Below are 71249 nucleotides of genomic sequence, written 5' to 3' on the forward strand. Positions count from 1 at the left end.
TCAGTAATAAGTATGAGAACCTTTCCCATCAAGATTATCTCGTAAAGAATTCTATCATAATTAAATATTTTTTTTCTATTGATCGATAATCAGAATCTAATCATATATATAATATATCTTACCTAATTAGATAAGATAATATAATATGTCACAAAATCTAACAGGCAAAAGAGTGGTCATCTACAATAATCACCGAACACGATGAATGGTAGATACCTCGAACAAGTCACGACAAGGCCTTGAGGATCCCAAACCACGATGTGATTCGGGACACCTTGGATTGTGATCCTAGATCAAGCTAAGTCTATTAATGGAGTTTAAGCAAATACACTAGTAGAGAAGAAATAAACTTAAAAGAGAATTTTTCCTAACAACCAGCGAGTAAATCAGGAACAGGCTACCTTTGAACTGAGAAGATGCTAGGGAGGATCAGACCCTCGCCCGTTCTCCACCACACCATGAGGCCTGGTTGATAACTCGAGTTGTTTGCCATTCCTTTCCAAGGTTAAATATGGGTTAAAGACTGATAGCAAACCACTACTACGAGGGACAAAATAAAAGATTCTCTAAAAAGAGAGCTTGAATTTATTGGGAGGGAAGTAGATTGAGACCAGATGATAAATCTTAGACAATCTACGAGCTTGGTTCGAGGCATATGTGGGCCCGAGGGCATCAGCCCACAGTCTCCCCCATTCTTCAAATTTTATTTTCTTCAAAATATATATATATATATATATATATATATATATATATATATAATTATGGAAGCGTGATTTGCTTCCATAATCCGACTACTTTGCCTCCATGCTTCATCTACAGAAACCAGAACTCAAGTGGTTTCACATGCAGTTAGTGTTTAGCTTGTAAATACATCTTTTTATCAAATTTGCATGACCGAATGGAAACCAAAACTCTTCAGATTCCACCAAGGTACGACTCAATGACCAGAACGGCCGATCAGCTGAATTCTGCATCATTTTATCTGCAATTATCTGTCCTTTCAATTGAATAGCAACAAGTAAATTTGCAGAAGAGGAAAGTTTACCATTCGGCATGATAGACACCAATCTTTACAGCAAGCTTTGAGTTGACGATCCACGGAGGAACGTCATAACACCTCATCCTTGAGATAGCTGCAACCATTTAAACATGGCAACAGGCATAGGAAATTTATAGAGAACTTACATAAAGAAATGCATGCGGTACATGTTCTCACGATAAAGATGTCAATTAAATATGCTGAGCCACTTAAAGGTGTTAGCATACTCTATCATTCCACAACTTAGAAAATATCCCCATAATGTTTACAAAAGGAGACGATGCAGTATACAAATCACACAGTGCAGTAATAAGCAGAGTGTCTGATGGCATAGCATAAATAGTATATGTTTTTATTGAATCTTCCCTTCTGGCCATAAATGAGAACATTACCGATGAATTCAATGGAGGTGTGACTATATTACAAAAATGTGACATGCTCTTTCGAGGAAATTAGTCATACTTCATTGAACAAAAGGAGTGAGCTGTCTGGTCACAGAACAAATATCATTCCAAAGGATGAGCAGGATATGAGCAGCCTATAAACTTCGATAGTCTATAACAGTCACTTCATCTTCTGGAGCATCAAGATCTTGATAACTGCAAATCAAAGATGACCAGTTAAAAATACATCGACAAGATAGACAGAATCCAGCAGCACATAATGGTGGCACGACCACGAAAACTAAATCATTACCAAAAGTTCAGAAATAACAAAGTGCAAAAGTACATTAGTTCTAGTAAAAAACATACAAACTGATACAAGAATGTCACAGACCTTATGCGACGAGGATCATGTCGAAATGCTGGCGGCATAGCAAGAACTGGCGCTGAACCACTCACTTGCGGACCAAGCCTTCCTTTGATACCCCGACGGCCTCCAGTAGCTTCAAACGATGATGGTCCACTAGTGTCCCTCAACATACGCATGGCAACCTCTGGTGGGGCAGGGACAAAAGGTCCCAACGGGCTAATATGTAATAATTAAATTTTAGACAAGATTAATAGAGGTAATAATTCGATTTGAACTCTGGGAACCACCGACTCACCCAGCACCAGGAACAGGCATTAACACTGGTGGAGGAGGAATATCTGAGGGAAAAGCACCATGCAAGCCTTGTCCACCATAAGCATCATACAGAGGTTTGTCATGATTCTCCACTTCGGATCCATCATTGGCATCGCGAGGTGAGTTGTCAGTCCTATCATGCCGGTCATCGTCTCCATCGTTCCTGTTAGGCTCTCTGCGGTTGCCACGTTCATCTCTAAGGCGGCCGTCTAACAGTCGTTTCTTCTGCATTTTCACCTTCTGCACATGGAAAGTGTAACTAATAAAATAATAAATTTCAAGATCACAGAATCACATATTTGAAAGTTCATATCCAAGTGATTGTTTATGTATAAGAATGCAATATTAATCTAAAGTAGAAGAAGTTTCTATAAAAGAACATCAAAATTAAAAGTTAAAAAATTGGATCAAATAAAATTTTAAACAGAAGAACCAAATTAAATCCAATTAAACAATTCACATCCCTAGTCCTCCCTTAAAAGCACTTTTGCACAAAACAAATTTCCAATAAGTTCATTAAATTATAAAACAAATTTCTGCAATTTCAGCTACATGACAAGTTTTAGACAAAATGAGTGTACAATAAGACGAAATATTGTTAGACAATACGGATATACCAATGACTAAAATTAGAATACATATCAAATCCAGAGCCTTAACTAGCATTAGATAGACATCAGTTCCCAACAACGATCACCAAAACTGTTGCATATTTTTTTAATTGCTCTTTTTAATTTATCGATTTTCTGTTTCTATAACTAGTTGCTAAGATAGTTTACAAATTTATGCATGCTGAGATGTCCAACGGGGGTAAACCCATCTCACAAACTTCCATATTCCAGAGATTTATAAAATAATATTGGAAGGAAAGAACCACTCATTCAAACATCAGGCGACTTAGAGAATAATCAAAGAAATATTAGACCAACCTCTTGCCTCCTCTTTAACCTATCATTATCATCAATCAGCATTTTCTGCTTATATCAACATGTTTAGATAAATCCATTTGCATAAAGGTACAATTTTACAAATAGGGACAATGGAAGGAGTTTAATTAATTATTGTTCCATTGCATTCTTTAACTATTCCTTATTGATTTCTTATTTTATTTTAATTTTTTTATAATAACTCTATGGATGAAACCTCTTTCTCATCATTTTTTTTTAATTGATTGACACCAACAATTAAAACCTTGACTAGAAAGTTGTAAATGTGCTTTGGGTTCAGAGTAAAAGAACACAAAAGTGAAAAAAATAATACGACATAATCACGAGGCAAAAACAATATGCTTAACACTACAGAAAGAAGTCATACTGATGCAGATTGCTGCATGACAGGAGTCCCACCAGGTGCATTTGGATCACTGCATTAGAAAGAAGTCAGTGGTTCTCTCAATGTAGCCACTAATTTTGGGACACCAGATATGCTAAATTCTTACTTCATATAATTCTGAAAATACAGATCTTCTCGAACTTTTGAGGTGAGCTCCATTACGAGGTCTGGGTGTTTCAGCCTGAGATGCTTATGAACAAACTCAGGAGCGTGGAAAAGCTTTGTGCAACCCTTTGCTCCACATCCGTACTTCCAACCATATTTTTCATCTCGTATTTTCCTCACAAGAGGATCTAGAGCCTCGATAGCTGCTGCATCAATCTTATCTTTGGCTGTCAATGTTTCCAAGGGATCCTGACCTTCCAGTCTTGCTTGCCAGAATGAATCAAGTTTCTTCTCCCAATCAGATCCACTAGCATCAGTTCCATCATGTGTCTTATTGTCAGCTCTAACATGCCGAAGACCCTTGGCTTCAGATGACTCAGACATGCCGTAGTAATCCAAGCCATGGACACGCCACAGGTAGGTAATCAAAGTATCTAACAGTTCGACACCTTCAAGGCCCTTGATAGCATTCAGGCCACGTATAATTACAATTGGCCCCATGGAGCCTCCATGAGACTTCTCCACTTCCAACTTACCATGACCACTACTGGAAAGGACATTGTCCTCGATACCCTTCTCCATGTCAAGCTTACGGACCAAGGCTTGTGCTTGTTCAATGTCAACTTGAATTCGTCGAGGTTCAGAACTAACTGGGTGAGCCTTGGGAGTGGCAGAAAGCAGATCATTTTCTTTCTCTGTCCCCCTACCATGCCTTCTCCTTTTGCCACCAGGGCCCGCCTCATCTTCAGAGTTTGGTTCACTACCATTCCCAGACTTGCTAGCTGAAGAAGATGTTAATCCTGGTCCACTGATGATACAAGCAGGGAAAACGCAAGTCAAGGGAACATAAACCTTAGGAAAGCCCATATGAGGTCTAAGAAGAAACTCTTACAGGTCAAGTGTCCCACTCTGTAAATCAAGCAAGAATTCCTTTGCAAGAGTCCTGGCCTGTTCTTTCCTCCTGTGAAACATGCAACACATAATGATAGCACTAGAAGTGTGAAGATAATAATCTAATGAAGAAGCAAAAATATAAAAATGAAACCAAACTAGCCTGACCATATGAAGAAGAGACAAACAATAAAGCTTGTCTGGTTGAAACAGGGAAAAAGGGAGGAAATCCTCAAGTAAAAGACAGTGAAAATCATATTCAACGTACAATTACCAATAGTCTTCTAAAAACATGTCTATGTTGTTGCATACACTGAAACTCACCTTTCAATGACTGCCACTAAGTTAGTTGGATGATATTTGTCTTTCAACCTACACCAGGAGGCAGTCATGTAAAAAGTTTTCAATCATATTACATAACTTCCATATGAAAATATAATAAAAAATGGAATAATGTAAGCACCATGTACCATTGTTTTTCTTTATGAGCTTCAAAATAAGCACGCTTCTGAGTGGAAATGTATTCCGATCTGTATTCTTCATACCTACATGATCAAAACTTGGATTGAACATCCATACTAGCTAAACAACTAGCAGAATTGGCAAGTATTCTAATCCGATACAAGTTAAGTGGCAAGGTCAACAATGCTTATCACAAACTAACTCTTTGAAGTGATACCTAGTATCCCTAATACATGTACCTGTGCTCAGCTTCAGTGGGTGAAATATCATCTTCGAGTTCTTGAATGAACTGCTTGTATGTCATCAAACCTCCCCTGCAAAATGATGAACAAGTAGATAAATGAGAATTCCAAAAGTTATGGAATTTCAGCAATTGAAACCCAAAACCATGAGAAATCCAACACAGTCATGTCATCCATGCTGCTAAAATAATACCATCTTCTCAATCGTAGAAAAGTTTTAGCAAAGCTTCATGTAACACTATTTTGTTTTCACATCATACTTCTTAAAAAACATATGATCCACAAGAGTAGACAAAGAAAATATATTCTGATGTTCCCTCAGACAATGCAACAATATTTAACCTCTGTATTATCTGATCTGGGACGATCAAGCCAAGTTCAAGTCGATCTCCAATTCGACTCAACCAGGCTCAGCCAGAGTTCGAGTCGAAATCCAAATAGAATCATAGATCCTAATCCAACCGAACCAAGCTCACGATCGAATCCAAGCTCAAGGACTAGAACAAACATAGTTTAAGCTTGACTCATGTTCAGCTCAAACCAAGTTTCAATCAAAGTCCAATTCAGCTCAACCGAGTTCAAGTTGAATTTTGATTCAACTCCACTCTGGCTGAATCCAATGCAAGCCCAATCTCAAGCTTCGAATCAAGTTGTGACTAGACCAACATCAGCTCCAATTGTAGCACACCATGGTCTAGAATGGTGGAACACCTACGATCCTACAACGATGAAGAGGTGACATGGGAACACTTTAGAAGGCTCATCCATCATGACTTTTACCCGATGGCCTATCATGAATATTAGTGGAAAAGATGGCATTACTTGCACCAAGGACAAGAACAATCGATGCAAGATTACACCACCAAGTCCCCCTACTGCCGGCAAGCTTGATATGAAGTCTAAGGAAATGCTCTCCCACGGCCTTTCTGGTATGGGCAACGGCTCCAAAAGTCCCACCAGCTTCCGCTGCTCCACCTTGTCTTGTTGGCAAGTGAGGCACGTTCGAACATATTCCTCCGCATCAGTCCCCATCTTCGGCCGGTAGAAGGCCCTCTCCACAAGAGCCAAGGTTCTGTGAATACCCGGATGTCCAACCCAAAGAGAATCGTGACACTCTCTTAAGAGCTCACGCCTCAAATTGTCCACTTGAGGAACATAAACCCTATTCCTTTTGTGTACACGAGTCCCTCATGGACCCAAAATCGTCGTGTCTTGCCTTCTTTGATGAGCTGCATCAGGGTTAATGCCCGGGGATCATTGTATAGTCCATTCTTGATCCTGGAAACGAAGTTGGAGTGCAATTGATTTGCTTGGCCTCTGCCCTCCAACTGTACAGCATTCACTCGCTCCACTTTCCGGCTTAATGCATCGACCACGACATTTGCCTTTCCAGGCTTGTACTCCATTGTCATATCAAACTCAGCAAGGAAGTCCTGTCATCGTGCTTGCTTTGGGGAGAGTTTCTTCTGAGTTTAAAAATAGGTCAAAGCGATGTTGTCTGTCCTCAGCACAAATCACGATTTAAGAAGGTAGTGCCGCCAAACTCGTAGACAGTGGACCACCGCTCGATCTCGTTGAGCTTGCGGCTCTCATAGGCCACCTCCTGCATAAGTACTCCCCCAATAACGAAGTCAGAAGCATCTGTATGGACTTCGAAGAGCTCCCCATAGTCCGACAATTTGAGCACCAGTTCTTCCAACACAACAACCTTCAGATCTTGGAATGCAGCTTCACATTTATTAGATCACCTCCAAGGCTACTCCTTCAGCAACTCCGTCAGTGGAGTTGCACGCTTCGAATACCCCGCTATGAAGCGTCGATAGTAGTTGACGAAACCAAGGAAGGATCTCAGCTCGAGCACCTTCTTTGGAGTTCGCCATTTCGCAATAGCTTGCACCTTCGATTTGTCCATCCAAATGGAGCCATCACCAATTCGATGCCCCAAGAATATGATCTCCGTTTGAGCAAAATAACACTTCTCCCTTTTCACGAACAAAGTGTTCTCCTTGAGAACCTTGAAAATTGTCCGAAGGTGCTCGACATGCTCCTCGAGCGTTTAGTTGTAGACGACGATATCGTCCAAGTAGACGACCACAAACTTATCCAAATACTCCTTGAATAGTTGGTTCATAAGAGTGCAGAATATGGCCGGAGAATTGGTTAAGCCGAAAGGCATCACCAAGAACTCAAACGCTCTATACCTGGTCACACAGGTAGTTTTCGCTTCGCCGCCTTCAGCAATGCGCACATGCCAGTACCCCGACCGGAGGTCAAGTTTGGAGAAATACTTGGTTTTGCCCAATTGGTCGAATAAGTCCACGACGAGCGAGATTGGATACTTGTTCTTCACCGTCACTTTGTTGAGGGCTCGATAATCAATGCATAGTCGAAGGCTCTCATCTTGTTTATTTTGGAAGAGAACTGGAGTTCCGACGTGTGCTTTAGAACTGCGGATGAGACCACCGCTTAGTAGTTCACCTAACTACTTTCCGAGCTCTGTCAACTCTGGAGAGGGCATGCGGTAGGGTAGTCTCGCTGGAGGCTTCACTCCTGGCTCCAGCTCGATGTGATGATCCACACCTCTGCATGACGGTAAAGTCTTCGGCAACTCGAGTGGCATAACGTCTGTGAACTCCTTCAAGACGTTCGTCACCACAGCAAGTTCATGAATGGTCTTCTCGTCGACTGACTCTATCTTCATAGTAGCCATGAATGTTAATTCGTCTTTTCGTACCCATTTCTTTAGTTGTAATGTCGATATCTGTTGGGGTTCCCTGGTTCCTCTCCGAGAGACGGGAACCACACAGGGGTCATCGCCTCCCATCATACATAGGGAGCTTAGGAACGACAGTGGCACTAATTTCGCCGCGTGCATGAACTTCATTCCAAGAATCACTTGGAAGTTGTCTAGTGGCACCGCCATCATGTTTGTACTCCCGCTTCATGTTCCGATCTTGATGGGAACTCCCTTTGCCAACCCGGAGATTCGCTTGGCCTCTGAGTTCACCGCCTTCATTCGACTTGGGTTCTTCTCCAAGATCAACCCAAGTCGCTTTGCTTCTTGGTCGGCAATAAAGTTGTGGGTAGCGCTCGTGTCCACCATTGCACGGGTCGTTTGGCCATTGTGCTTAATGTCTACGTACATAAGCTGGTTGCTTCCTGCTTTTTGTGGCCTTGCCTTCATGTTCTCCCCCACTTGACCCTGCATAACGTTCAACAAACACATTGCTCCTATCCGGGGTCCTTGCGACTTCTAATCGTCGCTGCTGGATTCTGAACTGCTTGAACTGAGGGCGACGACTTTGCCCTTGTATGATTTGAGGGGTGGATGAAAACTGTTAAAGCATTGAGTGCCTATTTTTGTGGGCACTCCCTCACCATATGCGGCCCTCCGCACAAGAAGCATCCGCCAGTTTTCGGAGCCTTGCCTTTAGAGCTCGGCCCTTTATGGGAACTCTTCTTCCTTTGTTCGCCTTCGGGCTCCTTCCCTCGAGAATATTTTGAAGGGCAATTTCCTGAAGATTGTTTCCTTTTTCCCGAGTCCTCGGAGGAAACAAAGTCGGTGAGCCTTTCTGCGATAGCAATTGCCCCGATCACATCGGTGACATTCCTTCGATGCAGTTCTTGTTCAGCTCATGGCTTCAAACCATCGAGGAAGCTAAACAGCTTATCCTTCTCGGACATGTCGTGTGTGTCCAACATTAGTGTAGGAAATTACTTCACGTAATCTCGGATGGAAGTACTTTGGCAGAGTTGTCTTAGTTTCCTCCTTGCAACGAGCTCTGTGTTCTCAGGTAGAAACTGAGTTCTCAACTCTCGCTTTAAGTCCTCCCATGTATCCACCCGACACTGACCTTGTTGGATCTCCTCCCAGCAGGTTCGCCACCAAAGTTTTGCATCTTCATTCAAATACATGGTTGCTATAGAAACTTTGGTTTCTTCAAAATCAGGCCTCGTAGCTCGAAAGTATTGTTCCATGTCGAACAGGAAATTCTCGAGCTCTTTAGCATCTCTAGCACCTCCATAACAATGCGGCTCGGGTGCCCTTAAGTTTTGTAGCGGCGTAACGCAGGTGTTGCTTCCTCCCGCATTCAGTGCTCTTGTGAGCATGGTCACCCTGGAAGTGAGTTCCGCCACGACTTCTTGCAGATGTTGTACGAAGTCTTTGGTGTCGTCTGACAATCGGTCAACTAGGGCCTCAACCTTGTCGATCCGGGATTCAGCTTCTTCTTACGAGCTCTCTACCCCAAGAAACTTTCGTTGGCCATGGTAGAGTTCCTCCAAGCTCGCTTCAAGAACATCCAAGCGGGTTTCCGCCGTTGTGAGTCTCTCCTTATGACTCTTTTTCCTAGTTGGCGCTCTAGATTGCACCTCCTCCGCTCGTGGAGAGTAGCCAACTTCTCGCTCATCATGTTCGCTGCCGCACTCCTCCTGAGCGGCTCCAACAGCATGAGAGCGAGTATGCACTTGTAGCCCACCTGCGGCTGCTTGGGGCAAGGGTCCGGCTTGCCCCGGCTTGATTGATTCGCCACGATGCCTTGCCATAGTGAAATTACGAAATTCCTTCGCTACTCGCCCGAATTGCTTGCCCGCTCTGATACCACAATGTCACGAACTTAGCTGGAATTGCCTAAGTCGTGAGACACCCTTGCGGCCAAGACGCGAACTTAGCTTGAGTTGCCTAAGTCGCGAAGCGCCCTTGCGCCAACTTCTCGAACTTAGCTAGGATTGCCTAAGTCATGACGCACCCTTGCAATATACGTCTGCAAAAGTCAGCAAATTTGCAACCTCACTCAGGTCCCGAAGGACCTGTAAAAGAAGTTGATTAGTTCGAAGAACGAGCGACGGACAAGTCCCGACGTCTCGCGAAAGGGGAAGCTTCACGAGCAATTCAGTGAACACCTTGCGTGCACAAGAGAAAAGAGAGAAGGGAGGAAAACAAGGACTTTAGAAGGTTGAACGAATAGCTGCAAGTCCACAAATAGCTGCTCACCGAGTGTCGGGCACGAAGACAAGTTCCCATCAAGTTAACGTGCGAACTTGTGAAAGATTGTTCAACGCCCAACACTATACCGAAGCCCCATCCCCCATTGTCACGAACGGTCGTCGCGCACCCGCAACAACTCCGTTCAACGAACCGTTCGTCGCTCACACCCGCATGTACAGCTGCTTGACAGCATGTTTTCTCATGGTTTTGGGTCATTTTGCTGTAAATATGTAAGTTCGAACAAGCTGCAGCGTTGCAAAAGCGATCGCTCACCAAACCGAGCAAAACAGCCCCAAAACAGCCCAAAACGGCTCCGTTTTCGCGTGCCGCGGGAGGTGAGCGGAGTGCTGCCTCCGCTCACCAAAATGTCAGCCATCTCAGCACCCAGGAACCCCCCGGGTGGCACATGGCTGGATGGGGCTTCGGTTATATACCGGGCGTTGAACACTCTTTCGCAAGTTCGCACGTGACCTTTACGGGAACTTGGTTTTGCGCCCGGGACCAGGTGAGCGGCTGTTTGTGGGCTTGCAGCTGTTCGTTCATCCTTGAAAGCCTTGTTTTCCTCCCTCTCCCTCTTTTCTCTTGTGCACACAAGGTGTTCGACGATTTGCTTGTAAAGCTTCCCTTTTCGCGAGACTTCGGGACTTGTCCGTTGCTCGTTCTTTCGATCTAACTTTCTTTCTCTTTTACAGGTCCTTCGGGACCTGCGAGAGGTTACAAAGTGGCTGATCCTTGCGGAGCAAGATCGCAAGGGCGAAGCGCGACTTAGGCAACGCAAGCTAAGTTCGCGTCTTTGCCGCACAGGTGACCCGCGACTTTGGCAACGCACGCTAGCTTCGAGTCTTTGGCCGCAAGGGTGCCTCACGCCTTAGGCAATTCCAGCTAAGGTCGTGACATTGTGGTATCAGAGCGGGCAAGCTCTTCGATCGAACAGCGAACGAACTTCGCAACTTCGCCATGGCAAAGCATCGTGGCGAATCAAGCAAGACGGGGCAAGCCGGAACCTTGCCCCAAGCAGCCGCAGGTGGGCTGCATGTGCACACTCGCTCTCATGCTGTTGGAGCCGCTCACGAGGATCGCGGCAGCGAACAGGATGAGCGAGAAGTTGGCAACTCTCCACGAGCGGAGGAAGCGCAATCTGGTGCGCTAACTGGGAAAAAGAGTCATAAGGAGAGACTCACGACGGCGGAAACCCGCCTGGATGTTCTGGAAGCGAGCATGGAGGAACTCTACCATGGCCAACAAAGGCTTGTTGGGGTAGAGAGCTCGCAAGAGGAAGCGGAGTCCAGGATCGACAAGGTCGAGGCCCTAGTCGACCGACTGTCTGATGACACCAAGGACTCCGTGCTGCACTTACAGGATGTTGTGGCGGAACTCACGGCAAAGGTGGCTATGCTCACAAGAACGCTAAATGCGGGAGGAGGCAACACCCGCGTTGCACCGCCACAAAACTTGAGGGCACCTGAGCCCCATGGATATGGAGGGGCTAGAGATGCCAAGGAGCTCGAGAACTTTTTGTTCGACATGGAGCAATACTTCCGAGCTACGAGGCCCGATTCTGAAGATACCAAAGTTTCTATAGCAACAATGTATCTGAACGGAGATGCGAAACTTTGGTGGCGAACTCGTTGGGAGGAGATCCAACAAGGTCGGTGTCGAGTCGACACATGGGAAGACTTGAAGCGGGAGTTGAGAACTCAGTTCCTACCGGAGAACACAGAGTTCGTCACAAGAAGGAAGTTGAGACAACTCCGCCAAAGTACCACCATCCGAGACTACGTGAAGCAATTTTCTGCGCTAATGCTGAACATACAGGACATGTCCGAGAAGGACAAGTTGTTCAGCTTCCTTGATGGTTTGAAACCATGGGCTCAACAAGAGCTGAATCGAAGGAATGTTACCGATGTGGTCGGGGCAATTGCAGCTGCAGAAAGGCTCACCGACTTTGTTTCCTCTGAAGACCCGGCGAGAAGGAAACAATCTTCAAGCAATCGCCCTCCAAAACATTCTCGAGGGAAGGAGCTCAGGGGCGAACAAAAGAAGAGCTCCCACAAAGGGCCGAACCCTAAAGGCAAGACCTCAAAACCTGGAGGATGCTTCTTGTGCGGAGGACCGCACATGGTAAGGGAGTGCCCACAGAAACAGGCACTCAATGCTTTGACGGCTTCCATCCACCCTCCCCGATCGGAAAAGGGCAAAGCTGTTGCTCTTAGTTCAAGCAGTTCAGAATCCAGCAGCGATGACGAAGAGTCGCAAGGACCCCGAATGGGAGCAATGCGTTTGCTGAACGCTATGCGGGGTCAAGTGGGGGAGAACAACAAGACAAAGCAACAGAAAGCAGGAAGTGGTGAGTTGATGTACATAGACATCAAGCTGAATGGCCAAATGACCCGTGCAATGGTGGACACGGGCGCTACCCACAACTTCATAGCCGATCGTGAAGCACAGCGACTTGGGTTGATCTTGGAGAAGAGCCCAAGCCGAATGAAAGCGGTGAACTCGGAGGCCAGGCGAATCTCCGGGTTGGCGAAGGGTGTTCCTATCAAAATCGGGACTTGGAGCGGAAACACCAACATGATGGCCGTGCCACTGGACGACTTCCAAGTGATTCTTGGAATGGAATTTATGCACGCGGCGAAGTTGGTGCCGATGCCGTTCTTGAACTCCCTATGTATGATGGGAGGCGATGACCCCTGCGTGGTTCCCGTCTCTCGGAGAGGAACCAAGGAGCCCCAACATATTTCGGCGTTACAATTGAAGAAAGGGGTGCGAAAGGGCGAACTGACATTCGTGGCTGCTATGAAGCTAGAGCCACTCAACGAAGAGGCCATTCAAGAACCTGCTGTGGTGGCGAACGTCCTGAAGGAGTTCAAAGACGTTATGCCACCCGAGTTGCCGAAGACTCTTCCACCACGCAGAGGCGTGGATCACAGTATCGAGCTGGAGCCAGGAGTGAAGCCTCCAGCGAGACCACCCTACCGCATGCCCCCGCCAGAGTTGGCAGAACTTAGAAAGCAGTTAGGTGAACTGCTAAGCGGTGGTCTCATCCGCAGCTCAAAAGCACCTTTCGGAGCTCCAGTTCTCTTCCAGAAGAAACAAGATGGGAGCCTCCGATTATGCGTCGACTACCGAGCCCTCAACAAAGTAACAGTGAAGAACAAGTATCCCATCCCGCTCATTGCGGACTTGTTCGATCAATTGGGCAAGGCGAAGTATTTCTCAAAACTTGACCTTCGGTCGGGATATTGGCAGGTGCGCATTGCTGAAGGCGACGAAGCAAAGACTACTTGTGTGACCAGATATGGAGCGTTTGAGTTCTTGGTGATGCCTTTTGGCTTAACCAACGCTCCGGCCACATTCTGTACTCTCATGAACCAGCTATTCAAGGAGTATTTGGATAAGTTCGTGGTCGTCTACTTGGACGATATCGTCGTCTACAGCCAAACGCTCGAGGAGCATGTCAAGCACCTTCGGACGATTTTCAAGGTTCTCAGGGAGAACACGTTGTTCGTAAAAAGGGAGAAATGCTACTTTGCTCAAACTGAGATCCTATTCTTGGGGCATCGAATCGGTGATGGCTCCATTCGGATGGACAAGTCGAAGGTGCAAGCAGTTGCGGAATGGCGAACTCCAAAGAAGGTGCCAGAGTTGAGATCCTTCCTTGCTTCTTGTGCGGAGGACCGCACATGGTAAGGGAGTGCCCACAGAAACAGGCACTCAATGCTTTGACGGCTTCCATCCACCCTCCCCGATCGGAAAAGGGCAAAGCTGTTGCTCTTAGTTCAAGCAGTTCAGAATCCAGCAGCGATGACGAAGAGTCGCAAGGACCCCGAATGGGAGCAATGCGTTTGCTGAACGCTATGCGGGGTCAAGTGGGGGAGAACAACAAGACAAAGCAACAGAAAGCAGGAAGTGGTGAGTTGATGTACATAGACATCAAGCTGAATGGCCAAATGACCCGTGCAATGGTGGACACGGGCGCTACCCACAACTTCATAGCCGATCGTGAAGCACAGCGACTTGGGTTGATCTTGGAGAAGAGCCCAAGCCGAATGAAAGCGGTGAACTCGGAGGCCAGGCGAATCTCCGGGTTGGCGAAGGGTGTTCCTATCAAAATCGGGACTTGGAGCGGAAACACCAACATGATGGCCGTGCCACTGGACGACTTCCAAGTGATTCTTGGAATGGAATTTATGCACGCGGCGAAGTTGGTGCCGATGCCGTTCTTGAACTCCCTATGTATGATGGGAGGCGATGACCCCTGCGTGGTTCCCGTCTCTCGGAGAGGAACCAAGGAGCCCCAACATATTTCGGCGTTACAATTGAAGAAAGGGGTGCGAAAGGGCGAACTGACATTCGTGGCTGCTATGAAGCTAGAGCCACTCAACGAAGAGGCCATTCAAGAACCTGCTGTGGTGGCGAACGTCCTGAAGGTCAGTTCGTGGTCGTCTACTTGGACGATATCGTCTACTTGGATAAGTTATTCAAGGATATGGACGATATCGTCTACTTGGACGATATCGTCTACTTGGATGAGTGGATAAGGCCACTCATGAACCAGCTATTCAAGGAGTATTTGGATAAGTTCGTGGTCGTCTACTTGGACGATATCGTCGTCTACAGCCAAACGCTCGAGGAGCATGTCAAGCACCTTCGGACGATTTTCAAGGTTCTCAGGGAGAACACGTTGTTCGTAAAAAGGGAGAAATGCTACTTTGCTCAAACTGAGATCCTATTCTTGGGGCATCGAATCGGTGATGGCTCCATTCGGATGGACAAGTCGAAGGTGCAAGCAGTTGCGGAATGGCGAACTCCAAAGAAGGTGCCAGAGTTGAGATCCTTCCTTGGTTTCGTCAACTACTATCGACGCTTCATTGCCGGGTATTCGAAGCGGGCAACCCCACTGACGGAGTTGCTGAAGAAGGAGCAGCCTTGGAAGTGGTCGGACAAATGTGAGATAGCATTCCAAGACCTGAAAGCTGCTGTCCTAGAAGAACCAGTGCTCAAATTGCCAAACTATGGAGAGCCCTTTGAAGTCCACACAGATGCTTCGGACTTCGCTATTGGAGGAGTACTCATGCAGGAAGGTCATCCGGTGGCCTACGAGAGCCGCAAACTCAACGAGACCGAGAGGCGGTATCCAGTGCATGAGAAGGAGATGACAGCAGTGATTCACTGTCTACGAGTTGGCGACACTACCTTCTCGGGTCGCGATTTGTGCTGAGGACAGACAACATCGCCCTGAGTTATTTCCAAACTCAGAAGAAGCTCTCCCCAAAGCAAGCACGGTGGCAGGACTTCCTGGCTGAATTTGATATGGCAATGGAATACAAGCCCGAGAAGGCGAATGTCGTGGCCGATGCGCTGAGTCGGAAAGTGGAATGCGTGAATGCTGCACAACTGGAGGGCAGAGGCCAAGCAAGTCAGTTACACTCCAACTTCCTTTCCCGAATCAGAGATGGACTGTATAGTGATCCCCAGGCAGTTATCCTGATGCAGCTCATCAAAGAAGGCAAGGCACGACGATTTTGGGTCCAGGAGGGACTTGTTTACACAAAAGGGAATAGGGTTTATGTTCCCCGAGTGGACAATTTGAGGCGTGAACTCTTAAAAGAGTGTCACGATTCCCTTTGGGCTGGACACCCCGGCATTCACAGAACGTTGGCTCTCGTGGAGAGGGCCTTCTACTGGCCAAAGATGGGGATTGATGTGGAGGAGTATGTTCGAACATGCCTTACTTGCCAACAAGACAAGGCGGAGCAGCAGAAGCCGGTGGGACTTTTGGAGCCGTTGCCCGTACCAGAAAGGCCATGGGAGAGCATTTCCTTAGACTTCATATCAAGTTTGCCACCTGTAGGGGGACTTGGATCGATACTCGTGGTGGTCGATCGGTTTTCAAAGTATGCAACTTTCATTGCTGCCCCCCTACATTGTTCAGCTGAAGAGGCGGCCAGACTGATGATGAAGGGTGTAGTGAAGTATTGGGGAGTCCCACACAATATCATTAGTGATCGGGATGCTCGGTTCCTGGGACGTTTCTGGACCGAGCTATTCAAATTGTTGAGGTCAAAGTTATACTTCTCTACAAGCCTCCACCCCCAGACGGATGGTCAGACTGAAAGAATAAATTCGCTCTTGGAGCAGTATCTCCGGCACTACGTGAGTGCCAATCAACGAGATTGGGTGAAGCTGTTGGACATCGCCCAATTCTCCTACAACTTGCAGCGGAGCTCTGCATCCAACAAGAGCCCCTTCGAAATTATCACAGGACAACAACCGTCGACTCCGCACACTATGGCAATTGGGTATACTGGGAGTAGTCCATCAACCTATCATTTCGCAAAGGAGTGGCATCGAAATGCCGATATTACGCGAGCTTACTTGGAGAAGGCGGCAAAACGGATGAAGAAGTGGGCAGACTTGGGAAGGCGACCACAAGAGTTCAAAGTTGGCGATTTGGTGTTGGTAAAGCTCCAACCAGCATCACTCCAATTCTTCAGGAACAGAGTTCACAAAGGATTGGTGCGTAAGTATGAAGGGCCCTTCCCAATTATCAGCAGAGTAGGCAATGTTTCTTACAAGTTGCAGCTGCCGGCGTGGTTCAAAATTCACAACGTTCTTCACGCCAGCAACCTGAAGGCCTACCATTCAGATCCGCAAGACGCTTCTCGAAGTGTTCCAACTCGGCTTCCTCCCATCACAGCCTCCTACGAGAAGCGAGTGGAAACCATTCTGGCGGATCGTAAGATAAAGCTACCCAGCGGAGCGGAACAGATAGAGTACTTGGTGAAGTGGCGAAAGCTTCCCCGAACTGAAGCCAGTTGGGAGCCTGAAGACGCCCTACGACATGAAGAAGAAGTCATCAACAACTACCAACAAGCGTCGACGAGGGCGTCGACAGTTTAAGTGGGGGAGAATGTCACGAACGGTCGTCGCGCACCCGCAACAACTCCGTTCAACGAACCGTTCGTCGCTCACACCCGCATGTACAGCTGCTTGACAGCATGTTTTCTCATGGTTTTGGGTCATTTTGCTGTAAATATGTAAGTTCGAACAAGCTGCAGCGTTGCAAAAGCGATCGCTCACCGAACCGAGCAAAACAGCCCCAAAACAGCCCAAAACGACTCCGTTTTCGCGTGCCGCGGGAGGTGAGCGGAGTGCTGCCTCCGCTCACCAAACTGTCAGCCATCTCAGCACCCAGGAACCCCCCGGGTGGCACATGGCTGGATGGGGCTTCGGTTATATACCGGGCGTTGAACACTCTTTCGCAAGTTCGCACGTGACCTTTACGGGAACTTGGTTTTGCGCCCGGGACCAGGTGAGCGGCTGTTTGTGGGCTTGCAGCTGTTCGTTCATCCTTGAAAGCCTTGTTTTCCTCCCTCTCCCTCTTTTCTCTTGTGCACACAAGGTGTTCGACGATTTGCTTGTAAAGCTTCCCTTTTCGCGAGACTTCGGGACTTGTCCGTTGCTCGTTTTTTCGATCTAACTTTCTTTCTCTTTTACAGGTCCTTCGGGACCTGCGAGAGGTTACAAAGTGGCTGATCCTTGCGGAGCAAGATCGCAAGGGCGAAGCGCGACTTAGGCAACGCAAGCTAAGTTCGCGTCTTTGCCGCACGGGTGACCCGCGACTTTGGCAACGCACGCTAGCTTCGAGTCTTTGGCCGCAAGGGTGCCTCACGCCTTAGGCAATTCCAGCTAAGGTCGTGACACCATGGTGCCACCCGAGTGGTTCCAAGGTGCTGAGATGGCTGACATTTCGCATGCAACGACGGGCAGCAGCAAACAACCTATGACACCCGAAAACGGAGCCATTTTGGGTTGATTTGCTCGTTGTAGTGAGCAATCGCACTGTAGCACTGCAACTTGTTCGAACTTACATTTTTTACAAGCAAAAGAGCATAAAACCAAGTCAAAACATGCTGCCAAGCATCTGTACATGTAAACAAAAGCGGCGAACGGTTCATTGAACGAAGTTGTTACGGGTGCTCGACGACCGTTCGTGACAATGCGTCGATTATTCATGCAAATCCGAGTATATCGATGATGGCAAGACCGAAGGTTATACACTCGAGTCCATCCCACAGTCTAAAAGTTCGAGAAGAACTCATTCACCGTAAAGATCTAGGTGAAACAAGAGGTCATTAGCACTATCTTCGATCTCGGTGAGATTGGTCCAAAAGCTCAACCTGGAGATGACACCGCATCCACACTCATATCCTACAAGTTGCTTACACAAGAATGTGGAGATAAAGATCGACTGGCAATGCAAGATTCACTTTGCAATAACCATTCAGTAGATCGACGAGGCGACATACAAAGTAGTGTCTCATGACATATGTTAAGTCATCCTTGGAAAGCCTTACCTTTGGGATTGAGATGCTTATTTCTGTCAAGCACAAAAGTGTCAACTCTAGAAGGATGAAAGAAAGTTTCTCATCACACGAGATCCGATTAAATCAATGGTGGACTTGGCACCCAATGGCCAAGCAAAGAGGATGATAAACGCTGGACGAAAGCACATGGCTCTAACTACAACACGGGGAAAATCAAAATCCTCCAACTGACAAAAGAGGAGAAATAGAGAGGGGCAACAACAAGCTTGCAACCTCAAGAAGTTGAAAAATAAAACCCTCGGATCGATGGTGATTGACAATAAGAACCCCACCAAGACAACACAAAAAGATGGCATAGTTAAACACGGCAACACCGACCATGATGATAAGCCAAACGAAATCCTCCAATGGCCCAAACTCGCAGATAGAGAGAAGAACCTCAAAACCATATTCATCATGAGTTGAATTGCCCAATTGGGGGATCCATAATCTAGGACAATCAAGCTGAGTACTAGCTAAACTCCGATTCAGCTCGACCGGGATTCGAGTCGATTTCAAATCGATCTTGATCGAACCGAAGCAAGCTTAAGCTCAAATTTGAGCTCAAGGACCAAATCAAACATAGCTCAGACTACTCAAGTTTTGCTCAAACCAAGTTCCAGTCGAAGTCCAATTCAACTCAACTAGAGTTCGAGTCAAACTCCAAGTTAAATCCAATCTGGCCGAACCCAATGCAAGCCCAATCTCAAGCTTCGGATCAAGTTGTAGTCAGACCAACATCAACTCCACTTGCAGCAAACCCAATATGATGCCCACTCGAATCAAGAGAAGGATATGCGATCAACCTAGAGAACCAACCCTCCTCAATCTGATACCTATTTCGATTGAAGGACTTGCATAGCCAATAAGAGGGAGAGCTAAGAGGCACTGGCCTGGAGAAGTGAGAATCCTATCCTAGTTGCCAATAAGAGGGAGAGCTAAGGGACGTCGACCTGGAGAAGAGAGAGTCCTACCCTAGTTAAGAACTTGTGTTGCTAGAGTTTCATGTTATAAAATAATGGCTGAATGTCCATGCCATAACAAAATTAATAAAAAATTCTCTAAAAGAGAAATACTCATGAAAAAAACATGATAGGGAACGACGGTAGACATAATTAAGCCAGAAAAAGGGAGCATAACAAAGGAACATGAACCATATTTAATAAAAACATGTGACAAATTACAAACCTCTGAATAACCTCGGAACCATCACCATAACCATCATATCCTGAATCAGGCAAATCCAATGATTATTAATTAACAAAAGCATAAGACTTTAAAGAATGCTATTATACATCAAATAATTATTTTACATCATCAGGATGGCAATATGCATTACTAAAAGTATCTTGACATAACCAACTAAATCATTTTGCTTTAACTCAAGACAACGTTTATTAATTAACAAAAGCATAAGACTTTAAAGAATGCTAATACATCAAATAATTATTTTACATCATCAGAATGGCAATATGCATTACTAAAAGTATCTTGACATAACCAACTAAATCATTTTGCTTTAACTCAAGACAACTTTAACCAGTAACTACTTTATTATTTTGCTTCAGTACTTTTAACAAAGGCACAAGCATGAGAACTGACATTAAAAGATCCTTCAATATGGCAATCATTTCCACCTAGATTAGATGAGTGGATTGATAAGGTTGCAATCCAGGCAATTTGGCACGTTACATCATCCACATGGATAAAAGCTGCATCCTACTAAGAACTTTGTTAGTATGATAACATACAGCCCAGGAAGAATGCTCGTCTCTTTGCAGTACAGACACATGCCCACTAGAAATTAGATGCTTTCTTCCCCTCTGTTAGAAGGTATTATGTGAGAAATTGTGGGAGAGATCCTACCATATCGCACTAGGTTCCAACATGGAAACCTCAGACTGACATTGGCACTCCTCCAGTCATCTTTCCTGTAAATAGATGGGACAACATTCAGCATTTAAATGGTGGACTCTTCTCTCATACTCAACTCTTTCTACAACCCCCACCACAAGATTGTCCAGATCCCTTTCAATGTTCTAGCAATTTCAAAAGTCATCCCCTGGCTGTAAGAACACACTTTGGCACACAAAATAAGCAAATAAAATTGCATTCAGCTCTGGACTATTAATTCTTGTACAGTTGGAATTTCCTCCCAGTTTTCTTATAAAACAACCTTCTCATTCACTAATATTGAATGTCTATCAATGAGCGCTAGGGGGAGTCTGCTGTCTGAAATTGAAAATGCCTGCAAGTAACAGTCACAGGTAAACGCACAAATGCAAGCATAATAGCAGGCGCAGCTATTTGGACACCTGAATGTAGAGTTGCTAGCTGCAATTGCAACAAAGGTAGAGGAGGGGTCGGCCAATGCCCAAAGAGGAAGGAGGTGATAACTATGCAGACTAAAGTGGTGGAAGAGTAGGTGTGTACAAAGGCAACACATGAGAAAGGATATCCAAAACCAACTATGACTTGCAATATAAGATGCAAGAAATATGCAGAGTATGCATGAGTAAGATATCGATAATTAGCAAACTAGAACCTACAAGGTCATCTCAGTATGAATTTCATTTATGCTGACAGAAGGACCTATATCACACATAAGGAATGAAGCACTTCTCTCATTCAGGTCAGGTGTGCACGGAATCAGGAATTCTCACTATGTAACTGGAAGAGTTTGCAAGCATAGTAATTTTCAGAGTATCTCTTATCTGAACGATTTTTATATTAATTGAAGTCCACAAGCGGCTAGAAAGAGTGCTGACTTCACAATTACCTGATGGATGATTCATATAGCGACCGTGAGGCCTCTCATCCCCATACCCACCTCTGCTTCCTGAGCCACCTCTATCGTACCCACCACCATAATCATAACCATACCTGGAATTATAAGCAAATAGCATCAACTTAACAGAGCCATTAAACAGGCAATCCCACTATCGATGAAAAAAATTGTTCTTGCTGGAGTTCATATTTTGATATTGAAGGACCAGATTTCTTGCCCACCTTCTGCCATCCGGTCCATAACCCCCTCTCGGGCTACCTCGGCGCCGCTCATATCCACCATCATCCCTCCTTGCTCGCTTAAAGGATCCGGGGGGAGGGGATCGGCGAGGAGGCGAATGCCGTCGGTCACGGTACGGTGGCGGGCTACGACTACCCCTCCTGCGATACTCCCGATCCCTGTCGTCCCGCGGCTGCCCCAGCGGCGGGGGCGGGGGAAGCGACGGCGAGCGGGCCCTATATTCGTCCCTCTTCTCCGTCATATCCCTGTCCCGCCTCTTCGGAGGCCGGGCCGGCGATGAGGGGGATCCGCCGCCGTGGCTCTCCTGCCGCTGCGGCTGGATATCAAGGCCACGATCAAGGGTTTCGGTGGGCATATCGATGACGTCCGCCATGAAGATGGTGATAGAAAAGATCGGGAAACCGTAGCAATCGATCTGAGCGGTAACCCTAGAAAAAACGAGGGGGGAGGAGTTCGGGATGAAAGAAATGGAGGAGGAGATTTAAGCCGAACTCAACACATGCATAAATGACCCCTTAGGTTATGAATATTACAAATACACTCTTTTAAGTTTTATATATATATATATATATATATATATATATATATATATATATATATATATATATATATATATATATATATATATATATATATATATATATATATATATATATATATATATATGATATATCAAATAGTTTTTAATATGCTTGATTTTATTTAGCTCACTTACCGTATTGTTTAATAACACTATAATATTTTTATTAACGTACTGAAAATATTTTTTAAGTAGATTTTATAATATTTTCAAATAATTTTTACAGTATTTTCACCAAACTATGGACCGTTGGCTCATAGGGGTGTTTGTGGTGGGAATAGTACATTTGCACCACAGTGAGAGATATTTGAGGTATTATCTGAAACAGGAGAATCGAAAATTGAAAATAGGTCATCTTATTAGGAAAAAAAAAAGGCAAATTGAGAACTTAAACCATTAATAACGCTTGGCTTAAACCTGCTTCCCCGATACCAAATATGGACCACTGGAGAGCTTAAACATGAAAATTAATCGGATTTACTAAGTGGTAATGTAACCGTAACAATTAATAATGCTTAGCTTAAACCAGCCACTAGTGTGAGCATGGCAGTAATATATCATTACTTTAACATAACTTTTTATATATTACATAATTAATGAACTGTTATGAACATCTTAATGAGAACGATGTTTAACTATTTCATTTTTATGTTCTTAAATTTGATGGTCAGATATTTAATTCCAAATTTGACAAGCATATACAAATCCCACTTAAATATAATCAACTTGTGAGTAATTCTATTATTATTATTATTTCCTATGCTTTGATGTTTATGTTTGAGGAAGTTACGGATAAACAATAAGTATATCTGGGGCTACTTAATAATTATCATTACCTCATGTATTTAAACCATATAGTATCTCGGTATTTAAACTTAAATGTTTTTATTAAAATCTCTGTAATTGTTAAAGTAAAATATTTAATCATATTTACTTTTAACTTTAATGTCATTGACAAAAGATAGTGATATTATAAAAATGACATAAAAATGATAGAAAAAAATAATTTCAATATCCTTGTTTTATTTTATTATGTCCTAATTAAAACTTCATAGTTAATTATTGTGATGGTGGTGGACGATGATGCTACAAGGGTAGCGGGTAGCTATTTGGTGGTAATCGATCTTATTGATATATATTCGAACATCACTGATCAAAATAAAGGTAGTGATGACGGTTTGATGATGGTATTGGAGGATCTCAAGAATGTGATGGGAAAGAGGAGGGAGCGCAATGACGAGAGATAAGGTAAAGAGAGAGGAGAAAAAGGACGAGGGCGATAATATAGCAAGAGATAGCATTGACACGGCTATTGTCCTCGTGACACTATCATCATATAAGGGAGGAGGAGGAAGAGGACGGTGAGCAGTGACCATGCTTTCTTCGGCTTGTGTAGTTTTTTGCGAGGGGAGGAGGAGGAAGGGGAGGGAGAGTGTGGTGACACTATCTCCGACTTCTACGATTTCTTACGAGGGGTGGAGGAAGAAGAGGGAGAGCAATAACAAGAAAAGAGAGAGGAGATAGTTGCTCTCCCTCCTCTTCCTCCTCCCACCACAAGAGGAGGGAGAGTGATGACGGGAGGTGAGATAAAAGGAAAAGAGGAAAAGGATGAGGATGACGAGGATGATAGTGTCACAAGAGATAGCATCAGTGCAACCATCATTCTCGTGATATTATCATCCCGCGGATGGAGGAGAAGAGGAAGGACTGCGATGACAACACTATCTCTAGCTTTTATGGCTTCTTGTGGGGGGAAGAGGAGGGAGAGTGACTATCTCCTCTCTCTTTGTCTCACCTTCTGCCATCACTCTCCCTATTCTTTCTCCTCTCCCGACAAAAAGCTGCCAAAAGCCGAAGATAGCATCGTCATCGCTCTCTCTCCTCTCGTGGGGCAAGGAGGAAGAACCGCTATCTTCTCTCCCTTTGCCTCACCTCTCATTGTCGCTCTCCATCATCTCTCTTCTCCTCCCCTTACAAAAAGCTACAAAAGCCAGAGATAGTATTACCGTTGTTGCTCACCCTCCTCTTCCTCTTCCTCCCTCATGGGATGATAGTGTCATAAGGATGATGGTTGCACCGATGCTATTTCCCGTCGTCGCTTTCTCTCCTCTACATTCTCACATCTTCGAGATCCACTACCATCATCAAACTATTATCACTGTCGCGACTGTCACCCTCGCATCAGTCATAGATGTTTGAATCAACATGACAATAATCGACTAAAAAGTTTTAATAGCGACCACCTCCATAATAGTTACCTCCGAACTTTAGTAGTGTCACAATTCGCCACTATTACAATAATCGACTAAAAAATTTTAATTATGATATAATAAAAGTAAATATAACTAGGATGTTGAAATTATTTTTTTACTTATTATTTCGTATCATTTGGTCGTAATAAAACCAATGATATTAGGATAAATAATATTAAATATTTCACAAAAATGTCAATATGAATTTTTTTTAACACGCTGTTTTGCCTCACGCCCAGCAGTGGCTCCCACAGCGGAGCGGAGGGGTCCCATCTTACGGGAAGACATGAGATTAAATGACAGGCAATCTGTAATTAGCCCCGTGTGTCGAAAGGTTAAAGAATTTACTCGCCCATTGGCGGTGGCTCCCACAGCGGAAGGGTCCCATTTTAGGGGAAGACATAAGATTAAATGGCTGAACAGTGACTGGAAGGTGACAGGTGATCCAGAAATTTTTTTTCCACCTGCTGCTTTTGCCTCACGCGGGACGGGCCTCGGGCAATTGACCCCATCACGCGGCCTCACAGCACCGACGACCATTCTCCCCCGCTTGCGCTTTCTAAAAATACATACGGAGAGTCCACCCTTACCTGGATCCTGTCCCGACTCTTTGATCTCCCGTCTGCCAAGCTTGTGAAAAACTTCAGATGTGAGTCTGACCTCCACGAAGCATACACCTGCAAACCTGTGAAACCTCGGCAAGCTCTTATCTATCTGAAATGCCATGAACAAGCTCTTTACCATGTCTGCGTGAGTAGTAATCGATCATACTAATCCTAAATGTTTCAGATCAAGTGCCATGAACCCCATTTCTGATTTCGAAAAAGGTCCCACCAAGATCATGTTCTCATGAACCATTTTACAGCATATCGGAACTGAAACAAATTCTTTATTTTGGAGAAAAGCAGATACATCTTCCAGATCCCTATTTCTCATCACTCTAGTCACAGACAAAGGAATCTAGGAATCTTCATTTATCGTGCCACGCTGGGTCATAGACGACACCGGTGATGGAAATGCAGAGTGCTCAGCTTTTACCAAGGCGACCTCGATTTGACTTGTAGCCCTTAATAATCTTCTGCAGTGCTTTTTTGGCTTCCTCCAGAGTCTCGATCGAGTGTTCCACCTCGAACGATAGTCTTTGAATATTGAACTGTATGGTCAAGATAAGGTCTAAGAAGATTATGGAACATTAAGAAAACAATATACATTAAAAAACATCGGCATATTGTGTAGCCAAAAAGAGTTGGACAACCCAATCAGTTTATTTTGATTGACAGATAAACAAACTCTTTTTCAGAAACTGTCTATTGGAGACTACCAGCATTTATAATGGCACCACTCTCAGACTATCTTCCAGGATTATATTTGCAAGCAAATAACAACCAGTTCCACTAGCAAACCAGAAAAGAAAAAATTGTAAAATAACACTTCATAGCTCTTAGCCTTACTAGTTAGCCAACCTTACTTTGAGGCCCATTCACACATTTCAATCAAATCTACATCCTATGCTAAGATCAAAAGAATGACTATCTTTCTCCTAAACGGCATAATAAGGTTTAATATCTTGGCCCAATATTAGTTTCGACACCTTATCGGCTGATGGGGTACTGATGTATTAAGTGGTAACAACCTGTACCACTAGTACAGGTCCTTGGTTGAATTAATAATACTGGAGTGGTATTTAAAACACTGCAAGCCAACGATAATATGAAAATTTTCTAATCCTAATATGAGACTCATAATCCACCAATTTTCGGTGTTATATATTTGCTATGCTTTGTCAAACTATCTATAGTATCATATAGAAAAGTGGATCACATCATTTAAAATTTTATATATATTAAAAAAAAGAACAATCCTTATTAAGCAACCTGACATACTATAAAACCATCCACTTAAATTATTTCTCATTTCTGGTGTTTCCCTTCCGAAACTCAAAAATTTCTTTACATATCCACCATCTTATTCTCTAATAATGTTGCACACAGATAAATGGGGACTTAAAGCTAATATATAAAACAGTTCATTCTAAAATTCACTACTTTGAAGTACATAGAAACACAAATTAGACTCCTCTATTAAACATATGTAAACTAATCCAAACCCTAGAACTATCCATATTCTCAGTACCCCTCTCAATCAATGACAACATTCACATATGCACACTTTTGGGAGGAGAAACCTGGATATCCCTCAGTGATCAAAGTCAATAATTTTTCAATAATTTATGATTTTATCCCAACCCCTTATCTGCATACAACCCCTTCAATTTATCAAGACAAAAGCCTTTCAGTTGACTATAACACTAGCCTTTAATTCCTTTCATAACCTAGACCATAGTTCTGATTTTTGACATTCCTAAACAAAATTCAGCCCATGTTCATCAATTATAATACCAAGTTCCTCTCTAACTTTTCCCCCTACTTTGAAGCCCCTTCACCGAAAAAAAGACACACACACACATACATGTGTGTGTGTGTGTGTGTGTGTGTGTGTGTATAGACAGTGAGATTGGCAAATATTGAATTACTAGACGGTTTAAGCCCAACAGAGTTTTCTGTAATGAAGTTCCTAAGGTTCAATGCATCCCTGACTACAAGATTATCAAAAAGAATTTCTCCTTGGCTGGATCAACTAACATCCTTCATTGAGTTTTAAATAAGTCATATATACATGAAGGACAATCAAATAACTTCCAACAATAATAGTTCTGGAAATTTTAAATGCAACAACAGACCTTATTAAAACATAAATAATGCTATTTGCAAAAACCAAGTTCACTAGAAGAATTGAAACCATAAGGGAAATGTATATAACAGTCTATATCACCTGTTTTCCATACCTGTGCACCCTGACGAACTCGTATATCAATGCCTTTGCTATCTATGGATATGAGAGCTGCATCATCTATCTCCGCTTCCATGGACAAGAGTTCTTTTAGTGGTTTTGAGAAGTTTGCATTTAGTTCCTACGGCAGATGCATGTTCATAGCATAAGCAAACAAAAGCACATAGCAAGACAAGTTTGCAAATGTTTGCATGCAACCTTCAAAATTATGCTACCATAGATGTACACACACAAGAATTTGATGTATTGAAATTTGCATCACATGTTTACTTTTAAATTTTGCTCTCCGCCATCAGCTGCAATCTTGTCAGGCTGGGTGGCCTCATATTCCTTGACGTTGACCCATGCAACAGTCCCAAATCCTCCAATAAAATAGATGTCGCTGATAATCCAGGTAATGGTAAATATCATGAGCAGGAATAAATGACTTGATGCAGAATATCTTTCAAAACATATATACTTCAGAATAAGTTGAAACAAAACAAAAACATGAATAAGTAATTAAAAGAAGCTTTCAGACAACATGATGCTTCCAAACTCTGACATTTTGTATCTGTACATAACATTGATTAGAAAATGCACCTTATATATCAAACAACAGCGAAAGCAAATTGAAGCAGCAGATGAATGTTGATTGCTGATTCTCCATAATTCCCTTCTCATGGTTAAACTTAAAATGCCAAACTACAATAGGAACATGTTCTGGTTGAGATGCATATACCACCATCAATCCTAAATATCAAATCTACTAAATCACCAAGCGTCACCATGCAGTTAATTGATTAATGATTCTGCAGAATCTGTTCACAATTCTCTGCTCTCTTCAAACAAAATCAAATACCATTTTTGTTACAGCCCTTAATCATTATCTCCTTCAAAGCAACAAAATTATTCTATAAAAAGATTTTTTCTGCAAACCTTGACATGTTATGATAACTCATACTGGAGGAATCTCTTCTCCTGTTTGGAAATTAGTGCGGCATGTCCATTTAGTCGGGAAAGGATTTTAAATCCCTGGAAAATCAAGTAGCCAACTGAAAATGCAGAGTGGCAGAATTTTACATCCTTTATTTTTAGGAATCAAATGCCACAAGATAAACTAGCATGGTGTAATTACTTTAATATTTTAACAGATCTTCTGGATCCAGTAGTAATATGTCTGTGTATTTCAGTATTACAATACAAAACTAAAGTTCAATCTTTTTTTTTGGTGTATACCAACTTTACTTTTTTGCATTACCCATGATATATTACTAGGTTAACACAAAGACAAAACTCCTGCACGGGATGTTTAAAGTCAACTTTGAAAGGGTGAAGATTCAAGGGCAAACCTAATACTCTGCATCCTGTAGTAGTAGAAGTTTCCCCACTGATGCGATGACCATTGTTGGTGTTTGGCCATGTACTGTTGACGAGCCCATTCCTACAGTGGATGAAGAAATTATTCTGAGATCGACTATGCAATATTCATCATAAAATATATTCAGGGTTAACAGAAACAAGTTTTCTTTCAAACTTAGTAGATGATTCAAATTCCAAGTAAAGCAAAAGATCAGAAATATCATACACAAGAAAGTTGTAAGACACAAGCTCAGGATGCGGCAATCAACTATTGCAAGTATAACATAGAGGAGCTCTCAGAATAGAAAGTTGGAAATCACATAAGCTCAAAGGACCCAGCGATTCCATATGTCTGGAGAAGAGATCATGTAAAAGTAGTAAAACTTAAAAAGGAAAACCCAGTGATATATTCATTATCATATCATCTCAACCCAAATATATAATCAATCAATACCAAATAGTCATGACCTCATAGAATCTGAATTAATTAGCATCAAAAAATTATTAACTAAATGAAGTCTCACAATCCATGAGCCTTTCAACCTTAGGTTGTAATACAACTAGCAAGGTAAATTCTAGAGGCATGGAGATAGGTACCCTGTTCTTGTAGACGCACGTTATAAGAATCTTAAAAGAAAATACTTCAAAATATCCATGTGCATGCACACACATATGTAAAGTTGAAAGCACACATGTCCAGAGCTACATCCCAGAAAAGCTTAATTAAAACAGATGTGGGAAATATGCACATTCCATTTTCTACCAACATGTCAAGAACTAGATGAATGAACATCTTTATTACATAATATCACGTTGATGTGTGATTTTAGGAAGTTTACCATGAACTGAACTCAAACGTTCATAGAAAACTAAACAATCCACCATAGGGATAAGATGCCTTCAATAATTACCTTAGAATATGATAAGCTTTTAATGACCTTAAAAATGATCCAAGACCATGGCCTACCGCTACAAACAAATTTGACCAGGGATATTCATATTTCTTGAGAATATCATGTCTTAATTTGTCAACTATTTTGTGCTTGAAATAGTATAGAGAAAATAGATGCAACTAATATAAATCAGTTCAATCACTTAGGGAGATAGGAAGCAACTTAGTGAGTAAGCATGGCTTAGGAACCTGTTGATCAGCCGGGAGGGGCACAATATCACCAAAAATTGTCACACGTGCATTTGACAATCCACTCCATCCAGGTATCTGTAGTATAAGCAAGCAATAGCATGAATAAATAAAAGAAAGTCCTTGAAGATAATTTAAACCAAGATTTGTCGTATCATGACATACCGCCCAATATGAGCGATACATATTGGTCTGACAAGAGACCAATATGGGCGGTAAATACCAGTCTGTCGGTATGTTCCACCATATCATGTGTCAGTACATTGGTACAGATCGATATGCACCATGCCAATAGCCGATCGGTATATTGATACAGACCAGTAACACGAACCATGATTTAAATAATGAATAATCAATATTGTCATACTTGTACTACAAGAGTGCATCTTGGATCTGCCAAAAGATTCCGTGTATGAATAGCCAATGGTGAAAGCGAAAAGATTGGGTCTGCACAAAATGGTAATGGATGGCATGTTTGGAACTATTTGAAATTAATTTACATATGTACAGTAAAAAGATGGTAGCTTACGGCCCATTGAATCTGGTGCAAAGTCAACTAGTGAACCAAATGGGTATCCTGCACGACGATGATGCATCTGGGACATGACGGTGCATAAATGAGCAAACCTAGCCTGGTATTTAGTCAATAAATCAGAAAAAATATACAAATTTAAAAATTCCACTCATAGATCAAAAGAAATCAACTCATCTTAGACAAATAAATTACAGGATAGTCAGTCAAATATTAAAAGCCTCATTAGATCGCATGTAGTGGCAAATAGCCTCACCTGCTCCATTAGATTGCGAACAGCCAAGGCTGGAGAAGGTAAATCATGAGTGGAAGTTGCAGTTTGTACACCACCTGAAATCGGTGTCCTGAAAAGCCCAGACCTAGACCCACTTGATCCACTTCCTCCAGCGATAGGTCTTACCATGTCCGGGTTTTCTGATACGCCCATCTCATGGCCACCACCGAGGTCTAAATCTCTCTTCAAGTGAATAACAATAACAATCAGAATGATTATTTATTTAAATAATGACCCAGTTGTTCATTAAGCAGAGAAGTCGAAGATATCTATGATATGGATGCTGCAAGCTTACAAATATATCAAAAAACATTTTTAAATATGCAGATTGCCAATTTTTCATAAATCACCTCTTTCCTATATCTAAATTTCATCCTAATCAACTCTAATATACACCAAGGGAGAATTCAATAAAACCAAAAATTGGATCCATATTGGATGTAGACAACACAAGCTGCAAAAAGGGATATAAATAAAAGTATTATTGTATTTCTTATGGCTTAAACTTTTAAAAAGAATAGCAAATATATGATTGGAGATCTATTCAAGCAAGAAGAAACTGTTTGGACTAAGTTTGTAAGAGGTATGCATTAGGATGATAGTTTGGCAAATCGAAAAGTTCAAAGTTTTCATAGTTGAATGCCTTATAAGCAAGCCATGAGATTACAGATTTATACAATATGGAGTTTAGACTAGAAGGTTCAAGTATGCAACATTTCACTAGAGAACACAATAGCTGCTTTGCTCTTCTACGATTTTCTTTCAGACTTCAAAGAACCCAAGAAGTTGCAAAGCTAAATAAATGGATGCTGTCGACGAACTATTTGAAGATTAATAAGCTGTTAAGAAGTAGATTGTTCCTCCATAAAGAGGTTTGACTTCTATTTTTTAGCCAAGCCACCAACCAGAGAAGGACTGCCTCCCATCAGTCAGTGGTGTAGGCCCTATGAAAGATCACTAACTTTACACATCGGCACCCTAGCCAATAGTTCAGCAGGCAAGCCAAGAGTGCTACAAACCAATTGGAAGGCACCCTTACATGGTTGGTGGTTCTCTTGATACAGGTGTGTTGGACCATTTAATGGCCTACAGCAACAGAAAAAAATTAAAATGTCATATATCAACCTTTCAAATGCGGACCAACTTCACGATTCACCGGATTAATCAATCATGATCCAGATATTCCAATAGAGATTGTATCCATCCTGCAACTATATCGACACCTAAACAAGAAGGGTAACTGGATATGAGAAATTATTAAATTTAGCAAGCAATTGGCCAATAGTTTTTTCATTGTGTTGTTTGATTTCTGTTACATTTGGTTTCTAGCTAGTTCAGTCAAGCTTTTTAGCAGTTTTGGCTGATACATGATAAAATTTTATTGGTCCTGGTGGTACCTAAGTAGTTCCAATTGATCTGGGATATGACTTAGCTGATTTTATGAAGGTCTTAGTTGGTCTCAAACAGATACCAACTGAATCCAAGTGGTTTTACGAAGATCTGATCAGTTTTGATCTTGTTCCCAAATCCAACAATCAATAACAAAAATAAATAGGATTTTGCAAATTTGACCAAGATGGTCGCTGAAGTTGTATGCACACTAAACAAGAAAGTAACTAATCAATCTCAAATGCACTCATCAAAGGGGTGATCATCTTAAATCTTGGACATCTTATGCAAAAGAATAAGCTAGATGTTGCAAGAGTCGGTAACTTTTGTGCACTTTGAGATGTGAAATTGAAAGATGAAGATAAACGTAGCAATCCCATTGTAACACCCCCACTTTAGTGTCATATAAAAAGTGGAAAAAAATTTCAATTAATTCATAAAGACTTGATGGGTGTACTATCAAGAACTTTGACTTAAGCAATTCCAAGTCAGTAGTTTAAACTCAACAAATTAATGTGTCAATTATCCATCTCAAACAGCCAATGATTTTTGTGAGATTATATTCAAGATAAAAAACCGATCAGCGTCAAACTTGACTTGGCAGGATAGCTGACCAAGAAAAGAGCCAATCTACCAGCACAGATGCCAAAAGCAAATGGAATTTTTCGGTATCGGAGTCAAGATGCGATTGATTGTAACGTAACTTCACAACTGTACCAAGAAGGAACAAAAGTATTATACAACACTAAAAGATCAAATCTTGATGACAAGAGTACCTCGATCAAGGGACCACCCTCGGCGGGGAGGAACCCAGAGCCACGACCCACCGCTTCATCTCCTCCTTCGCTGTTCCCGGAAACATCACCGGCGAGGGCTCGAAGCCTCGGGGAACACTTCAGGGCATCGGACTGACAGACCGAGAGCCGCAGAACATATGGATTCTCTTGTGTTCGTAGGATCCCACGGCGGAAGGGCGAGACCTTGAAAAAGGGAGAAACCGGGAACTGGCGCGGGGGACAGGTCTCGGCGAGCCCGGAGGGCAAGATGGTGTTCGATAGCGTTTCCATCGAAAAGAAAGATGAAACAGCAGATCACTCAAATATTAAGATGGAAAGGAAGGAAAAGCAAGAGGGGAAGAGGAGGCGGCCGATGGGAGCAGTCGGGAAGGAGATGAGATGGCCGGGGGAGATGGCGACTTCACTGCGCTGAGTGGGCGTTTCGTGCACTGAATGTAATGGACTGGATATTGCTTGCGCCTCATCTCCGAGGTTGGTAGAAGATTAGCTGGATCGTCCCAAACACCAAATACCATTGTTTTCCTTGGACAAATTTCGAATGAACTCGCGTCTTATAACAATTTTAACGTTTTTAAGATTAATTGTTTAAAATAATTAAGAGTATAATATACTTTTAATTTTTTTTAAAATAAATAATTATCATTATCAAACACTATCGATCATAGTTATTAAACTCGAATAGGACCAACTTATATGATTCAATCTAAAAAATTAAGAATTATGTTTTTTTCGTTACCGTTTATTAATCGGATTGTTTTGAATCTAGTTTTATCTTTTTTCTTAAAAAATAAAATATTTTTTTGAATACGTTATCCAATCCCTCTCTTTAATTATGTCATGTTATAACTCATCATTATTTCCTCACTTTCATTGTTTATTTGTCTCATAATCATTAATTTGTAATCATCTTCAATTTTGCAACCATTCTATCTCTCTCTTCTTTTTTTTTGTCTTACCACCTTATATCACATGTTGTTGAATTTTTATCTTTTGATAATTAATTTTTTAGTTTATTCTGTAATTACAAAATAATTTCATAAATATAATTTTCCTTTTTAAATTTTTTTTGTACATATTATAAAAATATAATCCTCAATGAAGAATGCTGGTATTATAATTTCAAAGATCTAATTGTCATTATAAATCATCAAGTCTCATTTGAAGATTTTGTAAGGTGATTTCAGGTTTCCTTCAAGATTAACAACTTACTTATGCACTCCATATATTGAAAATATGTCCTCTCTCTCTCTCTCTCTCTCTCTCTCTCTCTCTCTCTCTCTCTCTCTCTCTCTCTCTCTCTCTCTCAGTTTAATATGTTTTCATGGTTGGTGTTCATAATCCATGATTAGTAGCAGAAACAAACAAACAGCCAGATGCCAAAGAAACCCTCGGTATCTGATCTGAATAAAAATCTTAAATCAAGGTTCATATATTGTTGCTTAAGAAACATCTGCTATGCTTTCTTTCCAACACGGATAGAGTTGCTACTCCCATCAAACATCATATGCCCGGTTTCGGATCGACCACTTTCTTCTGCCACACATCTGCCTTCAGTGTGCAAAGATTGCGATTTGTAGATGGGGACTGACAGTGACCCAGTTTCCCTTCTTATCAGTATTGCAAGTACCTTTCTATGAACTAATATCTTCATAGAAAAGAAGAAAGTCTTGTGTGAATCATAGCCATAAAATTGGATCCGAGAGATCAGATAGACTGAAAAATCAGGAATTAGACTCTTGGCCGATTTGATCCAGACAAGTCAGATAACCAGATTGAATTTAGTTTAACTGATCGATTTTCCACGAACTGAAAGAATCAACTGATCCAATTGATGTAAATTGTTCTAAAAAGGAAGCTTTGTTGAGATCTCACTGTAGGTTCTGCCTCGAATGATTGGCAACTTTATAGAGGTTTTTTTTGTTTCTATCCGGCAGCCAAAAGTTGATAGATCGTCCTCTCATTATGGCATCAACTCTCTGTGCATCTGTAGTTGAAAGGAATAATGTTGAAGATGATCGAGAAAGCAGGTGCTGTACCCCTCTGCCTAATAGTGTCCTCAACCCATATAATTATCATGTCGACGACAAACGCAGAAGCATTCACTACTTCCGTGTTTAAGAAACAGACTTTTGACAAGACTGAAAGCTCAGCTTTTGCAGTTGCAGACAAGTGACAATGGATTCCACTTACCGGAGCTGATGTCTTTAGTTGAGCTACTTCACACTGATGAAGCCTCATAGTTTCAGATGAGCATTCACTGCCATTTAATGCTAAATTGAAGAAGAGAAGAAACTTGGTGATGGTGGCATTGAATTGCCGCAAATGTGTAAGCTCAAGTTAATATCTTGGTGATGCTAAGGTGAAGGATATGACACCCTTCACATCCCTAAAAACTTTGGTGGAAGAACATGTGAAATGGTGGAGATTCCATGGTGTATTTATTTGTCTTGTGTCAGCTGTCACCTGCAATTTTCACATGGAAGAACAAGGAATAAGTCGAGTTGCATCGTAACAGTTATCATGCAATACGCATTAACATGGAGTCCGACATAGTTTATATCGGCCGTTACTATGTCGGTGAAGAGTCCGAACGATTTGAAACTGACATGTTTATACCGGTTATTCTCGGGTGGTGCAATTATATCGGACGTTATCATCTTTGTGAAGCGACCGCAGAACCACCACCGCTCGAGGAATGATGACACCCACTTCTCTCGCCTCTTTTCTCCTGCCACTCTCTCTCTCTCTCTACAGTACTGTGTCGTGGGCCCCAGTCGTCTCCCAGTGTATGTGAACTATGACAAGGAAGAGGACGGCAACGGAACCACCTCGAATTCCTTCGCGTCCTCCCCGTACTATTATTTCTTGGAGTCTCTCGGCTTCTCCCTCTCCGCGCTGCCGGATCGCAAAGTTCAAGCCTTTCTTCCGGCACTCACTGCCCCTCTGCTTCGGCGCTTCTTCGTTACCAATCTTTCTACTCCATTCGAGTGTTCAGTTGGTGGTCGTTCGCCCTCCCAACCCCCACACCCTGCTGTGCCCCTGCGGTTTGCGTTCACTTTTTGACCCGCTTTGGATCCGTTTTCTTCGCTTTCATCCCCGAATAGGACGGTTTCCTCGGGTCACCAGGGAAAGATCTCGTCTTTCCTCTCGCTGATGCCGCGGTGGGCGCTCCGAAGGATCACTCCTTTCCGCGACGTGCGCGGGAATCCACCACCGATGCCCCACTTGCGTCTTTGAACAAAACTACGTTTTTCTCGGCCAGGCATTCCCGTTTCCTTGGGTTTGTCGTTGATTCTGAGGAAAGGTGGCGTCTTGCAATCTTCTTTCTCCATTCGAATTTTCTCTTCTCAACCTGTTTCTTTGTTGGCCGATTTAGATCGGTCTATATATATTCTTGGCGTGATAAACCTTGATTTCTTCTTTCTTTTTTGCCTGTTTGCGTCGTGATTTTGTTGGAGTCCAGGGTAATTTTCCTAGAAATAGTTAGATCCTTCTCTCCTGGAATTTGCTTCATGAATTTTGCCAAATCCAAATTAGGATGCCGTCTCTAAATTATTGAAGTACTAATTAGGAAGTTTCTCACGTACCCTATTGTGCTTCCTTATTTGGATCTTACTAATTCAGATATGCTGTCTAATTATTTCCAGTTTGGTCGGCCTTCCACGCATGGAGTCTGATAGAATGTGATTTTGAAAGCTTGAATTATCCGATGCAAAACAAAAAAATTTGAATAGTGACTCAGGTGGTCCGATGAGGCTGCTTAAGTTTTCTCCATGGATTGGGATCTTGGTGTTCGCCGTTGCTGCATTCATCTTGGGAGTCATTTCCCATTCGTTTCTGCGAGGAGGGGCATCGGTTGCTGACCAGAACCTTGGGCTAGTTGTTGGACCTCTGTTGAAGGGGCCTGCTGATCCCCCGGTTTTTGCGTATTGGATTTCGGGGACTGGTGATGAAGGTCAGAAGATGCTGAGGTTGTTGAAAGCAGTGTATCATCCGAGGAACCGATATGTTCTGCACCTAGATGCAGGTTCCTCAGCTCTTGAGAGGATCAACCTGGCACACTCAATTCAGTCTGAAAGGCTCTTCAGAGCTTTCAGAAATGTTGATGTTATTGGCCAAAATTATGCTGTTGATCGAACAGGTCCTTCCATACTCAGTGCAACACTTCATGGAGCTGCGGTTTTGCTAAGGCTTAGTGCCGATTGGGACTGGTTTATCACCTTGAGTTCTTCAGATTATCCAATTATGACCCAAGATGGTAAGAGTTTGTGTTCATGCATCATGCTGACTTATCTTGTTCTGGCTAGGTTGTAACCTTGACCTTCAACGATTAGCATTTCAGATTGCTTTACTGCAATATGGTTATTTTGAAACCTTATGTTAGCTAGAGTTAACAATCAGAGGTATTCCTAATCTGCTTTCTCTGTGAAAGAACATATCAAACTAATATGTGGGACGGACTGCCTCTTGAAAGCAGAGATTTTTCTTATCAAGATAATCAAGATCTTCTCTTTTGCATCTACAGTGGCTCTAGTTATCTGAATATTATCCTGTCCTGTTGCTTTAAACTCTGCCTGGCTTCTCATTCTCACATGACCGCAATCTGATTGTGGCATGTAATTGAGGGTAACCACAGGTCTACATGATTAAACTCTAAATTTGATGAGATAACCATGCTCAAAGGAGGCCAAAAATTAGGATCCATCTTGACATGTCTTGGTATGTTAAGACTCCATGTTAGCATGCATTTAGTCCTGCATCACATGCAGGCACTAAAAAATATTGGGTAGCTTTTGAGATATGGAATGTCAATGTCAACTCATGAAACATTACTGTGATGATCTTTTAGACTTCTGCCTGCAAAAACTCAACAATTATGCTTTCAGGTTAGAAATTTAAGTCATAGAAATATCAACTTGTCGAGCATGAGTAACTTTTGTCCATAGCATTAATGGACCATTTTTATGCTGTTTGCTCAGTTACCAAATATTTATATCCTGTGTGTTTCATGCTCCTATTTTCTTTGTTGTGATGTTTAAAATTTCATTGCTGTACAGATCTTCTTCATGTTTTCACTTCTTTGCCCAGGAATCTGAACTTCATTGATCACACAAGTGATCTTGGTTGGAAAGAGTGAGTCTAGCTCCAAATTTATGGCTACTTTTATGTTTATCTATATTGTTAAGCATCTCTTTAATTTATAATGCACCTTTTTGATGTAGGTATGACAGGTTTGACAAAATTGTTGTAGACCCCAGCCTTTATATGGACAAGAATTCCCAATTGCTTATTTCTTCTGGAACACGTAAAACACCAGATGCTTTTAAGATCTTCACAGGTATCTGCATTTGCCAAAGAGCGTATTGTAAATGTTTCTTCCCATTTATCACCAGTGTTATGTCCTCCAATTCTTTGATGTTTCATTTTCTGTTTTCTTGAAATCTTAGACTCATTGTTATCACATAAGCGAAAGCTGAATTTTGTGTCCTGCTGTTTAAAATTTTTTTGCTTTGGGATCATGTCTAGCATGAAGTTGTCTGGATTCTCTTATAATCCAAGTGTTGTCCTGATAACGTCAAGGTCATCAAGTGTTATATTGCTAATATTCTCGTTTTGGCCATTGGTACTGCATTATTCTTTCTTTGATTAACTTCTCATTTTAGTTAATGGTACTGTTTTATCCTTTTTTTGACCTGAAACAGGTTCTCCGTGGGTGATTCTTAGCAGAGCTTTCGTTGAGCATTGTATACATGGCTCAGATAACCTCCCTAGGAAATTACTCATGTATTTTGCCAACGTAGCCTACTCGATGGAATCCTACTTCCAAACTGTGATATGCAACTCTCCTGAATTCCAGAACACCACAGTCAATACTGACCTAAGATACATAGTTTGGGACAACCCACCAGGGTTGGAGCCTCTATTTCTTAACCAATCATATTACAAGGCCATGATAAAGAGCAGAGCAGCCTTTGCTAGGAGATTCATGGAAGATGATCCAGTGCTGAAGAAGGTGGATAAGAAGATACTAAAGCGGGCACAAAATGGAGTTGGCTTTGGACAGTGGTGCTCGGCCCAGCTAAAAAATAATGGAGAGAAGACGTTGAAAGGCGATACCTGTTCGAGCAGGGTTGACATCAACACCGTCAAGCCAAGTCCATCAGCAGCAAGGTTAAAAAGTTTGGTGCTGGAGCTCATCTCAGAGGAGAGCTTATTTTCAAACCAATGTAAAGTTTGATGATATGACCTGGTTATGATTTGGAAGTTCAGCAATTTGGCTCATCTCTCTAAAAATCAATGCAAAATCATTCATAGAGTGCAGTTGAACCAGCAGCCAGCATGATGAATCACATGGCCAGTGCTTGGGGCGCTCATCGGGCAGCAGGGTTCCACGAATTGAAACTGAATTCTTTTTAGCTTCCTTTATATAGATTTGTGTTATAATATTTTGAGGCATTTTGCATTTGTGGATGGGGTGAGAGGGATGGAAGGAGTCATAGGCTGATAGAGGATTATAGAGGGACAATGTAGTCATATGTCTCTTTTACTGTCATATTGATTGTTCACACGACTTTTAGACACTGGATTCTTTCTAGAACATAAACTATGGTCATAGTTCAGAGAAATCAATGCGCTTGTATCACTAATAATGATGTCTTTTCAGTATCATCATCTTGAAGTTTCCATTTATTTTCTGATGGTATATTTTCATGTTGAACATGGAAGGATCCTGTTTCACATAACTTGGCAAAGTCCAGGTCCGATTCCCATCTACTTTTGTAGTTGGGGAGTAGTTGAGTTTGGGGTTTTGAGATCAAGATTAACTCCATCAGGCATGATTTCTGGGTATGTTTAAAGATTATAATCACTAAATCAACACGGCATTTACTGGACTAAGGAAGTTCTAGAAACCAGAATCCACAAGCAAGTTGGTCCATTTCCTAGATCTTTGGGAGTTGTTCTTATGAGATCTGCTATGCTCACATAAACCATGGAAGTGGTCTTCAAAGGCTCATAAAAAATTATTGATGTAAAAGTTTCTCTTTCACTGAGAAAATTTATTGTGAATGCTCATACAAACAGCATATAAAAGATTGTTTATAAACGAACTTCTGTTTATAGTTAATAAACAATCGGCAGAGTATGGACAAAAATAAATGTCATACTAATATTTTTGTTTTTGGTTTTCTTAAAGGTTCATGATTATAAGTTCATAACCCAGCACATTCCCATTTTGGGTTGGGTGGAACAGATCTACTAATTCTTTTATTTGAGTTAGTAAGAAGGATTTTAAACTAAGAAATAGATCCAGAAGCTAAAAAAGGGTATCGTGAGCGATTGCAAGAATTGGATTCATTGATATTCCTAGTATAGTAGATGCTATCACACGCGTCATACTCAATTTGATCTTGAAGGAGACCTTCTATAATTTCGGGTTATTTCTTGATTTCATCCTGTTATTAATAACTTGATTATTTTTAGATAATAATAGATAGAAAATTTGATGGTGAATGATATTTTGGTTTTATAATATTATGATGATCTGATAAAATCTTTAAGATATAGTAATTTCTAAAAAACTAGTGGATGAGATTTCGAATCATCAATCTTTTATCTAATATATCAACATTAAAATTAATATTTTTTTAAAAAAAAACTTGAGACTAACTCTACTCTAAACTTATAAATAAGATGGGCATGATTAGAGGCCTCTTAAATGCCATTATTTATAGATTTGATGGTCCATGCGTTAAGTTGTGAAATTTTTTTTTCTTATTATGTAAGTATATATATATATATATATATATATATAACTATTATATCAAAATATTTTCTTTTCTTTCTGAGTATCAAAATGGGTTATTCATTAAAATACTAACTTATTACCGAAAGCAAATATTAACTAGAGCAGCATAAATAATAGAATAATAAATTAATCACAAAAGTGAAACACCAAATTTTTACATGAAAAATTCAATGCGAAAAAAATCATGGGATCGTAGTCCACTTCAAAATTCCACTATCACCAATAATGATAATAAATTTAATAAGTTTTTTTTTCAAAATAATTAGATGATCACAATAACATCAAGAGCATAGATCTTGATTCAACAATAACATATCATCATCACGAATTTTATAAAAAAAAAATTTAGATCTCACCAAATGAGTATAATAAAAAATTATTTCATAGAGGATAAATTATAGATCGGTACTATTAAGATCGTAGAGCTTATTATAAGAATTTTCATTGAATCAAAATCAATAAAGTTTAGTTGCTTCATCGTATAGTAAAAACTTCGTAACCTTAGCTTTCTCTCTTTTTCTCTATTATTTTTCTGTGTCGCTACAGTCTCTATCGTTCGCACACACCTCTCCGCTTCCTTATTTTTTTATAATAAATCAGATTTCGACTCAATACCTAGATCAACTAGTCCAAGCCAATCTATGAGCTAGACCCAACAGCTATGTAGGCAAAAAAAAATATATATATTGATTTAAAAGACAATTACAATAGTCTTTTTATTTTTATTTTGGTTATAACATGTCTTAAATTTAAAAATCAATATATTCAATTTGCACCGAACCTTAAAATTTAAAAAGTAAATGTAAATTAAAAATAAAAAATTGATGTAAGAAACTAGAAATTTGTACTTGAAAAGGGTAAGTAATTTTGAGGCAAGTTTTGACATTGTAAAAAATGATAATTTTCTTTCTATTTGAGTGATACATTGAACTGACAATTGATTATATATATATATATATATATATATATATATATTCTGCTGATATCTTCATCTTCATATCCATCACCAAATGGTCATCCTAATATCTCAGCCACACCAGTAGAACGCAGTTTCTAATACGAAACGATTGATAGCTTTATCACCTATGTTTGATGACCATTAGGACAGCACAGAGAACTCACGACCACAAAACAAGTTGTGATCAGATAAGAAGCGTATACTGGCAATGGAGAAGCTTCATTTGAAATGGATAGTGGATCTTCTTCTTGGAACCATGCCAACAATAGCTCCAAAGAGGACATTAGATCGACATGGCACGACGTGTCCATGCCGAGGACCTCAAGAGTTCCAAGTCTCATGCATGGAAGGTGATAAGGTGGGACTCGGCTTGTCACCCAGACAGTGGACTGGAGTCTTCTTCTCACTAATTCTCACCAAGATTGGAGCAGCACACAGAGAACAGAGCCGAATGATGTGTAAGCTCTTCAAATACAAAGGAGAGGTTAATTCTGATCTTGAGTAGACTTGGGAGTAGAGAGCAGTACATTACAGATCTAGAAACTGAACTAGTACTGCTCCTCTGGGAGTTGGATTCCTCTTTCTTGATTAATATAAAGTTTCTGAAGATTGAGGTCCCCTCTCTCTCTCTCTCTCTCTCTCAATCATGCTTCATGTGGGTGGGTGGCTTTATCCATATCAGTAGGCCATAAGTTCTCCAAATCACCCAATGAGGGTTAAGGCACAGCAAGTCGAGAGGGATGAAGCCATGAAGGACTCAGATGTTAAGCTTCTTGCTGCAGGTTCTGAATTCATGTCATAGTCCCAATGGTTTAGCCGCAAGAAGCATATCAACATGTTGTGGTTTGTTCTTAATCATGCTAAGAAAATTTGAACTCACATATCGATAATTGTACTGCATGAAATGGAACTGGATAGTCACGACATAATAGTGGAAGAGAAAATAATCTAGATTTCATGTCCAGAGGTGTCTACAGAGAGATCTTCCTAGAAGAACAGGACAGGACATTGGAATCAATGGGAAAAGTTCCGTGGAGCATCAAGACATGTCACAAACTGGATAACCTTCGAGATATTTAGCGAACTATCCGGAGTAATATCCCCTCCTCATTTTCTACACGAATCCCAGTCATTCAAACCATCCTATCTCAGCAGAAACAACACTTGTGGAGGTGAAAAGCCCCTCATCATTACTGACTGAATCCAAGAGAGGCAACGTATGAGGAAGATGAGCCACACATCAAATGGCAAAGCAAGGCCAAATTGTTCTTATCATCGACATCTCCTTACCAGACCTCCAAGGGAGACAGGGCCACAGCCGCACCTTGGTTCACGTGAAAGCCTGGTGGCCAATCGAGTTCAGGCCACGTAGGCCTCAAAATCTAGCGAGACCAATGAGAGAGAGCCATGTCAGGAGATAAGCAAAGCAACCCCATATGTGATCCTCGGGTGAGGGAGATGACGGATGTGCCCCTTCCTGGCCTCAGGAACTGCTGCAGGAATCAAATGCTTAAAGGAATAATTTCTTAGCATTCTCACATCAAACCTGTGTGGTTGCATTCATTGGACATCATGTCATAACATCACTTGTTCAGCCACTATATATATCTTGAAACATCTTCTTTTTTTTTCTTCTTACAGATTGATGTCAAAGTTTTTTTTTCCTTTTTCTCCACCAAAAAGACATAAGTTGTGATCTGTTTATTCTGTCTTTGTTGATATCATTCATTTATTAATATTAGCTCAGCTAATGGGTCAAAATCAGGTTGGATTATGAGTGGGAATTCTGGATGATGAGTAGAAAGGTAATAACAAGTTCTTGAGGCAAAGGAGACATTCATATTAGAATTGGATTAACAATGGTCTCCGATAAAAAGTAAGAAAAATAACCAAACATATCATCCCTTCAAAAAGCAGTATTTTGAGTTAATATATGATCTTGAGCCTATATGATTGTCACATAAAGCCTAGTATTGGGATAAATTTGGTGGGTATCACTCACTCCTAATCCTTTTCTTAAAACAAAGACAATTAACATTAAATAATACATTGCTGCATGTTGTAAAAGGCACTGCATGGCAAAAATTACAGACTTTACTCAGAAAAAAGCTGAATTTATTGGCATTCTTAAATGCTTTATTTTGTATGATGATAGATACTGAATTGGATGATATCCTAAATGCATCATTTTGACAAGTGTTTCAGAACAAATGTGAATATGGAAATGGTATTAATGGATGCCAATACTACAAGTTCTCTCCATGCCAGACTTGTTGCTCTGAAATCACCAAGTAACTGAAATAAGCCCTGTAGTCCAAGTAGCTGGACAACAATATCTTAGGTGTTCTTTGTAAGCCTAAGACTCAGATCCTGATTTCTGCTTGTCTAATGTGCAAGTCTGATACAGTGACAACATTTAGGAAGGAGATCAAACGAAAAGAAGGCCTGATGTATTATATTCTGCATCAATCTTTTACTGTTGCAGTGTAAGACAAATGCATTCTTGTGGGAAATTGTTTATGAAGCTATTGCAGTGGTATCAAAGCAGTCATGGGGCATAAGAGTCAAACACAGCAATGGAGTAATTCCACAAGGGTACCAAATCACCAATGGCAATGAGAGAGCGATGGAGACGCCTGCGGTGGTCCAGCAGAACAGGGCAGCCCGGCTGACGACAGAGAGTTGTCGCTTCCCGTCTTGCTCTCTTTCTAAAGCACCTCCCACGCCTGCTCACTCCTCTCGAATTCCTCCGCAAGCTCCCACCTCTGCTCTGTACTCTGCTGTTAATCCTGCAGCTTCTCAACGAACTTTTCGCGACTCTCGTGATTGCCAACGTCTTTGCCCTTTCCAAAACCCCTCTTCTTTCCTTCCTATTGTAGTGCTTCCGCGGATCCGTTGAATTGCTGCTCTAGTCTTTGCCATCTCGATTTAGCTCTCAGGACATTCCCCTGTTTTGTTCGCTGAAATAGTAGTTTTCTGGGACGTGGTGGTGCTTCGAATTTGGAAGCTTTTTCTCCCGGTTCTCGATTGGTTTTGGTTCCATTTACCTTCTTCCCAGGTGAAAATTTCTGCGTTCTGAGACGAGCGGTAGAGTAAAGCAACGAGCTTTGGAATCATCGGGAATCAAAACGTTGGATTTTGGCCTGCTCCATCTGGTTGTACCACCAGTTCAGTCCCCAAATCCCGGTGGTTGTTTCTGCCTTCTTCCGAAAGATAGGATTTTGCTGCAGCTAATCGAGCATGAGTTTTGCACAGAATCCAATCCAGACTCGTTAGCTTCCCTCTCTTCTTGTGGTTCTTAACCCATATAATCCCCTTCCGAGGTAGGGTTTAGGGTTTTTGGCACAATTCCAAACCTTGTTTCTGTTCTTCATTTCATTTTCTTCACCATTTGTGGCGAATCTTTTCAGATGTTGAGATTAAGACCCAGGTTGCATGTTCTAAGGAGTGGAATTGTGTAGGAGAATTCCATAAAGATTCGATTTTTAGGACAAAATTGATCGGTTTCGATCTCATACCCGTCAGAAGTGAAGAATTTTAAGGCCTGTAGGCCGTACAAGTACGTCTTCTTCACGGTACCATGTCGTCGTGCCTCAGCGGCGGCGGCGGCCGGACTTACGGCTTCGACCTGGACATCGTGAAGCCGTCGTCTTCGTCCTCGGGGCGCTCCTTGCATTCTTCGTCGCCTTCTTCCACCCTCTCCGAATCCAGCAACTCGCCGCGCGCAATCTCCATCAAGAAGGCGAGGACTCCTCGGAAGCGGCCGAACCAGACCTACAACGAGGCCGCCGCGCTCCTCTCCGCCATCTACCCCAACATCTTCTCTTCCAAGAGCCTAAAGAAGCTATCCAAGGACACAAAACCTTTCGACTCGTTCCCGGAAACTTCCGACCTTCTTCCGCCCTTCCCGGTCCTCAGCGATGCCGCATTCCTAATCCACAATCCGCAGCCGGAGATGCCGGCCGCCACCCGGCTTGAGCTCAAGTACAAGATGCCGATCGAGAAGGAGTGCACAAGCCCGGTGAGCAGTGTCTCCTTCGAGCCTAATTCCCCAGACCCCTTCGACGATAACTTCGATGCGGAGTCCATTCTCGACGGGGAGGTCGAGGAAAGCATCGATAGCATCATGGGGAATCTCACCATGAACGTTCCCAGCGAGGACAACAACAATGAGGGACTGAACACCTGCAATGCCTCCGTCAATCCCATGTTTCAAAGCCTCATCGGATACAGAACGTGCGGCCGGTTCGAGCTCGGGCTCGGGCTCAGGTTCGGGAGGAACTTGCAACGTGCGTTGAGGAACAGGGATGAAGGTGACTGGTGGAGGTCACCGGCGGTGCCGGTGCAAGACCTCGTTCCAAACCTCAAGTCGGCGACGGCAGCACCAGCACCAGCACCGGAGAAGAAGAAGAAGAAGAAGGCGGCCAAAGAGGAAACGGGTGGCATGAAGAACACCACAAACGCAACATCCACGCCATCAAAGGAGGCTGGTTTGGGGCTCAAGCTGAACCATGAGGAGGTCCTCAAGGCATGGTCAGGCCGTGGCTCCATGTTCTCCGACGGGCCTGACTCGCCAAGTTCATCTGCCGACGCTCTCGTAAGCATCTACTCTCTTCCCAAAAGCACAAATCCAATGCAGATTGCATGATGCTACAGGCAACCAGTACAGTAGCACAAGCATCACAATTCTTACTGTTTCATCAGTCAACGCTTGCATTTCAGTACTTCCAAATGAACACGGAAGCATTCCTCTGAATTCTTCTTGAATGCGAGTGACTGCATCCTCGTTGACACAAAGACGTGGGTTTTGCAGGCCAAGTTGGCAGACATCGATCTTTTTCCGGATGCCACTGGCGCCGGCACGGTGAGGGAAGCTAGCGTTCTCCGGTACAGAGAGAAGCGGCGCAGCCGGCTGTTCTCGAAGAAGATCAGGTACCAGGTGAGGAAGGCAAACGCCGACCGACGGCCGAGGATGAAGGCAAGTGTAAGCTTCTCAACCTGAGTTTGTTCCAGTGAGCTGGTGTTGGTTCAAATGACATAGTTGTGATAGAAGCTTTGGCTTCTGCTTCGATTGTTGCTATTTGCAGGGCAGGTTTGTGAGGAGTCCATCCCTCCTCCAGCAAGCAATAGAGGAAGAGAGCCAGTGAAACCACAGCATGAGGTCATGGGTGATGAAGCATTTGGCAAAGTTTTGTTTGATCTTTAAGCTCTCAAATGCTTTTAGGGACATGAATGTGATGAGATTTTGTCTCCCCTTGATATTATATTTTTGTTTCTTTTTCCACTGTATCATTTGAAATCTTCTCAATGAGGCAAAGTTGAAAAAGACTTTTTTTTTCCAGCATAAGGGTGGGATTCTAAATCTTTGTTTTAACAGTTGATTGGCCCATCCATAATACAAGTTGGCTTTTAGCAGATGAGGCATCAACAGACTCATCCTAGTTTATATCCAAGTAACATTTTTTTCTTTCTTTTTTGTAGATTTGTTTGTCCATCTAAAATTAGGAAGAAAAGGACAATTCTGGAATTATCTTTATACTTAAAGAACATAAATCTTACAAGGCAAAACAATCCAACAATCATGGGGCTGCTCCATGTTGGTAGCCTGCAGTTTTCAGAGACTTGCTTTTTTCAGCTCGAGGGAAAAGAAATCGATTTACATTATTTTACTGCAAGGAGAGAACAGAATCAGGCAGCATTTCTCACGATCACTACCATCCAACGCAAATAATCGTGTCTTTTTCTTCTCGTTCGGACACAACTAGATGCTCTTTAAACATTAAAAACAAAGAAAAAGTGAAAGACAAAAGTCATCCCTTGGGTTCATGTCATGGCATGGCAGAATAATTACCTCCCTACACTACTTTAATCTCTCTCTCTCTCTCTCTCTTCTTGTTTTCTTTTACATATATAACTATTAAGATCGATTTAACATAGTTTTACGTTGACTAACAACGATGTAATGTCGATAGTGTTCTGATTTTATGTTCAGGAATTCATGTAGGGAAAAGAATAGCCAAAAAGAAAAAAAGGGGGAATGAGAAAATATAGGCAATGGTAAATTCAACATGTGAAATGAAATTTGACGTTGAACAGAGGGAGGAATAAAGATGAAAGAGTGCGGAGATCTGTCCATGTTGATTATTATTACTCGGAGACTTGCGCATCTCATGAAACGTGAGTTAGTCATGGTTAACGCATCACCGACAAAACCCATCATCTGTAGAAAAAAGACAGGACGCCACCACCAACCCACCCACCCACCCATCCATCAACCATCAGATTTATCATCTACCAATTAAAATAAAAAAGCACTTACATGTGATTACACCATCTAATTCGGTGACATAAATCCTAAAATCCATGTATTTGATTCGGCTTCAACACACATGTTTAAGTAAAATTTACTTGTGTAATTACCTTTTTTTTTTCCCCTTGAAATGTTAACATAAAAATTTTATAATATCCAAAGATTCTTAATTAATTTTGTCTGATAGAGAGATCGATAAATCATCTTAAAAACTTCCAACTCAGATATAACATTCATCATTTACCCTTTGTAAAAACTATAATATTAATAATTTTGACAGCCTGAGGGAAGTTGAGATTTTGAGCATTCTTCCTGAAAGATTTCTCATAGCTACTGATGTGAAGCCATGTACAAGAATCAGAACCAGAATACTTTCCGGACAAATGAATATAACATAAGTTCTGGAGAACAATAAAGAGAGAGTTTCTGGCCCTGCTGTCTGCAGCTTCATTTGTAAGTGTAAATACATACACAATGTAAAGAATATAAAAATACATTGTCAGATTCAACTAAATCTTTTTCCCCATCACTTGAATTAGTACAGCTAATGCGTTCTAACAATGGGCATAGAGCACAAGAAGCACATCGACTATTTCTTCGACTTCTTTGTTCTCTTTGAAACTTGGGGTTTTCTAGTTCCTTTCTTTGCAGATCTGGCGCTAGTTTTTGCCTTCTTATGCATTGTTTCCTGCAAATAGATGCTAGAATTGAAGCAAAGCATTCTCCCAATGGGGACTGATATCAAAGATGTAACAGATGCAAAGGAAGGGCATGCATTCAATGCAGGTAGTTCATGGAGCAATATCATTCACAATAGAAATTGAAGTCCCAATGGGGACTGATATCACCAAGGATTTGGCCCAACTGATGGTGATCCAACTTGATTATAATTCAAATAAATGGTGTAAGAAGATGTAGAGGATGACCTAAAAAGAACTTTATCAGAAATAGTACAAGGGGATTTGATGGCACTTAGTTTGACTAGTGATATAGTACTCAATAGAACTAATCTCAGGAAAGACGTCATATAGCAGACACTAAGCATTTGGGATTTATGGTTCACTGGTGTAAATTAGAAGGAAGATCATGTGTCATTTCAAGAATCCAATATAAAATGAGACAACACCTAATAGATCACTCCTTCAGAACAGAATATAAGCAACATATTAAATAAACAAATACCTATACAAGTGACTACACTAAGGTACTAAACATAATCAAAGAGCTAAGCACATGTAGCCGCACAAGTAACAATCTATAAAAAAACTTCTATATATTCACTAAATATAATCTTGAAATAATAGGCTATGTTGCAAAATCTTTATGTTGTAATTCTTCAATGATTGAAAATGTGTGAGAAACTTAGATTTTGCAGGTTTCAATGAATTCATTTTATTTTACCTTGGTCTTTGTTTCTGTATTATCTCCATTTTCATCCTTCTGATCATATATATGGGCAGAAGTCTTTGCTACCCTGTCTATATCTTCTTCTGAATCAAATGAAAAACCATCCAGAGTTCCTGCCAAAAGAATAAATCTACACATTATAAGTGCAATATGACAGGAAATGAGGAATAAAATTAATAACTGTAGTCATAGCAGGCTAGCAATGCAGTCAAAATTAGTATAATGGCAGAAAAAACAGTGAGATAGTCTGGTAATGTATCATGAAGATCTAAGAAGACCCTAGATGAAGAGCTACAAAATGAATAGGAGGCTTAGCTGAATGGCAAAAACTACTGAAGTTTAATAGATTAAAAGTTCAGTGAAGTCTGGAAATCAACCAATCAAAGTAGGCATTTCACATGAACCAGCAGAAAGGAAGGAGCAAGCAGCTACTTACAAGTTATTGGAGTACAGCCTTAAAAATAGCTAAAGATTATTAGAGAGAAAGACTCATGCAAAATCCAGAAACCCCAAAGTCACTGGACCAAAACCCTTTCCTTCTGTTCAATTTCTAATAATAAGTTAAGGACAGAATTCTAATCCACCACTTAGCCATGTCATTTTAGTCAGTAATCATCTATTTATTCCAAAGAAAAAACCATAACATGTATGCATATGCCTTCATCTATGGTATATAAATCACATATTAAAATCCTTTACCTTCAACCATTGTTTCAGATTCAAACACATTTGACTTGGGCTCCAATTGTATGAAATCATTCATAATTGCCTCTATCTGTGAAGCCAAGTTTCAAATAGAGAAAAAACATGGTCATATATGCAATGCAAAGAAAATAAAATAAAGATACACAAACGCTAGCATCTTGTTGGATTATTTGCGTTATAGCCCATGTAAATAGATGCATCTCAAGGGGCACAGTTGGCCCATCTACATAATAACATATATTTTTGACCAATAAATCAACAAGATTCAAAGAGTAGAATATTAAGGCAGCAAATTTTTAGATACATGGGATTAAATTGAATAATTTTATCAAAAATGAAGAAATCAGTAAAATTATTTAGTTACTACATTTCTTACAGTAGATGAGCCTCAACTGACATTCAACAACTCATCTATTGCCATAAGTAATTCACATTACTAAAAACAAGAGAACAGTTGGATGACAGATGTTAATAAATCCTTTTAGGTCACCACCAATTATGTTATTAAGTTAAGAAAAAAATATAATGTTTAAACAACGGGTTAGAAGTTAGAAAGCTGAACTATTAATATTGCTACTTGAGGTGGCAAAAGTGTTATAAAGATCAGGTTGTGGACTTCTAGTTACACAGAAGTATCTGATAAATCAAAAAGCTCTGAACTACACAAATCTAAGAAGCACAGACACAGAACACCAGATACAGACAGCAACATGTCTTTTTTTTTTTTAAATTAGGACACGAACAAGGCAAGGACATATGTGTTTTTTAATATATATATCTATATATATATACATACAGTGATTTAAAAAGCGCTATGCGCCAAAAGGCGCCAAGGTCCACAAACGCCCGAGACGCTAGGCGCTCGCCCGAGCGAAGCAAAGCGCTAAATTATAAAAATATATAATATAATTATAAAAATATATAATATAATTATTTAAAATTATCTAAATTATAAAAATATATAATATAATTATAACAATAATTTCAAATAAATAAAAATTAACAACATTAAAATCAAAATAATATATTATTAATCTATTAACAGAAAATTAATCATTTCAAAATTCAAATAAACTTAATATTAAGAGTATACTAAGCCTGATGGAGAAACGAGGAAGCAGCGGCGAGCGGCGGCGGCAGCAGTAGCAGCAGCGGCGGCAGCGGCAACGGGAAAGGGAAAGGGAGCGGAAGGCGCGAGCAGCGGGAGGCCTCGAGGGAGGCGCGAGCAGCGGGAAGGCTCGCGGGAGGGCTCGCAGGAGGCGAGAGGGCTCGCGGGAGGCGCGAGCAGCGGGAGGGCTCGCGGGAGGCGTGAGCAGCGGGAGGGCTCGAGGGAGGCGCGAGTAGCGGGAAGGCTCGCAAGAGACACGAGCAGCGAGAGGGCTCGCGGGAGGCGCGAGCAGCGGAAGGGCTTGCGGGAGGGCTCGTAGGAGGCACGAGCAGCGAGAGGGCTCGCGGGAGGCGCGAACAGCGGGAAGGCTCGCGGGAGGCGCGAGCAACGACAGCGGCAGCGAGCGACGAGATCGCGATCGGGATCGAGATCGGGATCGAGAGCGGCAGCAGCGACAGGTTAGTGTTGGGTTAGGGTTAGGGTTAGGGTTGGGGTTATATCGGTTTAGTTGGTTCGATTGAACCAACTAACAACCGAACCAGGACCAAACCAGACCTAAAATTCTGGTTCGATCGCCTTGGTTTACCCAGGCGCTCGCCCGAAGTGCCCAGCACCTGGGCTCGGGCGAGCGCCCAAGCGGCGCCTGTTTGAAGCGCGCCGCCTGGGACATTAGCGAGGCGCTCGGGCCTCGCCTCGCCTCGCCTCGCCCGAGCGCCTAGGCGAGCGCCCGAGCGCCTTTTGCAATCACTGTATACATATACATATATATATATATATATATATATATATATATATATATATATATATATATATATATATATATATATATATATATATATATATATATATATATATATATATATATATATATAATATTTGATTAACATGAGTTTTATAGTATTTACACATAAATCGAGCATTGTGAAGTGTGTTAATCAAATAGGTTGAGTACATAAAATAATATTTAACAATGTCCAAGTATAATTGATATATGTTTCCTTGCAATGATCTTCAGATTTCTTTCCTTGCGATGCCGACAATCCATCTCCACACAGAATCCAAAGCAAATGACCCTCATGTGAGGGCCACGCGACGATGTGTGCAGGAGCACTGTCATGTCCCACAAATAGAATTGAAAATAAATAAAAAATACACGACTGGACATGTGCTGGACACATGTACGGCCATGCCGACGACGTATCCGTGTCCAACACGTGTCTGACATGGACACATCCACCAAAAGCACATGTTTGTGCTTCTTAGACAAATATTATGATGTACAAATATTATGATGTAAGTGCATGTTTTTGTTATCAATATCAATGGCACAACCAACATAAAAATGATTTATCAAGTTTCTAGCTTTAGAGAATAGAAGTCATCAGAGACATTAAAAGATTGACAGGATAACATTGCCTCAAAAATAATGACAATAAATTCTAAGATGCATGGTTAGCAGTTTTGACAAAAGAATAACACATAGCTAGTTATACAATAACGACAAACAAATGAAAATGGTCATCCATGGGAGTCATATCAATTTATAACTGAAGGTGTGCCTTAATATGATAAGAGAACACATTTAAATCATTGGATAAATTTTATTTAAATTTTAACCAAGGGATCTTCAATTTTTTTACTTTACCAAGTCATAGATTGCATCAATAATATTTTACTCTAATGACAAACCTTTGCTTCTGATTGTCCTATGCTAACCTGAAAACAAATATGACAGGGAGTTAGAAAATCACAAATCAACTTTCAAAGAAGTGTGTTCAAATGTTTAACTACAATAATAAGATGTCCCGGGCTCAGGATGGGATGAGGGACATACAACACAAAATGTTCTTGAAGGAACTATTGTTGTTTTGTATATGGTCCCTGTGACATGTAAAACATGAGAACTGTTAGTTGTCCATCAAATAATATTTCTATATGCTATCAGCAGACGGATTTAAGACAACAAAACACATAGGCAAAAATATCTGATGTACAATTAGCTGCAAATACTCTATGGCTATAATAAGAATTTGTAAAAAGCTAAAAATAGAAAGTTTAAAGAATAAAAACACAAATATAAATAAACTTAATGCTTGACATTGAATCTATGATTCAATTGGATCAGGTCGAAAACAAGGTACTACTAAGGAAATTATTACATCAACAGGAACTTCAATATGCTTTAAATGCGGAATTTGGAAAAAGGACCAGCAACATCTTTAAGGTTATATTGTAGAATTTACACTGCTTTCTTTTACAAACAATTAAAAGATCTGTGACATTTGGAGCAAAAGAAAATAAGACAAATTGGTTGTTCCATCTTGCAAACTCCAAATCTAGTTATCTTTTAGTCATGCCTAGCAGGCACAATAAACAATTAGCAGATGTCAACCAGACTAAAGCTAGCTTATGTAGATTAGCATATTGTCATATTTGCATGGAGCACTTTGCACTGCAAATTGATAATCTGTTGGAAATGTTTAATGGGTTCAGAGGTTAGACAACCTAGAGCATGCAATCACTCAGATAATCTGGAGGCAAATGTCAAGTTTTACTTTTTATAAACTTCTATGAAAAACACTTAAAAGGGAGCATGATATATAAAAAAAGCAATCATGTGTAAGTTAGCATTGTTTCAAAAATATCAATAAGGCATCATTTAAGTATTATACATACTACCTTTTAGGTCTAACATCATTTCATGGTTCCCAGTAGGACCATTTGAAATTACTATACGTCCAACAGAACCCACATCTCCACTTAGATCTATGGAGTCTCCATCACATTCAACGAGTGCCTGAGTGCAAAAACATGTAATTTATAAAACATGAAATAGATCAAATGCAATAAGCCTTATCAAAATCAATTTGTTGACATGAACGTAAGCAACCTGTTATGTCACTGTGTGAAACCCATAGATCTTAACAGATATAAAATAACTAAGTTTACAATGTAATTTGATTAAAGATTGAGTTAAATAACTACTCCATGAATAGTTTGTCGCATAAGACAGATATCTTACTTAAACCAAAATGGTGATTTGTGATCCTGAAGGATCAACTATCATTCATAAATTAGAGCATCCTATTTAGGAGCTAACATGTCATGTAGTAACAAAAACCTTAGATATTAAACATCCTATATGCAAAAATGAATAAAATATACCTTGGATCGTTGGACTTTGTCTGGTAACATCAAAGGTAACCTAGAGGAAACCTGAAATACACAAGGCAATTAGAATCTTCATATTGTTGCAAGAGGAAAACTAGAAAAGCATTAACAAACAGGAAGAAGCAGGAATACATGATAAATTGTATGATAAATCCCATATTGTTTGATTTCTAGAACGGTAAAAACTTATTAACTTTATGGAGGACTCAAATTCATAATCAGTCATGTAAGCAATGTTATTAATATGCTTCAGTAAAACAGCAAAAAAAATGGCATGATGAAAGTATGGGTACCAGAATGAAGTAAAGCGAGAACTTTACTCCACCTGAAATCAATTCAGGTAAAAAAGAAAAACAAGAATTGGCATCTTACAGGAGGTCCTGCAGGCTTCCTTCGTATTATATCTTGCTCAGCTGTACCCTCCTCATTCACATCCAAGGCATCTATGTTTTTTTTACCATATGAAGCAAAATCAAAGGTCAGCAAACAGCAGTAATTGAGACAAAAAATAATAGGATTTGTGCTTTATGATGTACAGAGTGGATATTGTTGAAATTATGTGAAAAGGAAATAAAAATGTTTCAATTTTTAGCAGCAAAAAGAAAATTTTTAATTTTACCTTGGCTTAGAATTTGATCATTTTCAGTTTCTAAATTTGTTGGTTTCTTAGTCTCAATAAAAACACTGTCTTCACCACTATCAATTTGGAAGGTATCCTGCTGTCTCTGATGTCTGCCTGGTTCCTCTAAATCTAAACAAGTAGATTTGGTTGGGCTTTTTTCTGATGATGAATCAGATCCAGACGATAGTGTCACAATGGTCCTGCTTGGTGGCTGCTCAAAGTGTTCAACACATCAAACAAACATTCATGGACTTAAGATAGGATGCAAACTTTAATACATAGGAACAAGTATTCAGTGAAAATTAAGCCTCTCAAACTGTCATTTCAGCTCAGAATCTTTTCTTTAAAATCAAAATAAATCCAACTGACCTCGCCAGTCTCTGAGATCAGATACAAGGTGCAAATTGGCATTACTAAATCACTAGTATCATCAAGCCATCAATATATGACTCATCAGAAAATTAAGAAAAATATTAAAAACAGTGGCCTAGTGCACAATAGTTTCACCAATGTGGGGTTTGGGGAAGATTACATAGTGCGACCCTTCATATAGGGGAGATTGCTTTTGCAACTTGTAATGTTGTCACTGAGATGGCAAAAGAAGCAACCTTTCTATGACACCAAAGCTTGCCTTCAAAAAAAAGATAAAGCTAGCTAATGTAAAGATCATTTACCATATGCTTATATAACAAGCCAAAAAAATCAAGTTCAATTCTCTGCAGATACAAATTTTATGTGAATGCTACACCAAAATATTTTAACATGGAATTTCGGAGACTTAAATTTTTCAATGTTATAGGATCAAAAAAAGAGGGGGTGGGGGAGGGGGTGGAGCCAAAAGCTAATGATGAATTCCAATGACATAAAGAAAAAATCTTAGAGGTATCGCAAACAGATGATAGCCGAAACAAACTTCCGCACAACACAATACATAAATCAAGTCAAAGAGAACACTGGCCAAAAGAAAGCAGCACCGAAACAAGGGTACCACTTCATTAAAACAAAAAGCTTCTTAGCTTTCTTATTATTAAGGTGATCTAATGCAGCAACTGATTAGATTAAACTAAAACTATGATCCATTGGTTCAAATTCTGATGAACTTAACATCAAGCACCAAACCATCAGAAAGAAACAAAAAATTAGGCAAAGCTACATAAGCATTCAACCAAACAGGTTATAGGCAGGCAAAAGCTCCCGACTCAACGAGCAATGATCCGCTAACTGAGGAGACATACTAGGACAAGAATACCCCAAAACTAAAACAGTATCAAGTTCGAGGTGCAATCCACTTCACCAATGACCAAAAATGAGATCATAGATTAAAGATATTGCAGTGACGCTCGTAAAAATCATTCAAAACTAAGAAATCGTCACTAGAACCAAGCATACAAATCGGATCTTTAGTTCCCATCTCACATTTGCTAGCTTTCATCGACATAAAAAGCGAACCACGAACAAAACAACAGCAGATGCGAGCAGATCACAGAGAAAGGAGAAAGAGATCGCAGTAAAACGCACCTGGAACTCCCGCAACCAATCGGGGGATCCCTCGCGGGATTCGCTCATGGCTGTCCGGCGAGGAGGAAAAGGGTTTTGCCGCTCTTCCCTCTCGCTTCGCGGCTCTCTTTGTGTAGCCCTTTTGGTCGTAGTGGCTCGAGTCCGAATTCGATTGCGAATGCGGATGCGGATCTCAAAGCAGAAATCACATTTGATAGATCCCAAACATACTGCAGCAGTAAATGCCATACATTTATCTTTTAATTCCTTTAATAATATATCGTAAAATGATCGAACATACAGTTGAAGTCTATAAATATTCTTAAACTTTTGAGATTATCAATCACTTGATTTAAAATATTTATGAGTTTTTTTCTCCATAGTTTAAAATTTTGGGATTATTGATCGATTTATTTAAATTATTTATGATGGTGTCAAAAAATCATGAATTCCACAACAATATCTTTTTATTTCATCCTGTATTTGATTTAAGTATATTTATGCAATACTCATGATTTTGTTTATTGGGTCTAAGACTACACATTAGAGCAAATCATTTTTCTAATCACATAAACCTTTGGGATTGTTGAATATTCAATTAAAATCTTTATTACATTTTTTTATTATTATAATGAATACAATCAGTTTTTTCTCTCATCCCCAAAAGACAATCATGTGTACTATTTGCAGAATTGAAAATAAAATATTAATGAAGAAATCATCCCATCTAAATGTCTAATATCTGTGTCTACTTTGTAAGAATTAAATCATACAAGAATAGCTGAACTGACTTTACTTTGGAATTTAAATCTAGTAAAATCAAATTCTGAGGGTACAATTCATATTGAGGAATTTAATTTGACACCAGTTTAGCCTACAGATCAAAGAAAGATCTGCTCAGTTTTTGTTTTGGTTGATTCAAAAATGCTCAACTAGTCACTGATTTTTCTTATTTTCTTAGTCTCCTTTCCAATGGCTACTATATTCATATAAGTTTATCTTGGCAAAAAAAGTTACTGGATAACATTTTATTTTTAACTTCATTAATACTCTGTATGTATGATTAAGATAGGATATTATATTTAAATTTTTATTATTACTATAGATATAAGTGTAAAAATTAAAATATGCTAATTTACTAAACATAATGATAAGATTGTTTTTGCATATTATTTTTTATACTTGTACATACTTATAAAATATGATCTATAGTGAGTAATCATAATCCTATAACATAGTATATATATAATAAAAAGATAAAATTTTATATTAAAATAATTCAGAATGCTTATATGTAAACATAATAAATTCATAGACTTCTATTCCATATAACAGAACATGTACATATATTCTTATACAGCACATCATCATAATATATACGTGCACTCTCACATCATATATAATCATATATATATACTTCTACAATGTATGTTATAATGTATGCATAAACTTATACATTACATGTTATCGTTGTTAGGATCGAGAGCACTAAGAGGGGGGGGGGTGAATTAGTGCAGCGGAAATCTTACAGCAATTTAAAAGCTAAAGCTGCGTTCGTCCGATAAAAAATGATTTCGATATAAAAGCAGAATCTCAGTGCAGTTTGCGTCTAAGCGCAGTTTTGCGTCTAAGCGCAGTTTGCGTCTAAACACAGTTTGCGTCTAAGCGCAGTTTGCGTCTAAGCGCAGTTTGCGTCTAAACTCAGTTTTACGTCCAAACGTAGTTTTACGTCAAAACGCAGTTTTACGTCTAAACGTAGTTTTACGTCTAAACGCAGTTTTACGTCTAAACGCAGTTTTGCGTCTAAACGCAGTTTTACGTCTAAACGTAATTTTACGTCTAAATGTAGTTTTGCGTCTAAAAGCAGTTTTGAACCTTGAAAAGCGTTTTACGTAGAAAGCAATTTGCAGTTATAAATGGAATCCGAATGTAAGCGTAAACTGCAGTGTGAAGATCGTACGAAAACACGATTTACGTTTGAATGCAGATTCTGAAAGATTAGAGCTTAGAAACTCATTCGTAAAGGCGCAGAGGGCAGTAGCAATGTAGCAGGTTTGCAGTAATGATAAAGTGCTCAAGGTAAAAGCAAACCAGAGATTTAGAGTGGTTCGGTCAGTCTTGACCTACTCCACTTTTGGCTTCCTCCTCCGACGAGGTCACCGACGTCAACTAGCTGCCTTCCTTCAATGGGCGAAGGCTAACTGCCCTTTTACAGTTTCTCTCCTTTTGACAGGCTCAGGAGACAACCTTTACAGATCCTTTCTCTCCTCTCTTTACAACTCAAGACTTGAAGAACAGAAGGAGGAGAACTTTAAGACTTTACACAAATTTGAGCTCTTAGAATCACTGAAAAGATCAAGAATTCGGTGTGGATCTGTTGTCAATTCAGTGTTGAATGGGTGGGGTATTTATAGGCCCCAACCCAATTCAAATTTGGAGCTCAAAACGATCACATCCCGGAATTCCGGGATCAGGCGGTTGCACCTCTTGACTGGAGAGGTGGCACCGCCTGGCAGAGCTCGAAGACTGAGCTCAGGCGATTGCACCTCTCTGCCAGAGCTCGAAGACTGAGCTCGGTGGTTGCATCGCCTGGCAGAGCTCGAAACTGAGCTCAGGCTGATGCACCTCTCTGCCAGAGGTGGTTGCACCTCTCTGCCAGAGCTCGAAGACCGAGCTCAGGCGATGCATCTCCTGTCCAAAGAGGTTGCACCTCTCTGCCAGAGCTCGAAGACCGAGCTCGGTGGTTGCACCTCTTGGCAGAGCTCGAAACTTGAGCTCTGGCGGTGCTACCTCTTGACAGAGGAGGTTGCACCGCCCAGTCTCGCTTGGAGACAGAGCCCTGGGCGGTAGCACCTCTTGGCTGGGGCGGTTGCACCGCCCAGTCTTGCAGCCCTGGCGGTTGCACCGCCCAGTCCCGCAGCCCAGGCGGTTGCACCTCCTGGCCTAGGCGGTTGCACCGCCTGGTGCAATCAGGGTCCGAATGGTTCGCTCCATTCGGCCTAATTTGAATCTTTTCAGGGTCCCAATTGCCCCAAGATTAAGCTAATGGGATCACCTCCCATTTTCAAGCTTAATCATCGTGCTAACTACGATTAACTCTAAGACAACTTCTGCAGCTATGCTCCGATGCGTCAATCGCTTCTTCCGGCGAGTTTCCGGCGAACTTCCGTCGATCATCCGATAAACCCTCGGTGATCCTTCTGCGGACATCCGGCATACTCCTGGACTTTGCGATGATCCACTTGGCGAGTTCCGACGAGCTTCGCTTGGCAAGCTTCTGGACTTCTCGGATCTGTTCTCGCTGAACCTCCGACGACCGTCTGAACTTCCGTCGAACTCTCGAACTCCCAACGTGATCATGATCTTGACTCCGGCGCAACACCTGCTGCTTGTCTTACTCTCATCGTAGTTAATCCTGCACACTTATCTCAACACATAGATTAGATAACAAATGACAATTGACTTCATCATCAAAATCCGAGATTCAACAATCTCCCCCTTTTTGATGATGACAATCAATTGATAAAGGAGTTGTCCTTAACTCCCCCTATCTATATGCCATAGTTGAGATAAGTCAACCTTGAATTCAAGACCTAAGAATTCAAGTGACGTATTGATAAGTTAGATCAGTTAAACTTATCAATTGCTCCCATCATGATGCCCATCATGATGTATCTCTTCAAGAATGATGTCAAGGCATGACATACATCATCAAGTTTGTATGATAGTGTTTGTAACTATTCATCATGTAATCATATAAAGCTACGAAGGACTTTTTACATGATGCACACATTTGAGATTTTCTAGCAAGTTTGCATTTTCTTCACAATATAGAATATCAAATCAAGACATGATGCAAACTATAGTGCATGTTCACATATCTCTTGGTGATGCAAGGATGGCATAACTATAACATTGTTTATAGCATCACTCAAGTATTTGCAACTATGACATAGACATGATTATGGCAGTTCAGCTATGACATAGTGTTTATCAATTCATATGTTTCTCCCCCTTTGTCATCAACAAAAAGCATGATAGCATTATCAAGCATATAAAGGAAGTCATGACACATATAATTCTTTGAATATCTCTTTATTGTTTGTTGCTTGAAGAAGGAAAGTCATTTTTCAAAAAGTTTTCATAAGAGTGTACAGGAACATCCCATTTTTAGCATACAAACCGAAAAATGAACTTCTTACATGCATTTGGTTAAAAATATTTGTCACATGATTTGCAACATGTTATTTGATCAAGCGTTGTCAAGGCATGTAATAGTAATAACATCCGAAAAATAATTTTAACTAGTTTAAGTATTCGGACACATCAACATTCCTAATTCTCTTCTTATGTAATCAAATTGTTCTTCACATAGGGGTTTTGTAAAGATATCAGCTAGTTGATGTTTGGTATCAATAAACTCTATGGTTACATCATGATTAGTGACATGATCTCGTATAAAGTGATATCTAATATCAATGTGTTTTGTTCTTGAGTGTTGTATAGGATTTTTAGTTAAGCATATTGCACTCGTGTTATCACATTTAATGGGAATATCTTTAAGATTCACTTTGTAATCTTCTAAAGTGTTTTTCATCCATACAACTTGTGCACAGCATGCACTTGCTGCAATGTATTCAGCTTCGGTTGTTGATAGAGCAACCGAGTTTTGTTTCTTAGATGACCAGGATACAAGGGCATGATAGCAATCATATTAGTAATAGCAACCATATCAATGTCATACTGCTGACTTATCAACTACATTGGTAAGTTGCTTCATATTTTTCAAGGCATAGGCTTTTAAACCTTTTTAGTTTCAGTGCAAAATCCGAGATAAACAACAAGAGATGTTTGCAAATATGCTTACACAAACAAGGATAACCATATCAGGGTAACATATGTACAGCATATCAGGTAACCATAAAAACAAAGTCCTTCATGAATAATATAAGGAGTTTACAACATGTCATATCAAAAACAGCAGATGTTCATACAAGCTCATTCATGGGGTGGAAGATTAAAGTGCCTAAGTAAAGAGTCAAATTGTCGATGGATTTGCTGCAGCTCGGTTAGGATTTGATCTTGTCGAAGTTCAAGCCGTTCTTGTCTTTGTTCAAATCGATCCATCCGAATCCCGATATCTTCGATGGATGATGTGTGAGTTTGCTCAACCGGATGTGTTTCCTCAAAGGGACAGATCGGAGGAGATTGGGTACTCCTAAAGACTGGGGTTTCCGGCTCTGGTTCAGGTTCAGGTTCAGGCTGAGGGGGATCAGTTCTTCTAGGCATTCTAACCCAGTTACCGTTTCTATAGTGACATCTTAGTCGGTGAAGTAGATTTTTGTTTATTATGCTGAATCTATCTACTTTCATTACTTCTTCTAGTGGTATTTGAATGTCGTAAGCTTTCATTATTCTAGTAATTATTCCACCATATGGGAGCATCATATCTTTCGTAGATAATTCTAACATGTTTTGTTGGATCAGATAGCCAAGACAAATGTCACGTCCTTTCATGATTAGGTACATAATTCCTAATTCTAATTGACTCACTTCATCATGATGGTATTGTTTAGGAAGAATTATACTAGTCATGATATGATGAAGTATCTTAGTGTTAAAAGGCAGTAGATGTTCACAACTTTTAGGAACAGATTCTATGTTAGGATCGGCAAGAATTGTTCCTAAGGCTTCAACGTAGGATGCTTCAATGGTTTTTTCATCCCATAATCCTTTAAAGTAAAGTCCTATGCTTTTCATGGGAATACCTATCATGTCACAAATGAATCTATCAGTGATTGAGATGTGTTGTCCTAAGAGATAGGCTGACATCCTTTCTTCATCATCTATTTGCATGTTGTTGTAAAACAATCTAACTAGTCTAGAATAGATGGGTTCGTTGATCTGCAAAATTGAAAGTAGATTTAGGTTTGCAAACCATTGGATAGTCTCTACATCTCTTAGTTCATTCAGATCTACGCATTTTCCCTTATTGATGCTTCTTAGTTCGAAGGAGAGAAATTTTTCAGCATGGTTTTTGGAATCAAAAAGAGTGAGATCAAACTCTTCTACTACTCTCCTCTTTCCCTTATCCCTTGAGGATCTTCTAGAACCCATAGCTACTGTTGTTTAAAGAGATAAAGATAAACAAGAGTGAACAAAACAGAATTTTAGAGGTTCTTAGAGAATACCTTAGTGAAATCTTCAAAAATAGGGAGAGATTCTTGATGTTTTGCTCCGAAATGGGAGGTATTTGGGAGGCTAAATGGAGTGAAATGAGGATGGAGGAGGCTTGGAGGAGTGGAGAATGAAGGGGAAGTGAGTTGGGGTCGGTATCACAGCCGGCCCTAGTGAGGGTTTAAAAGGGCAGAGTTGCGGGCGGTTGCACCTCTGGCTGGAGCGGTGCAACCGCTGGCAACACGTGATGGCTGGAGGTGCCACCGCTGGCTGGAGAGGTGCCACCGCCGGCTGGAGAGGTGCCACCGCTTGTAGGTAGTGAAAATTGTAATTTGATCAGGTAGGTTCTGTTTTGAGGAGAGTTTTGATCCATAGCAATTAACGTTGCTTACATGATTACGTGTGTGTTTGTGATTTGAAAAGTCACATTAGGTTGTATCCAATTTGCTTTTGTGATTTCATAATTACCACTTGTTGTTGTCTCCGAAGGTGACATATCCTTCGTTTATGCTAGAGAGCTTAGAGAATTGGGATGAATCTCCGGTCATATGCCTTGAGCATCCACTGTCAAGGTACCATCTCTTGCTCCTAGCTTGCGATGGTTTAGTTTTCTACAAGAAAGGATGATGTTTAGGTACCCATTTGCTTTTGGGTTCCTCACAAATAGATCTACATTTTTTATCATGTTGCATAGAATTTGTCATGGTTCCTTTAGGAACCCATATCAATTTGTTTGGACTCAATTTCCTGAATGGACAATAATGTGTCTTGTGACCAAACTTGCAACAAAAGTTGCATTTGCTTCTAACATGTAAGATAGGGCCTTTTACAAAGGTAGTTGGATTTTGGTGAGGACTCCTCACAAATCCAATCCCACTTCTTTTGGGAGCATGACCCTTGTTTGTAAGGATTATGTTTAATGACTTGCTACCAACCTCGAATTTCTTCAAGGTGTCCTTAAGTAGCAAGTTTTCTTTTTGACAGATTTCTAGATCATGACATTTTATACATGAATTTAAACTATCATGATATTCAATTTTTAACTTATTAAAATCACAAGTAAGACTATCATGTACCTTTTTTAGCAATTTGTATTTTCTATTTATAACTTTGCATTCATCAAATAAATCATGGAAGGCATTTAATAATTCATCGAAAGATAAATCAGCATCTAATAAATCCGTTACCTCCTCTCCGATGGCCATTAAGGCGTAATGAGCAACTTGCTCGGTGTTGGACTCCTCTTTTTCAGATGCGCTCGAGTCATCCCATGTTGCTTGAAGAGCCTTCTTCTTTGATGTTCTTCTTTTGACTTGGGGACAATCATTCTTGTAGTGTCCCAGCTTTTTACATTCGTAGCAGATCACTTGGTCCTTCTTGGGTTCAAGTTTATTTTTCACATCGTTTTTAAACTTGTTTCTTTTGAAGAATTTCTTAAACTTTCTTGTCAAAAGTGCCAAGTCATCATCACAGTCCTCATCACTTGAGTTTTCTCTCAAGTGGCATTCAGAAGTTTTAAGTGCCATATCCTTCCTGTTCTTTGGAAGGATGTCTTCTTGCTCTTCATGAGCTTTGCAAGTCATTTCGTAGGTCATTAATGACCCGATTAGTTCTTCAAGAGGGAAGTTGCGCAGATCTTTTGCCTCTTGAATGGCAGTGACTTTAGGATCCCAACTTTTAGGAAGGGATCTTAGTATTTTATTTACGAGTTCAAAATCCGAAAAACTTTTTCCGAGTCCTTTTAGACCGTTGACGACATCCGTGAAACGGGTAAACATGTCGCCAATGGTTTCACTCGGTTTCATTCGGAAAAGTTCAAAAGAATGCAGCAACAGATTGATTTTTGACTCTTTCACTCTACTTGTGCCCTCGTGGGTCACTTCAAGTGTGTGCCAAATATCAAATGCAGTTTCGCAAGTTGAAACACGATTAAACTCGTTTTTATCAAGTGCACAAAATAAGGCATTCATAGCCTTTGCATTAAGAGCGAAAGCCTTCTTTTCCAACTCATTCCAATCGATCATTGGAAGAGAAGACTTTGAAAATCCGTTTTCAACAAGGTTCCACAGTTCAAAATCCATAGAAATAAGAAAGATCCTCATTCGGGTCTTCCAGTAGGTGTAGTCCGTTCCACTGAACATGGGTGGACGTGTAATAGAATGCCCCTCTTGGTTTCCGACGTAAGCCATCTCTCTTGGGTTTTAATCCTTTAGAGAGTAAACCTTGCTCTGATACCAATTGTTAGGATCGAGAGCACTAAGAGGGGGGGGGTGAATTAGTGCAGCGGAAATCTTACAGCAATTTAAAAGCTAAAGCTGCGTTCGTCCGATAAAAAATGATTTCGATATAAAAGCAGAATCTCAGTGCAGTTTGCGTCTAAGCGCAGTTTTGCGTCTAAGCGCAGTTTGCGTCTAAACACAGTTTGCGTCTAAGCACAGTTTGCGTCTAAGCGCAGTTTGCGTCTAAACTCAGTTTTACGTCCAAACGCAATTTTACGTCAAAACGCAGTTTTACGTCTAAACGTAGTTTTACGTCTAAACGCAGTTTTGCGTCTAAACGCAGTTTTGCGTCTAAACGCAGTTTTGCGTCTAAACGCAGTTTTGCGTCTAAACGCAGTTTTACGTCTAAACGCAGTTTTACGTCTAAACGTAATTTTACGTCTAAATGTAGTTTTGCGTCTAAAAGCAGTTTTGAACCTTGAAAAGCGTTTTACGTAGAAAGCAATTTGCAGTTATAAATGGAATCCGAATTTAAGCGTAAACTGCAGTGTGAAGATCGTACGAAAACATGATTTACGTTTGAATGCAGATTCTGAAAGATCAGAGCTTAGAAACTCGTTCGTAAAGGCGCAGAGGGCAGTAGCAATGTAGCAGGTTTGCAGTAATGATAAAGTGCTCAAGGTAAAAGCAAACCAGAGATTTAGAGTGGTTCGGTCAGTCTTGACCTACTCCACTTTTGGCTTCCTCCTCCGACGAGGTCACCGACGTCAACTAGCTGCCTTCCTTCAATGGGCGAAGGCTAACTGCCCTTTTACAGTTTCTCTCCTTTTGACAGGCTCAGGAGACAACCTTTACAGATCCTTTCTCTCCTCTCTTTACAACTCAAGACTTGAAGAACAGAAGGAGGAGAACTTTAGGACTTTACACAAATTTGAGCTCTTAGAATCACTGAAAAGATCAAGAATTCGGTGTGGATCTGTTGTCAATTCAGTGTTGAATGGGTGGGGTATTTATAGGCCCCAACCCAATTCAAATTTGGAGCTCAAAACGATCACATCCCGGAATTCCGGGATCAGGCGGTTGCACCTCTTGACTGGAGAGGTGGCACCGCCTGGCAGAGCTCGAAGACTGAGCTCAGGCGATTGCACCTCTCTGCCAGAGCTCGAAGACTGAGCTCGGTGGTTGCACCGCCTGGCAGAGCTCGAAACTGAGCTCAGGCTGATGCACCTCTCTGCCAGAGGTGGTTGCACCTCTCTGCCAGAGCTCGAAGACCGAGCTCAGGCGATGCATCTCCTGTCCAAAGAGGTTGCACCTCTCTGCCAGAGCTCGAAGACCGAGCTCGGTGGTTGCACCTCTTGGCAGAGCTCGAAACTTGAGCTCTGGCGGTGCTACCTCTTGACAGAGGAGGTTGCACCGCCCAGTCTCGCTTGGAGACAGAGCCCTGGGCGGTAGCACCTCTTGGCTGGGGCGGTTGCACCACCCAGTCTTGCAGCCCTGGCGGTTGCACCGCCTGGCTGGGGCGGTTGCACCGCCCAGTCCCGCAGCCCAGGCGGTTGCACCTCCTGGCCTAGGCGGTTGCACCGCCTGGTGCAATCAGGGTCCGAATGGTTCGCTCCATTCGGCCCAATTTGAATCTTTTCAGGGGCCCAATTGCCCCAAGATTAAGCTAATGGGATCACCTCCCATTTTCAAGCTTAATCATTGTGCTAACTACGATTAACTCTAAGACAACTTCTGCAGCTATGCTCCGATGCGTCAATCGCTTCTTCCGGCGAGTTTCCGGCGAACTTCCGTCGATCATCCGATAAACCCTCGGTGATCCTTCTGCGGACATCCGGCATACTCCTGGACTTTGCGACGATCCACTTGGCGAGTTCCGACGAGCTTCGCTTGGCAAGCTTCTGGACTTCTCGGATCTGTTCTCGCTGAACCTCCGACGACCGTCCGAACTTCTGTCGAACTCTCGAACTTCCAACGTGATCATGATCTTGACTCCGGCGCAACACCTGCTGCTTGTCTTACTCTCATCGTAGTTAATCCTGCACACTTATCTCAACACATAGATTAGATAACAAATGACAATTGACTTCATTATCAAAATCCGAGATTCAACAATCATAATATATACGTATGCTCTACACATCATAATATATGTGTATATTCCCACACTACACATCATAGTATATACAAGCATTAGATATTATATTATATTCGTTTACTTCTACACCACATGTTATAGAAAACACATGCACTTTCACTTCGTTTGTCATTATATATGTATGCATACAATACATTTTTCTTGCAAATCATATATTTTTATACTTATAAAATATATGCATTCACATTTAGCTCATGTCTATCTCATAAGAATCAGATCATTCGAAGTATGTTTTTAAAAATATATTATGAATATAATAATTTATATGATAATTATTTTATATTATTAAATTTATAATTATTTGATTGATCTCAAAAATAAAAAATATCAATAAAAAAACTATATCCTTAATAATTGAGTATACTAGGGAGTAATACACCTATCAAATTAGGAGTATAGACTCATAAGATGTCTTAATTAAGAATATTACATATTTAATTATTAATTTAAAATAATTTATTATGATAATTCATAGAAAAATAGATAAAATCTCTCATAAAATAAACTATACTTAACCCAAAATTTATCCAAATTTCATCGTTAATTTTTTAATAATTCACTCTATAATCAAATAAACTAGTTAGTATCAATCAAACTACTATATAATTTTATGAAGAAATTTTATTTCACTATTTTGGCTAACCAAATGATCCTGAATTATCTTTAAAATTTATAAAAATTAGAGATACATAAAACTAAATATACACCAAATTTTAACTTAAAATAGAATCATTTGAAGACTAAACTACCCTTCTAATTCAACTACCAACACATATTCTATTATGCTCAACTAGGTTAATTCTATCTGAATTTATAAATCTTATATTTTAATACATATAAATGATATTCACTCAACTCTAATCTTGTACAATCTTAAGGTAACATTTTAAAACATACCAAAAGGATAAAGCCTAATCATATATCTAAGTAGGTCAATTTAGCTTGAATAGAATCCTTTTTAGAAAATAAAAGATTATAAGTACCTTTCATTGGGAGAGTAATAACTTTATGCACTAATCTAATATCATAAGAGCTTCATATAAATCAAAAATCAAAGATAAATTCAAAGTTTAGATTACTAGAAGAATTAGATTTTTGTACCTTAATCTTTTTTAGAGCTGAAGTTTCCTAGCCCCCATGAGTAAAATAAAAAAAAATGACTAGAGAAAGAGAAAAAGGATCATGAGCTATCACGTTAGTAAAGAGGATGATACCAAATTAAGATAGAGGTACTTAATATGTTACATTGAGGTCCAAGATTTAATCTCATTTGACATTATGTTAATTTTTTCTTTTTTTTACTAATATAATTATAAAATTATAATAACTTTAATTAAAACTAATTTGGTTTGATAAATGTGACATTTTTTATCTAGACTCATCCTTCAATCTCACTTAGTACCTCAATATTTTTTATATAACACTTATCTTTGATTTATATTTTTATGTAATTTTTTATTACTCCATCCATACTTAAATAGCTTATTATCCTTCATGTACATAAGGTTTAAAATTTAAACTTTCTTATTTTAATCACGTTCAAACCCATTCAAGCCTTGAGATTCACTTAAGTCCGTTACAATTCAATCGCCACATATAATCATTATATACATACTTATTACTATAACTTAGCCTCATATTTAAATCCGCTAGCATACTTAAGCTTGTTATGCCAAAAGATTATGTCTCTTTCATTGTAAAATATACTTAAAATAAGCATTTACTCTTACGTATGCTCACCTAACATTTTGTAGAGCACTAAAAATAATATTTTTGAAAAACATTAACTTCAACTTTAAAAGTAAAAAATATGATCATGTAATTTATCATATGTATAAAGTATAGATATCATAAATCATATATATATATATATAATTTATGCTTCTATTAGTATGTTAGTTGGAAGAGATGGGAAAAATATTTGTGACTGGAAAATTTCTTGGATGCTTTCTATTGAAGTTCTCTCAAATTGTTTTCAAAACGAAGTCAGTTGACTCGCTACATTGTAGCCGCAAGATTAATGAATCATGCTTCAAATCATGCTTCAAGTTCTCTCAAATTTAATGCTGTTTTCCTACTGAAAACCAATTATTTCTTTAGGATTCATATTGGTTCTTTAATGTAGCAATGCAACGAAAGCAACAAAAACAGTATGACCTTATCCTTACATTATGAACTACTGTAATTATTTCACACCAAGCAGTGACAATTGATCTGAACATAAATGACAATCTATCAGTCTAAGTAGATTGTGACTGCACAGGAAGTTATCTAGAATGAGCGATAAAAAATTGCTGAAGTGTCTCGTAAGTAAATCCACAGATAGGGATAGCTATATGTCACAGTCTTACCTACTCTTCATGACCATTCTAATATGGTTTGGACACAGTTCCCATCTCATTCTCACTTTGTTCTGCCCTCCTCATTTCCCAAGCAGCAATCTAGCTATTGCAAAAAGGTATAGGCTTCTGTAAGAGTAGTAATTCTAAGCAGCTACCTGCAGAAGCCTGTCATGCCTGCATCAGATTCGCCGACATGTTGTAAACTGTGGTTTACACTTTTTTGACACAAAATAATGATAAGATATTATCAATATAGACCATTTAATTTTGTCTTGATGATAGTTCAGGAGTAGGTTCTCTAGAAGATGGCCTCAAAATGACTTGGTCACTGAACAAATCAAAGGTTGACATGGCTCCAACAAGTGGTAGTGTGCACATCCTTCTAACATGCAGATTGATGGGCATGGACACTTTGAAATGGTGTCTTTAGATGCATGCATGATCTTGAACAACTTTGAACAATTACATCACAGATGATCCACCTTGAAATGGGTCGATGAGGAGTAGTTTTCGGGTCAACTTATAATACTTCTCAATTCGACACGACAGTCGGCAAAGATTCATGAAAAATAGTTCTTGATCAATCATTCTACTATTTCTTCTGTCAAGACTTTTCTTCTGATAATGAGGCAAAAGTGACTGAAACTTCCATTTGGTTTCCAAGAGAACTGCTCTCTAGTCTTCGCAGACATTATAGAATACATATTTTTCTCCTCATAAGTCAATTTCTTATTCGGGCTTGGCATTAATGTGCATCAAAGTAATTATTATCAGAAAGATTCACAAATCTATGTTCTGACTACTGATGATGCTAAACGATTAAGGATTTTGCATAGGTCTAAATTATACAAGCACAAATGATTATGAGACTTGCTTCTGTATCTCTTTTCGTTTTACCATATCATAATGACATCCATTTTCTGAATAACTAAAGTGTAACCAAATGCTTAATCAAGAAGATTCTTAGTAATTAGTCCAACATGAACATGTAGATTGTCATAATTACAACCGGTAATAAAGTGATGCAAATTTAAAACTGTCTGATGCTTTCTCTTGATGTTGATTTCATGCAGACAAACAATATATTGTGTTTAAAACATCTTCACCATTGAAGTAGCACTCAATGGATGAAGATATGTATGAAGTATGATTGAACTTCTAGTGATGAATCTTTGCTGCAATCTAGTTTTCAGATTTGGACATAGGACCAGTTATAACTTGTTTCTTGCACTGTACCACCAATAACTTCCTGAAGTTGAATTAAGGAAAAAAAAAAAACAGAATTAACTTGTTCTTCTTAGAAGATTTGTATGATTCGGTAACGGTATAAAAAATTTCTAGTTTTTGGATGTTAGGTTTAACAAGCTCTTAGTCGAATTAAAGAAGATAATGAAGATGACACCTTGGTGGATTTTATAGTTGAAGTGTTTGACAAGCAAGTATGAAAGAACAATTACTATTTGTGCTATATAATATGATCAGCCAACAACTGGAATTCATTAGAACATCAGACCACATAAGAAAAAGCAAGAGAACATGAGAGTATCTAATATTGTTGACATATTCCACATACAATTAGTGTGAAACCTAAAGTTGAGTCAATCTTTATACATATAAATGCATACATGAATTTTATGTTGAATTATAAGGCATATTGTGTATAATCTGTTTTTATTTATGACAAAAGCACCATAAAAATTTTCTTCTGATCTAACTTTTTAATCTTTTTGATTCTGATATGAGATGAGTTGTCAAAACAACTTTCAGAATTGGTTATCATGGTGTTCATTTCATCCCTAAGCAGCTTAAAGATAAGATGTGGAAAACATGATTGAACTTAATATGAAAATGTGAGGCAAATTTAGAAATGAGAAATGAGGTTGATAGTCTTCCATCAAGTGGGTTTTTCTATGGATGGAATTATGTCTCCAACAAATTATCCAACTTAAAAAGGAACATAAAAACATTAGAATGTTGTCGATTGCTTGATGCAACAAATGCATGAATTTGGACATCACACTGATATATAGATCAAGAAACTAGGAGAAAAATTCATGATCATTGATGGTTTCAATGATTGCATGTT

At 40.3% G+C, this 71249-nt stretch overlaps 5 protein-coding genes across 10 annotated transcripts; 2 read left to right on the plus strand and 3 right to left on the minus strand.

The window, feature by feature from the left end:
• Window positions 1–1370: 1370 nt before the first annotated feature.
• LOC135679208 (serrate RNA effector molecule-like) lies at window positions 1371–22022 on the minus strand. The gene is made up of 12 exons (XM_065192698.1): window positions 21508–22022; window positions 21278–21381; window positions 19687–19726; window positions 5137–5211; window positions 4906–4980; window positions 4760–4807; window positions 4437–4505; window positions 3546–4352; window positions 3422–3470; window positions 2088–2347; window positions 1817–2008; window positions 1371–1638 (listed from the first exon to the last, which is right to left on the minus strand). Exons 1-12 carry the CDS (start codon window positions 21897–21899, stop codon window positions 1578–1580), a joined length of 2172 nt encoding a protein of 723 aa, XP_065048770.1. The 5' UTR covers window positions 21900–22022; the 3' UTR covers window positions 1371–1577.
• A 3131-nt stretch (window positions 22023–25153) lies between these two features.
• Window positions 25154–33116, minus strand: LOC103992298 (uncharacterized). 4 transcript variants are annotated; one of them, XM_065192700.1, is made up of 9 exons: window positions 32662–33116; window positions 30479–30679; window positions 30220–30286; window positions 30058–30137; window positions 29691–29768; window positions 28540–28631; window positions 27479–27590; window positions 27204–27329; window positions 25154–25511 (listed from the first exon to the last, which is right to left on the minus strand). In XM_065192700.1, exons 1-9 carry the CDS (start codon window positions 32950–32952, stop codon window positions 25386–25388), a joined length of 1173 nt encoding a protein of 390 aa, XP_065048772.1. In that variant the 5' UTR covers window positions 32953–33116; the 3' UTR covers window positions 25154–25385. The 4 variants fall into 4 exon arrangements, with proteins under 4 accessions (XP_065048772.1, XP_009410219.2, XP_009410218.2 ...); XM_009411944.3 differs by having other exon boundaries at window positions 27191–27329; window positions 30220–30322; window positions 32662–33115; XM_009411943.3 differs by having other exon boundaries at window positions 30220–30322; window positions 32662–33113.
• A 2392-nt stretch (window positions 33117–35508) lies between these two features.
• LOC135679209 (beta-glucuronosyltransferase GlcAT14A-like) lies at window positions 35509–39372 on the plus strand. The gene is made up of 5 exons (XM_065192702.1): window positions 35509–35986; window positions 36330–36940; window positions 37740–37815; window positions 37905–38020; window positions 38385–39372. The coding sequence occupies exons 2-5, from the start codon at window positions 36433–36435 to the stop codon at window positions 38918–38920; spliced, it is 1236 nt and encodes a 411-aa protein (XP_065048774.1). The 5' UTR covers window positions 35509–35986; window positions 36330–36432; the 3' UTR covers window positions 38921–39372.
• Window positions 39373–44180: 4808 nt separating this feature from the next.
• Window positions 44181–46788, plus strand: LOC135679210 (protein CHLOROPLAST IMPORT APPARATUS 2-like). Of its 3 annotated transcripts, XM_065192704.1 has the most exons (4): window positions 44181–44770; window positions 44858–46044; window positions 46261–46431; window positions 46535–46788. In XM_065192704.1, the coding sequence occupies exons 2-4, from the start codon at window positions 45028–45030 to the stop codon at window positions 46592–46594; spliced, it is 1248 nt and encodes a 415-aa protein (XP_065048776.1). In that variant the 5' UTR covers window positions 44181–44770; window positions 44858–45027; the 3' UTR covers window positions 46595–46788. The 3 variants fall into 3 exon arrangements, with proteins under 3 accessions (XP_065048776.1, XP_065048775.1, XP_065048777.1); XM_065192703.1 differs by having other exon boundaries at window positions 44181–46044; XM_065192705.1 differs by having other exon boundaries at window positions 44181–46044; window positions 46261–46425.
• A 1341-nt stretch (window positions 46789–48129) lies between these two features.
• LOC135679211 (DNA-binding protein BIN4-like) lies at window positions 48130–56445 on the minus strand. Its single transcript, XM_065192706.1, has 10 exons — window positions 56289–56445; window positions 54768–54981; window positions 54521–54591; window positions 54143–54193; window positions 53657–53774; window positions 52812–52858; window positions 52667–52693; window positions 49864–49939; window positions 49159–49277; window positions 48130–48445 (listed from the first exon to the last, which is right to left on the minus strand). Exons 1-10 carry the CDS (start codon window positions 56334–56336, stop codon window positions 48347–48349), a joined length of 870 nt encoding a protein of 289 aa, XP_065048778.1. The 5' UTR covers window positions 56337–56445; the 3' UTR covers window positions 48130–48346.
• Window positions 56446–71249: the final 14804 nt, after the last annotated feature.

Source organism: Musa acuminata, chromosome BXJ1-7 (genome assembly GCF_036884655.1).
Source record: "Musa acuminata AAA Group cultivar baxijiao chromosome BXJ1-7, Cavendish_Baxijiao_AAA, whole genome shotgun sequence".
In the NCBI taxonomy this organism is placed as follows: Eukaryota; Viridiplantae; Streptophyta; class Magnoliopsida; order Zingiberales; family Musaceae; genus Musa; species Musa acuminata.

Excerpts from the sequence above, each read along its gene's own strand:
- LOC135679208 (XM_065192698.1), bottom strand. The coding sequence starts at position 21,899 with ATGGCGGACGTCATCGATATGCCCACCGAAACCCTTGATCGTGGCCTT. Across the intron at positions 4,981-5,136 it reads CCCACTGAAGCTGAGCACAG|GTATGAAGAATACAGATCGG; the intron begins GTACATGTATTA and ends TTGATCATGTAG. Across the intron at positions 4,808-4,905 it reads GCTCATAAAGAAAAACAATG|GTTGAAAGACAAATATCATC; the intron begins GTACATGGTGCT and ends CTCCTGGTGTAG.
- LOC135679211 (XM_065192706.1), bottom strand. The coding sequence starts at position 56,336 with ATGAGCGAATCCCGCGAGGGATCCCCCGATTGGTTGCGGGAGTTCCAG. Across the intron at positions 54,194-54,520 it reads GGAAGCCTGCAGGACCTCCT|GTTTCCTCTAGGTTACCTTT; the intron begins GTAAGATGCCAA and ends TGTGTATTTCAG. Across the intron at positions 52,859-53,656 it reads AATGATGTTAGACCTAAAAG|GGACCATATACAAAACAACA; the intron begins GTAGTATGTATA and ends TACATGTCACAG.
- LOC135679210 (XM_065192703.1), top strand. The coding sequence starts at position 45,028 with ATGTCGTCGTGCCTCAGCGGCGGCGGCGGCCGGACTTACGGCTTCGAC. Across the intron at positions 46,045-46,260 it reads GTTCATCTGCCGACGCTCTC|GCCAAGTTGGCAGACATCGA; the intron begins GTAAGCATCTAC and ends TGGGTTTTGCAG. Across the intron at positions 46,432-46,534 it reads GGCCGAGGATGAAGGCAAGT|GGCAGGTTTGTGAGGAGTCC; the intron begins GTAAGCTTCTCA and ends TGCTATTTGCAG.
- LOC135679209 (XM_065192702.1), top strand. The coding sequence starts at position 36,433 with ATGAGGCTGCTTAAGTTTTCTCCATGGATTGGGATCTTGGTGTTCGCC. Across the intron at positions 36,941-37,739 it reads TCCAATTATGACCCAAGATG|ATCTTCTTCATGTTTTCACT; the intron begins GTAAGAGTTTGT and ends ATTGCTGTACAG. Across the intron at positions 37,816-37,904 it reads AGTGATCTTGGTTGGAAAGA|GTATGACAGGTTTGACAAAA; the intron begins GTGAGTCTAGCT and ends TTTTTGATGTAG.
- LOC103992298 (XM_009411943.3), bottom strand. The coding sequence starts at position 32,952 with ATGGAAACGCTATCGAACACCATCTTGCCCTCCGGGCTCGCCGAGACC. Across the intron at positions 30,323-30,478 it reads TTCGCAATCTAATGGAGCAG|GCTAGGTTTGCTCATTTATG; the intron begins GTGAGGCTATTT and ends ACTAAATACCAG. Across the intron at positions 27,330-27,478 it reads GCGGAGAGCAAAATTTAAAA|GAACTAAATGCAAACTTCTC; the intron begins GTAAACATGTGA and ends CATCTGCCGTAG.